General features: G+C 40.6%; 1 pseudogene; it reads left to right on the forward strand.

Annotated features, from left to right (window-relative positions):
* The first annotated feature begins 24445 nt into the window (after positions 1-24445).
* Positions 24446-59242, forward strand: LOC132223472 (alpha/beta hydrolase domain-containing protein 17A-like; annotated as a pseudogene).
* Positions 59243-72089: the final 12847 nt, after the last annotated feature.

Genomic DNA, 72089 nt, shown 5'->3' on the forward strand with positions numbered 1-72089 from the left:
AACCCTGTACTCAGTGTTTTTGATAGAGTTCTGTAATCAGTGCTCCTCAGATCACACAGTGTATACAAATCGCTCTTGCACATTTCTTAGGGCTGGTTCATTTTCTCTAGGAGCTGCTGAACTCCCCTCAGGTTGGCATCACAATTCAAAATATAACTAGAATACTTGCTGTACTTTATTACTATATATGGAAACGTGAGGTACTACCTAAAAGGCATAATGTTCCTCACATGGCAATTTTTTAATAAACTATATACCAAACACATATATCTGTTAAAGATGTGAGGTTGCCCTAGCCGGCTTGGCTCAGTGGATAGAACATCAGCTTGCGGACTGAGGGGTCCAAGGTTCAATTCTGGCCAAGGGCATATGCCTGGGTTGCGGGCTTGATCCCCAGTAGGGGGTGTACAGAAGGCAGCCGATCAATGATTCTCTCTCATCTTTGATGTTTCTATCTCTCTCCTTCTCTCTTCCTCTCTGAAATCAAGAAAAATAAATATAAAAAAAGAAAGAAAAATAAGGTGTTTTTTTTTTAAAAAAAAGTAAAGATGTGAGGTAACTATTGTTTGCCATGAAATAAAGAGAAAAAGTGGAAATAAAATAGGTTCAATGGGCATGTTTTAAACAAGTCAGTGGCTCCTCTTAGTTATTCCATAGTTAAAGTATTAGATGGTGCTTGTATTAAACCAACAAAGTACATTTTTCACTAATAATTGTTGACATGAAAGAAAAAGCACATTACATAAAAGCATAAATGTACAATGACATCTGGGATGTATACTGTTTGCTAAGGTGTAAGAGCCCAGTATAGGTGAACTAATTAATCTGCAAGCACATGAATTAGGTAAGTATATCATGAGGTTGTCAAACCATTCAGAAAGGCTGAAGGTTTTATACCTGGGAAGAGCATTTTTATCATGACTTATTATTTGCTGAATCACTTTATTTTCATAGTTCTGTCCAAAAGAAGAAAAGCCAGCTAGACAGTTATATTGATTATTAACTTCTCTAGGGTGTTTCCTTGATAAATGAATCTTCTTAGAATTCCTCAGAATAATTTCTGAAAGAAACATACCAAAACCTTTTTATTTTAATTTCCCTGGTTCATTGTATATAATCAGTCAATAAACTGAGCAGCTACTATGTACAAAGAATTATACTAGATACCAGGGATTTTAAAAAAAATGGTATAGAGCTTAGATGCTGCATTAGAAGAAAAGTCATCCATATAAAGAAATAACACCTTAAATACAGTGGTAAGGATAATGAGTGCTCTAGATCCAGTCAACACTTCTACTCCCTAGGGCAATGGTCGGCAAAGTCATTAGTCAACAGAGCCAAATATCAACAGTACGATTGAAATTTCTTTTGAGAGCCAAATTTTTTAAACTTAAACTATATAGGTAGGTACATTGTTATTAACTTAATTAGGGTACTCCTAAGGCTTAGGAAGGGCCACACTCAAGGGGCCAAAGAGCCGCATGTGGCTCTCGAGCCGCAGTTTACTGACCATGGGCCTAGGGTATCAGAATGGAAATAGGCTAGGATTTGTAGTTGAGTTTATTGCACATAATTGAGGTCTTGCCTAACCCATCTTCTGTGTGACATGAATGCATAACAAGGAGAAGTAAATGTGTTTCCTAAAAATAAAATAAAATAACAACTGTAAGTAAAACTGACTATATATCTACAAAAGGTATAGTCTGTGAAAGTAATCTAGTAATTTGTAGCTTTAAAGCTTTGATGCTGTAAAAAACAAGAAAAAAAAAAACACCTTTATTGGATGCTGAGATACAATGTGACACAAACCAAAACATCCAAAGCAGCAGAAAGCCAACTGTAAATGATAATCATTAACAGAAACAGACAGTTCTCCATGTTGAGACTAGAGAACAGAGTACATATAGTATTGTACCAATATACCCTATTCTTTGCATATATTGCAAGACAAAGGGCAACAATGAATAAGAGAAAAGCCCTATGAGTCAGTACCAGAAATGTCAAAACAAAGTATAGGAGAAAAGGGAAAAATATAAAGAACAGTCTATGACTAAAGCCAGAAGACAAAAAAGAAAAAAAAAAGTGATGTAAGAAAATCTGAACAAGTAGCCAAGGGACAGGGATCACATAAAAACAAGGTATTAAGGCAGAGCAATGGATCAAAGCAAACACAGCAATAAGAAGAAGGATACTAAAGAGAATGCTCAGAAAATAAGGCAGCCAGATTACTGAAAGGCAGTCTCTATTTGGTCAGCTTCGTAAGGCTCAGCTAGCCCTAGGCATGCATCCTGAAAAGCTACTGTGGTCTTAAAACTTTGCACAAATGGAAAATCTTGTCTCCCTCATTCTTCTATAGGAGAATCGCCAATAAGAATGACACACGGTTTAGGGGCTTTAGAATCCTCATTTCCTTGTTTAAAAAAGTTGGTTTGCTGCTGAATAGTTTAGCTAAAATAATGGAGAAACTGGTCTTTAAGGTAAAACCTTTGACCCAGAATAGATATAATTGTTAGAAAGAGCATTTTATTCCTATTTAAGGTTCTTGTGACCATCCACTTGGTAAGGCATATAAGGCCTGGAAAAAATGCAAGGATTTAAAATGCCTTCTATAATTTTAAAACAGAATAAGAATGGGTACTTTTAAATTCTTTCAAACTTCTAGTTTGGGCAAAGGACCCTGCTTGTGGTTTAGGTGAATGCTTTTAGAAACACATTCTCTCTCTCTCTCTCTCTCTCTCTCTCTCTCTCTCTCTCTCTCTCTCTCTCTCTCTCTCTGAATTCAACTCAGGCACTATTTAGTTAATTTATGGCCTAATTTATTGTCATGTTGCTATTTTCATATTTAGAAATATTCCCCCTGTTAACGTAAAAACCATTGAAACTTGTAAATAATTTTTGTGAGTTTATTTGAGCCAAACTGTCGACATATGCCGGGAAGCAGAACCTCAACGAATTGAGATAATGCTCCAGAGAATGGCGGGGTTACATCTGTATTTATACATTGCAACCAAAGGAGGGATATAGGTGGGTTACATGAAATTAATTGGTGACAGATTAAGGAGGAGGGATAAAGCAAAGCAGGGGAAACCCCTGGGATAGGATAAAAAGTAAAATGATGGACACACACTTAGGTGGGTGCAGGATCAATTAACATGATAATGAAGGAATTTGTGGTATCTGTCCTGGCACCCAGCACATTGGTTGTGCCCCAGGGGCCCCAGAAAAAGGGAAGTTACAAGTTACCCAGACATTTCAAGGGTGTGTTATCATAGATGCAAAAAGACAGATAAGCTCAGTTAAGGTAAAGGTTGACCTTGTCAGGGAAAATACTGGCCTAGGGCGTAACTGCCCACCATAACTGCTTTCAGTTAAAGTTTAATTTCAGACCATCCTTTGTGGTTACTTTAGGTCTCTGAGTTTGCAAGACTGCCATGCAGGCCTCCCCTGAGCTTGTCAGGTCAGCATGTGGCCCTTTTTGTCCACACCCCTAACCACAGCCCTAACATGTTCATAACAGCTCAGATGCTTTAGTTGCTGTAGTGACTTTGTTCCTTTATAAAGACAGCATTTCTAGGAATAATTCTGAAAGAGAGTAGCTGAGTTGGATTTGTAGAAAGATAATATGAATGTTTTCTTAAGGAATGTGCCAGCTCTTGGGAACCGTTATGTATATTTTGTATACTGGATCTGCACTTTTGTGTGGCATGGAGAAACCAAACAAAACAAAACACAAATAATTCAAAGATGATGGTATAAAAAGAATACTATTCTACCCCTACCTTCTAAGAGCTTAAAACACTAGAAGAAATATTTAGTTTGTGCTCCCCAAATTGAAAGAAACCCAGTTCAAATCATTCCAGTGTAAGTTAAAAGTGTAACAAGGTACTCTTTCACTCACTTCGCTACTGTTTTAGCAAACACAGAGCCAAAATAAAGTTTCATTAATTTAAACAAACTTGAGCTCTAACTACCTATTCTCTCCACTTCACCCCAGGGTGAGGGGCTGATGTAATCAAGAGAGTAAATTCCATTCCAAGGAGACAGAGTGAGAAGTGTTCAAGTCCTTGGCTTCTGCTTGAGACTAAAAAGAAGTGTTACTGGATATGCATTCTATGTGGTTTTGCTGAGAAGAAGGAGGTAGACCTAGTTAAGGAGAAATCTATTCTCAGCACCAGCATGAGAAACTGGTGGGCCTAATCCTACCTTAAGATAAAGAAAATAAAATATAATTACTTCTGAGATGGTATTCCTTTTTCCAGGAAACCAATTTACATCAGTCAGATGAGCTCTTGGCTCTGATAAGAGCATGTTTCAGTCTTCCATTGCAAAATAAAACTGGACTCATAACTTTTAACTTGTGAAGAATATAGGTATAATTTAATTTTGCAAAAATTGCACAGACGATATATGTGTAGTATGTACTATATGCATATATATCATATATATTATAATATGTACTATGAAGTTTATAATCATATAAAAAGCCCATCTAAGACTTCCTAATGTATCATTTATTCTAGGAGCTCTTCAACTGAGTTACTCATGAAATATGCTATATTTCACCTTTACGTTAAAAAGTCAACTCTTCCTTATATACCATACTAGGGGCCCGGTGCACGAAATTCGTGCACTGGGTGTGTGTGTGGGGGGAGTGTCCCTCAGCCCAGCCTGCCCCCTCTCACATACTGGGAGCCCTCAGGCATTGACCCCCATCACCCTCCAATCTCAGGATCGGCCCCTTGACCAGGCCTGAGGCCTCCGGCAGAGGTGTCAGGCCTGGGCAGGGGACCCCCAGCTCCCTGTGGTTGCAGGCTCCGCCCCTGCCCAGGCCTAACGCCTCTGGCCTAGGCATCCGGCCCGGGCAGCGGGGACCCACAGCTGCAGCGGCCCCGCGATCGTGGGCTCCACTTTAGGCCCAGGCAAGGGACCCCTAGCTCCCGGGACTGCCAGCTTCGACCGTGTGCAGCTCCCATCGCTGGCTCCACCCCTACTTCCTGCTCTCACTGGCCAGGGCGGAAAAGGCGCCTGATTCTCCGATCATGGCTGGGGGGCAGGGCAAAGGCGGCCCCAGGGCCGCCTTTGCCCTGCCCCCCAGCTCTTAGCTCCCCCCTGGGTTTCCGATCACTGTCAGTGGCAGGGGGCTTCTTCCTGCTTTCCCTTTCGCCTCCCTGCATTGTGCCTACATATGCAAATTAACCGCCATCTTGTTGGCAGTTAACTGCCAATGGCAGTTAATTTGCATATAGCCCTGATTAGCCAATGAAAAGGGTATCGTCGTACGCCAATTACCATTTTTCTCTTTTATTAGTGTAGATTCTGAATTACAATCTTACTGGTAGGGTCAACAGGATAGTATCAACACTCCTATTTTTACCATTATTCCTTAGCGCCTCCAGGCATTCCTATGTTCTGCCTCAAAGGAGTAACATAATCACCCCAGCACATATGATAAAAATGCAGTTTGTCAGAGTAGGGTTCTAAACAATATTTTTTAAGCTATTTGGGATAAAGGTAGTTTCTCCTGACCCCGCACATTGCTATAATGTTTTCTAAATGCTTACTCTCAATCTCTGCCTAGTCCTTATCAGGTAGCAGTCTGCAGACTATATTTTGAGCAGCACTACTGTAAATAAAAAAGCTAACCGGAAGTTACACATTTTGGCCAAGGGAAAGCAAAGTTTTACACTAGAGCCTTAAATATGTCTGATGGGAGGTGACTGACCTAAGGAGAATGCCACTGTGGAACTGGATCCTGGGGAGGATGTTAGAAGTACATTTTGTCTCACAGTCTGGTCAAAAGGACATCCTCTAAAATGGGATAGCATGGCATGGACGATTAGTAACTGAGAAAGAAAGTGAATCTCAGAAGAAAGATTCTCTCAGGATTCTTATATTCTGCAAATCTGAGATGCAAAAAGGTAGGTACAAATTTTTTTAAATATATTTTATTGATTTTTTACAGAGAGGGAGGGAGAGGGATAGAGAGTTAGAAACATCGATGAGAGAGAAACATCGATCAGCTGCCTCCTGGACAGCCCCCACTGGGGATGTGCCTGTAACCAAGGTACATGCCCTTGACCGGAATCGAACCTGGGACCCTTCAGTCCTCAGGCTGACGCTCTATCCACTGAGCCAAACCGGTCAGGGCAGGTACAAATTTTGATGTAGTCATAAATACCAATTGGAACTATTCCAAAGTAATTTGTGGGAAACAAAAATACTAGTTATCTAGTTTTGCAACTTCTTTTTAAAAAAACTCTTGAACAGCTGTTATGAAATTTGAAATTTTCCTAACATCTTTCGGTTATAATCTTGCTGTTTCAAAAACGAGTAAGATGGATTTTAGGTAGAAACTAAATAAAAACAGAAAGAAATCCTTACATGCTGGTATATAAGAAGTAGTTTGAGGAGATTCAATTATTAAGTTACTTGTTTCTGAGTTAAAACATAATTAGCTTCAGGAATACAATGTTCTCCAATCAGTAATAGATGTTTTGTTTTGAAAGAAATGATTTCAAATTTTAATGACCATGAGGTATTCTTAGAGGAGTAGCATATTAACTTGATGATCCTAGAAAATCACAGTGGGCAAATTTGATTTAGCTGTTTATTTAGATCCCAAAAATGGCATGATTCTGCCACAGGTATTAGATAATCAATCCAAATCCAAAAAGTGATGAAAAGAAAGAAAACAAAATAAAAATGGCATTGCTGCTTAGGGTGGTCAACCCCAGATGGAGTATTTGCATCTGAAGCCAGGGCTAAAAGGTCAAAAGGCAGAAGATCCAAGACAGAACTAGGGGCCATCAAGGATCAACTTCTGTTCTTCTGATATTTGCCTGATGAGAGGTCTGACCCTTGTTCATAACTGAATTCTATCACTACTGTTATAGCTTATTTTTAAAATATTTTTATATAATTCAGAGAGAAAGGGAGAGGGAGAGAGAACTATCAATGATGGGAGAGAATCATCATTCTCTGCCTCCTGCACGCCCCCTACTGGGGACCAAGCCCACAACCCAGCATGTGCTCCTGACCGGAACCGAACCCAGGACCCTTCAGTCTGAAGGCCAGTGCTCCATCCACTGAGCCAAACCAGCTAGGGCTGTTATAGCTTATTTAAACACTAGTGCCCCAGTTCACAGATTCGAGCACATTGAAAGGAAATTAATTAGAAGGCAGCCAGTAGGGCAGGACTGAGGGAGATGGGCCCGACACACCCTGGAGCCAACCTCCTGCGGTCCCTCCCCAGCGGGCCACACCTGGGGTGGTGCCGCGGCTGGAAGGGCTTCTGCAGAGTGAGCGGGGTTCCCTCCCCGAGGTGGGGTCCCTCGGCCAGGCCTGCGGGGATAGGGCCAAAACTGGCTCTCTGACATTTCCCAAGGGGTCCCAGATTGTAAGAGGGTGGTTCTCGGGTTATGTACCCCCGAATCGGGCTCCCTATTCTCTGGCTCCGGAGTTCGTGACTCAAGAACTGCTGCTGCCATGTCACTGCAACTCAGCAGCTCCTGTGTTTAGCATCTGCCCCCTGGTGGTCATTGCATGTCATAGCTACCAGTCGGATGATCGCTTTGCCTTTTATATGTAGAGATACCCTAAAGAATATTATTTTTGTTATTTTATTGCGATATAATTGACATATAACTTTACATTAGCTTCAGGCATAATACAGAATGATTCAGTATTTTTATTGCAAAATGATCACCACTGTAATTCTAGTTAACATCCATCACCACACAGTTAAAATTTTGTGTGTGTGATGAGAACTTTTGAGATCTAGACCAGTGATGGTGAACCTTTTGAGCTCGGCGTGTCAGCATTTTGAAAAAACTCTAACTTAACTCTGGTGCTGTGTCACATATAGAATTTTTTTGATATTTGCAACCATAGTAAAACAAAGATTTATATTTTTGATATTTATTTTATATATTTAAATGCCATTTAACAAAGAAAAATCAACCAAAAAAATGAGTTCTCATGTCACCTCTGACACGCGTGTCATAGGTTCGCCATCACTGATCTAGACTCTTAGCAGTACAGATTGGTAGTTCAGAATAGGCATGGGGATGTAAAGTACAGCATAGGGAATATAGTCAATCATATTGCAATAGCTACATATGTGCCAGTCGGATACTAGAAATATCAGGTGGAACACTGTAAAGTATATGACTGTCTAACAATTGTGCTGTACACTTGACACAAATGAAAAGTAATATTTTTGTGATGTAAATGATTAAAAAAATTTTTTTCATCTGTCTTAGCAACTTTTAAATATAAAACACAGTATCCTATATAATAAAAACTTAATATGCTAAGTGTCCAGTTGTCTGGCTGTTCAACCAATCAAAGCATAATATGCTAATGATACGCTAAGGCCACTCAACCGCTTGCTATGACATGCACTGACCACCAGGGAGCAGACGCTCTGACCAGTAGGTTAGCTTGCTGCTGGGGTCCAGCCGATCAGGACTGAGCGTGATGGGCCGGACACACCCAGGAGCCCTCCTGCGGTCCCTCCCTAGCTGGTCAACCTCTCACGTCCCTCTCCGGCCCTGATTGCGCATCAGTGGGGTCCCTCGGCCTGGCCTGCACCCTCTTGCAACCCAGAACCCCTCAGGGGATGCCGGAGAGCCAGTTTCGGCCTAATCCCCCAGGCCAGGCCAAGGGACCCCACTGGTGCATGAATGGACTCTAGTTATTAATAATGTTAATAATGATTACACTTATATTTATACAGAGCACACTTACTTCCATACTTTTAATTTTTGACTCAACTTTTTTTTTGAGAGGCTAATTTTGTATGGATTGTGTGCACTGTGTTGTATATAAAATGAATTCATTTATATTTAAAATCGCTTATTACTCAGACAAGAAAAAATAGTCTCAAGTATAGAGAGTAAATTACATATAATATCTGGATATTCTAAATTATATTAATTTTTACCTATCACTTATTTGCTATACATATCGCCCACAAAATCTAAATGGATAGTAAATGCATTCTCCCTGCATGATTTAGACTGAGGCTACAATTATGCATTAAAAGAGTAAAATAATTACAGACAGTTGATTTCACATACCTGATGATCAATATGTAAAATAAAAATCCAGGTCCCCTTATTCAAAATGACAAATTTAAACACAGTGACAACATACCATTAAACCAAGTGCGGTGCTCGACCTTGTACTGCTGCACAGACTGATGCCCATAAAGGTGGTCCTGCTTATAGTTACACACTATTTTTATAGTTAATACACATAAATTAACTCATTTTATTTTCATAATCACTTGTGAGGTAGGCAAAGCAGCTAATATTGGTCTTAAGTTTCTCCTGTGACATTTACAGAATCCGATGTTCAAAGAACTTGTATAACCACCCAAGTGCTATGTGCCGAAGTTGGGACCATAACTTTGGTCTTCTTTTAGTCTAGTGCTGTTTCCACTCTACTGAATAGCTTCTTTATGAAAACAGCAGCATAGAATTTACCTGCCTATTAATTAGCTTTGCTTTAATAGTTATTTGATAATATATGATTCCAGAAATAATAAAAAGCATGCACAAATAACCACAAATTGGTATTCATTTGAAAATCTGTCATTAACTCAACGGTTAGTCAACCACTATTAAACTTGGGCTTTCTTTTTCCAACCAAGAAAAAAAAGTAAAACAAACTAATAAAAATAACATTACTTTTTCTCAACAAGAGTGTTTCCAGGCAATAAAAATTTTGTGCTCTTTGCCTTCCACAGCCTTAGCAACCCCTCACGTCAATACTGAACATCACTGTAGCTTTTTCTCCTTCCACCTGTGATTATTAAGGGCAGAACTCAGCTTATTAAAACAGCTATCCCTCTCTTAAAAGAGAACTCCCTTGCTAATCTCATTGAAAACCACAAATTGCCTTTTCTATTCTACCTATTCATTTCAGAAACAAAAAATAACACACACACACAACAACAAAGAAAAGATCATGCTGCTTCTCTCCCCTCTCCATTTCATTTGTGTAAAATCTGCACTTAACCCTCCTATGATTTCTTTTCAATCAGGAAAAGAGGTTGCCTTAGCAACCCATTTACTAATTCAGTCAACTGACTTTCAGATTTTTCTGAATGGTTAATTAACACAGATAGATTAATTTATCCAAAAAATATATATATTTTTGAGCTCCTACTATATGTGAAGCACCTGATCCAGTCTCCTGCCAGAAAACAAGGTTTGTAGAACCAAAAGAGAATATTGCTAGGGTGACGTTAAAGAAGTTATGATGGCCGAAACCGGTTTGGCTCAGTGGATAGAGCGTCGGCCTGCGGACTGAAGGGTCCCAGGTTCGATTCCGGTCAAGGGCATGTACCTGGGTTGTGGGCACATCCCCAGTAGGAGATGTGCAGGAGCCGGCTGATGGATGTTTCTCTCTCATCGATGTTTCTAACTCTCTATCCCTCTCCCTTCCTCTCTGTAAAAAATCAATAAAATATATTAAAAAAAAAAGAAGTTATGATGTGAAATCACACACACATACACACAAACAATTTATATTCTATATAAATACAAAATGTATATATTATGTATGCTTATGTGAAATACCCTCATTTTATATTTTATATACGTCATTTAAAGTTTTGAAATCCTTTTGATTTTTGGTTATTATGCACTGGTGATTTAAACTCAGAGATTTTGGTTAGGATTTTGTTTTTCCTCTTTGGAATATCAGGGAGGGAAAAGGAGGTTGGCTCACATAACTCAAGAGTAATTGCTTCTTTTTTTTAAAAAAAAAGAGTAATTGCTTCTTGAATGTATAACAAATGAATTGTTAATAATTTAGAGTAACTCAGTTTCCTTTCAGAGCACAATATAGTCTAGTTCATCCATTACTGAAAGCAATTGTTACAGGACCAGAGAAAACCCTTGTGCAGGCATTTTCATAGTGCACAATGTATTATTCTCAGATCAACAAACCTTGTTTAAATAATAATAGTAATTATTTTTGTAATCCTTTGTATTTGCATAACAATTCATACTTTGCAAAGTGTCCTCCCAGGTTTTTTCATCTTATATAACGCTCCCCAATCTTACAGGCCATAGGAATGAGTTCCTATAAGACCACCTTTCGGAGAAGCTTATTTTGGGCTCTAAGGAAACAACTGTTTTTCCTCCCTGAGAGTAGGCTGAATTTATTTTATTGCTAAAGGATAGAACCAAAAATGCTTTAGGGATGAAGGTGAAGGTATACATGCACACTAAATAATAATAATTTAGATTGTATCACTTTTCTCTTGGGATGGGGTGGAGGATTGGAACAGGATGTTGCCCTTATATCATCTTGTAGGCCAAGCTCTGGCTCAGATCTATTGTCAAATTTTCGTATTTCTGCACTTTTTTTATATACAAGTTTTGAAATGCTCTATAATTTGCAAGATTCTTGATGGCAAGAACTATGTCCATCATATTTTTGTGTGCACAATACATGTTCGTTGATATTTTTCATTAAATGCCTAAGAAGTATACATATACATATATCTATTTATGTATTTGTTTGTTTATATAAAATTTCCCTGGTTTCCTGGCTTTAAGCAGTTAGAGATTGTGGATTAGCTGTTTCTTATCAATTTCTACTATCCTGCAAGAGTGTCAGGATCCTTTAGAAGGGGTTTAATAACTATTGGTTCCCAAGCAAAATTTTATATCCCCCATTCCCTCTATTGGGCAATATCGTCTTTGCCATAGTCTTTGAGGATACCTTAAAATAGAAAGAACCCAATTTCCAGTCCCAAGCCTATTCCTAGTTAGTTTTGCAACCTTGGGAAAATCACTTAGCATACCTAAGCTTTTGTATCCTCAACTGCCAATGAGGTTAATTAGGCCTGCTTTACCTAATTTACTGGTTTGTAGCAGCTATTAAATTAATGAAGAACATAAAATGGTGTCATTGTTGAGAGGTTATAAGTCATCTAAAGCAGCCCTGTATTTTAGAGCATCACTGTAATTAATCACACAGTAGGAAAGCCAAACCTATATTTCAGGTTTATATTCCAGTACTATTGACACTATTTTCTAGTAAGATTCTGGAAGCACATGGAAAAGTACCAATGCAAAAATTTATGATTAGTATTCATTACATGACTCCTTCAAGCCCTGTAAGACCTTCTGAGGTTGGTGAAGCACAAGGCAGCAATGCCTTTATCAGTGTCATGATAAGAAATCAGCTGCTAAGGAAGGAATAGGGAGTCAGCCAATGTCTTTAATAAAATAAAATTGAGGTCTTCCAAAATGATAATGAAAGGAGAGTCTGTGTATAGAAAAGGTGGCTATATCAGCCGACCTGGTTTTTGTCTCAAACTTATTTTGGCCTTGGAGGTGTTATTAATCCTTCTTGCAATCTCCATATAGTCCTCAAGGTTGTGATGGGTAGTGGAGAAGAGATTGTTCCCCCTTTATATCCATGGATAAATTATACATAACAAATTAATCATCTTTGTTTTCTGTTGCACAGCTGAAATAAGGCTTTTATTTTTTATACTAGAGGCCAGTGCGAGAAATTTGTTCACGGGAGGGGGTGTCCCTCAGCCTGGCCTGCACCATCTCCAATCACCCTTGGGGGATGTCGAACTGTGGGATCGGGTCTAAACTGGCAGTCAGACATCCCTCTCACAATCCAGGACCGCTGGCTCCTAACTGCTCACCTCCGTGCCTGCCTGATCACCCCTAACCACCTATGCCTGCCAACCTGATCACCCCTAACTGCCTCTGCCTGCTGATCTGATGCCCCTAACTGCTCCCCTGCCTGCTGGCCTGATCGCCCCCTAACTGCTCTCTCCTGCAGGCCTGATCACCCCCTAACTGCTCTCCCCTGCTGGCCTGATTGCCCCTAACTGCCTCTGCCTTGGCCCCCACCACATGGCTTTGTCCGGAAGGACATCCAGAAGATGTCCAGTCTAATTAGCATAGTACCCTTTTATTAGTATAGATAAGTAAACACCTGGGGACAGTAGGAGGGAAATGAATTCAAAAAGTTACATATAACTAGATGCTCTTGTTTCTAAAATCTAAGATACTAATTTTCAGCTTGTCATCTTCCAGAGGGTATACACAGACCAAGATCACAGCATGCCCGTATGTGGCCTCAATTATGTAAGTGTTCCTCTAAGTGTAGAGCAAAAAAAAAAAAGCAATGCCTAAGAGGACTATATTTTATATTTTCCCTGTTGCTGTTGATTAAGACTAACTTTATAAATTTTACTTTCCTATCTGAGGATTTTCTTTCCCCAAAACATGATTTACTTTGCAAGTTTATTCTCTTTAAGGGAGATTTATCTCCTACTAATGTCCATCTTTTTTAGTAGTATCAGCAAAAGATTTGGTGGTGCCCAGCTGGCACAGCTCAGTGGTTGAGCATTGAACTATGAACCAGGAGGTCACAGTTCCATTCCCAGTTAGGGCACATGCCCAGGTTGCAGGCTCAATCCCTAGTGTGGGGTGTGCAGAAGGCAGCCAATCAATGATTCTCTCTCATCACTGATGTTTCTATCTCTCTCTCCCTCTCCCTTCCTCTCTGAAATCAATAATAAAATATTTTTAAAAGATTTGGTGGCAACCAGCTCATAAATCACCCCCTCTCTCTGTAAAACCCTCGTTTTTATATTCCCAAGATCAGTCCCCAATTAACTTCCTGAATGCAAATCTCCATCCCAGGGTCTGTTTCCTATGAAATGCTATCAGAGGAATGGTTCCACAAATAGTCAAAGGAAGCCTATGCTAACATGAAATTTTGCAGTTGGATATACCACAGACCAGTTAGCATTTGGGCTCCTCATTTCCAGGTGTAAGTGAAGCACTGATAAATCCTCACATGTGTATAATTATTAAAGCAAGATGGAATACTGACAGAAAATAATAGAAGGTGCAATACGTCAGGTTTTTTAAAGGTTTCAGTAGATTATCCTATATAATAAAAGGTTAATATGCAAATAGACCAAACAGTGGAACAACCGAAACAACCAAACAACTGGTGCTATGACGTGCACTGACCACCAGGGGGCGTGTGGAAAACATGGCAGGCGTTGACCGTGGCAGGATGGTGGAGCAGATGAGCAGGGGCGCCAGACCAAGGAGGGGCACTGGTCGCTGTCATCAGGGCAAGCCTTTGGTGGTTACTGAAAATTCTTTGCTCCCACATGCCACAGTCCTGCCTAGTGCTTGTACCTGCTGTCGGTGCTGGCCCCTCTCGCACCCACTGTCAGAGCCTGGCACCCGTCCCGATCACTTGGCACCATCAGTGGGTGTGAGCAGCAGATGCTGGCCCTGATCACCTCTGAGGGCTTCTCCACCTCCCCCAGCTCCTGAGGGGTGATCAGGGCAACAGCCGTCACTCGCACCCACTGATGGTGCTGGTCCCACTTTGCACCCACTGCTGGCGCCAGCCCCAAACACTCCGCACGATCAGCAGGAGCGAGCAGGGCTGGCGCCATCAGCTTTGGGAGCGGTGGTGGCAGGAGTGGGGCTGCTGGCAGACAGGGAACAGGGTCCACAGAGGGAGGGGCCGGGTGGGGGGCAGAGGATGGGCCAAAACCCACCCCTGTGCCTACCGCATCCTCATGGCCCACAGTTCCTTTCAAAGTGCATGAATTCATGCACTGGGCCTCTAGTAAGTAATAAGGACAATGTAATATAATAGTTTTTTTCTGAGTAACATTGATTCATTGGAGAAAAACAAGGAAAGGCTAAGGGTAATTCATCACCAATAGAAGGTGAAGTGTGAAAGTCATAGGAACTATTTGGGAACATGTTAACAGAATGTTATCCCCTGAGGATAGAGTCCATACCAAAGCCATAGATTACATCCAGGACTTAATCATAAGAGGAACAGAGGTCCTAGGAAGATGGAAAGCTCATCCCTGGAATGTCTACTTGCCAAGGTCGGTACTTAGTTTAAGAAGGATGGAAACCTGATACTGGAGGACTGTACTGATCCAGGAAATCTTTAAAATTCTAGATTCCCTTAAAGTAGCACATTCTTCCTTGTTAGAGGCTATAACTCCCTTTTGCTTAAAGACTATGCACAGGCCTCTGCCTTGCAAGTCAACTTGCACCTATATCAGGATCTATTGCTATTCCCCCTTGGCTGCTAGGCCAAAATCTAGGGTCTATTTTCAAAAACAAAAAAACAAACAATCAAAAAACAAAACAAAAACATCTATTCTATTATACAGGATTTAACACCCTTATATAGACTCCTGCTTCATTCATGTTTTTCTCATACGTCAATGTAAATAAGAGTGAGACTATTCTTTAGGCTCTCTATAAACTCTTTTATACTTCAACAAACTACTAAACTGTTGCTCATGTTGTTCCCATTAACTGCCTGGAATTCCATTACTATCTTTCTTTTTTTTTTAATCTCTATTGTTGAAAGTATTATATATGTCCTCTTTTTTTCCCATTGTCCCCTTCTAGCCAGCCCCCTGCCCCAGGCCTTCACCACCCTATTGTCTGTGTCCATGGGTTATGCATGTATGTCTACAAGTTCTCTGATTGATCTCTTCCCACCCACCAACCCACCTACCCCTCAAGAGTATTATGCTAAGTGAATCAAGCCAGTCAGAAAAAGTATCACATGATCTCACTCATATATAGAATCTAATGAAAAAATTTAATTGTTGAAAAAAGTAGATCCAGAGACACAGAAGCATGGAACAGAAATCGAATCTTATTACCATCTTCATTTGATTATCTCTCCGTCACCCTTCATGATTCAGCTTACCTCCAAATCCCCACCTTGGGCTAAGTGTCTTTTTGTAATCATCTCATAGCCCCATTTGCAGATCTTTTATATGGTGAACTTATTTATTGGACTCTCTCCCCCACCTCATTCTCAAGTCCAAGAACTAAGTGTTATTCATTTTTGTATTCTTTACACTATTTTGGCTCCTTTAACATAGATTTGCACAACAGATATTTGCTGAACTGCATGAAACTCGCTAACAATCATTATCTATGAAAATCCTCCAATTATAAGCAAAGCTCTGCTCACAGCCATAGTCACTATTACCAAGCTGAAGATCAAGACCACTTTTTTTGTGGAGTAATCAGTTAATAGCTTTTAAAGTTTTAGTATACCTTAAATATGGTATATATTCTATGAGAATAACTCATTTCTGATCAATGAATAGGTTTATTTATAGATGGAGAAACAGGGCAAAGTGAGCAAACTGGGTAAATTAGCTTCCCAATTTTACTGCATCTAGTTTACTAATTCCCATACTTTTATATAAAAAGTTAAAAGTGATTCAATTCCATTTGTTTCAAGTATTCTAGCTATATAGAGATCAATTGCATTTCAATTAATAAAGATCTTGGTATTATCAAGAAAAAAATTATTTAAAAGTCATAAGATGCCAAAAGATAAAGCCAAAACTTACAGTAAAAAAATTAATTTAGAAGTATTCCAGCCTTTTTCTCCTCCTAATATTGGTAAAGGTAAACTTCAAAATTCTGGAATGCTCTGCTCTGCTTATAGAAACGTTTTAATTGAACCCAAAGCAACTAATTTGAAAATATGTATTTCAGTTTGATACCGGAAAATAAGAGGAGGATTAATATGCATAAATGAACACGGTGGCTGCCCTCTTACTATGAATTTATTGTGCTAAGAATACCACCACTACCAACACTGCCACTCATTGAAGTATAAATTCTATTTAAGGTCCAGTAGGCATAGCATAGTTATCGGCCGGCAGTTTCTATTTGTGCATTTGTTAAGCATATATGTGCCAGGCGCAATGCAAACTCTCCTATGAAAGATGACACTTTTGCATGAATGTGCTTATCATGTCAATCAAAAGGAGAGAGGAAGTGGAACTTGTAGAGAAAAGAGTGGCAGCAAAAAAAGAAAGTACGACAAGTGATAGTTGATTCTGCAAATACTAACTTAGCTACCTCACAATTTGGCTGAAAGCTTTCTATGATTGAAAGTCAGCTTTAAAGATATAAATTTGAAAACATGATGGGAATCATGCCATTGTTAGGTTTTTATGGTATTCATTGTCTATGAACTCTAGCAAACTGGAGGAAGGTCCTATAGTAATATCTTTAGAAGCACATCAGTCATATTATTAAAAGGAGTGTCAGAAGATATCTATAAATATAAAAGGCTAATAGCTAAGTGTCCCTCCAACCAGTCGCTATGATGCACACTGACCACCATGGGGCAGACGCTCAATGCAGGAGCTGCCATGACACACACTGGCCATTTACAGAAAAACAGCACCATAGACCTGGCACCCACAAAGCAACACTTGGCTGTCCCCAAGTGGGACACAGGCCCGCCACCACCCCAGAGTGACACCTCACCAAATTGCAGCCAATGCTGCTGAGAACCCATGGCACAAAATGCAGCTCACAGCCCAGCCCGGAAATGGTGGCTGTGGGCGCCAGGTAATGATGTCACGTAACAACACCCGGTTTCTTCTCCCTATCAACTTGCCTCCTTGGAGGTTCTTCAGCCCAGGAACACAGCTTGTTGTATAGCTAGGTGGAAATATTTTATACTTTAACCAAATGTCTGTGAAGCGTTTTCACATGCCTCATCTCATTTGATCCTCACAGAAGTCCTGGAGTAGGTAGATAGGAGATTCGGTGGAATCCTATTTTCTTTTCATTAGCCAGAAAATGGAGATTTAGAAAGATTAGAAACCTGACCCAACTGAAAAGAAGTAAGGAATGGTGGACCTTAAAAATGATTTCAGGTTTTCTCACTGTGCAGAATATAGTCAAACACTGCTACAGTTAAATATTTTACCCTTTGTTCCCCCTGCATGATCTACAATAATAATCTGCTTCGTGTTGATATTTACTACTGTGTTGCTGACAATTACCTGAAAGAGAAGTTGGGGTGCTTCACTGGGCTGGAAAAAGTTTAGCTAAATCAGAAAGTAGGTCTAATTAAGCAAGTTTATTATATATATATATATATATATATATATATATATATATATATGGCTAAGTTGACTCGTGCATGTGCGATACATAAAAAGCTCTTGCTGGTGTCAATCGCATGCATGTGTTTTGATCTGTCACTGTTGATTGTGAATTTGGTTGACACTTCTATTATAGAGAAAGGGCGAATAGCGATATTAAACTATTTCTTCTAATTAACTTCCTTTCAATGTGCACAGATTCATGCACCAGGCCCCTAGTAGTATTATGATAGTGAAAACACTTTCAAGTAGCTGGAAGTGAACATAATCATATAGTAAACAGTAAACCTTTAGAAAGCCAAAAAGGACATATGATCAAGCAAGGCATTTATAGGAAGAGCACAGAACTTGTTAGAGTTAGAATGCATGATGTCTATTTGTGAGATTGAAATCAGTCTGCAGAGAAGACTTGAATATCTTGTTAAAGAGTATATCATTTATCTGATGGTTTTGAACAGAGAGATCTGATACCATATCCATATTTGAGTAAAAAAATCCAAATGTTATGTAAAAAGGGATGGAGAGAGAATAACTTAGATATCAAGGCATGTTGAGTTGCCCCACACTGGGGATCACGCCCACAACCTGGGCATGTGCCCTGACTGGGAATCGAACTGTGACCTCCTGGTTCATAGGGAAACACTTAACCACTGAGACACACCAGCTGGGTTATGTCAGGTTTTTATGTTGAAAGTAAGACAAAAGTCAGAAACAAAGTAATACAATGGATAGAAAACTGCACTAAGCTTGGCTGGCATGGCTCAGTGGTTGAGCTACTACCTATGAAAGAGGCTCAATCCCCAGTGGGGGCATGCAGGAGGCAGTCAAACAATGATTCTTTCTCATCATTGATGTTTCTATCTCTCCTTCCCCCTTCCTGTCTGAAATCAATACAAATATTTTTTAAAAAAAAGAAAGAAAGAAAGAAAGAAAGAAAACTGCACTAGAATTCTGGAGAAATTTCTTCATATTTTATCTCTCTTCCTATTTGTCATGTGATCTTGGGCACATTATTTTACTACCCCTCCCCCCTCTTAATTCCAAAAAATACAAACAAATGAGTTAAAACTCATATGGGCTCTCAATTATTTTCCACAGGTGTTATATACGTGTGGTATATATTCACAAAACAGTTTGATGGCCAAATATGTTTGAAAAATAATGACTTTAACAAATGAAACCATTTGATTATAGGATAACATCTCAGAGCACTTAATGTGTTTATGTGAACTATGAACCTATAAAATAGAATTAAAAAATGTAGTGCCTACCAAAATTATTTGACCATTAAACACTTTTCTCAGACTGTTTTACTGACTTTATGTTTTACAGAACGCACCTTAAGAAATACCAGACTAAAACACAATACCATTATATTAGCACTCCAAAAAAGTGAAACTTACATATAAATATAACAAAATATGCACAATGTTTATATGAAGAAAAGTACAAAAGTCTAGTGAAGTAAATTAAAAAATGAAGATATTTTACTCATGGGTAGGAAGACTCAATGTTGTCAAAATGTCACTTCTGCCTGACTTTAATCTATAGATTCGATACAATCCCAATAAAAATACCAGCAAGTTATTTTGTGGATATTGACAACTCATTTTAAAGTTTATATGGAGAGGCAAAATACCCAGGAAAGTAAGCATACTATTGAAGGAGAAGAACAAAGTTTGGGAATTGACACAACCCAACTTCAACATTTACTATAAAGCTAAGGTAATCAAGACAGTGTGGAATTGGTGAAAGAACAGACAAATAAAACAATGGAACATAATAGTGAGCCCCAAAGTCGACCCACATGAATATAGTGAACTAATCTTTGACAAAGAAACAAAGACAATACAATGGAACAAAGAGACTTTTCAAAAAATTGTGCTGGAACAGCTGGACATTTATAGAAGTGCCGGGAGCCGGTCCATCCTTGCTGTTTCAAAGGACCTGGCATATATGGCATACTGTTCTTAAAATGTTTGCTCACCTTCTTGGCACTATTTGTTTTAACCAAGGTCTCCTCTCTGAGAAAGGTTGTTTCCCCAGGTAGGGATATTCCCCTGAAGTTAGGGAGGGAATAAAACCCCTCAACTAAGTGCCAGGCGGGTAGTTAATCACTTTAACTACGAACAATCATGCTTAAGCTACATAATCTTTACTCCCTGGAATGGAGATAAGAAACGCCCTAGCCTTTGTAATAGAGATTGATAGGATTGAATCAACTGGTATAAATATAGATGTAACAAGACAGCAAGACACAGAACTTAGAAGACAGAACCAAGAGGCACAGAACCTAGACCAGAACCTACACAGAACCTAGAGACAGAACAAGGCAAAAGATCCTGGATAGAAACTGGTCTCAGAACCTAGAGACAAAACCTAGCGAGAGAACATGGCAAAAGATCCTGGACTGAACCTGATTATAGAACATGGCAAGAGAACCTGACTAGAACCTGGTGACTGAACCTGGCTGGAGAACTTGGACAGAACCTGGCTGGAGAACCTAGCGAGGGAACATGGCTACAGAACCTGGAGAACCTGGCTGGAGAACCTAGCAAGACAACATGGACACAGAACCTGGCTGGAGATCCTAACCAGAACTTCGCTGGAGATCCAGACCAGAACTTGGCTGGAGATCCTGGCTAGGCTGCTTATCAACTGAACGCTGTCTCCATGTCATTCCTTCTTCGCCGACTCTGTCCACACCTTTGGGGACCCCTGGACCTGCTGGGGTTGCACCCCAGCATAGAAGTTTAGACACAGACTTTATGCTCATCACAAAAATTAACTCAAAATAGACCACAGACCTAAATGTAAAACACAAAATTATAAAACTCCTAGAAGACAACATAGGAAAAAGCCTAGACAACCTTGCATAAGGCGATAACATTTTAGATGAAACACCAAAGATACAATCCATGAAAGAAAAAGTTAATCTGCAATAAAATAAAAGCTTTTGTTCAGCAAAATACAATGTCAAGAAAATGAGGAAACAATATAGACCAGTGTCCATAGACTGAGAGAAAATATTTCTAAAAGACACATCTGATAAAGTGTTGTTATCCAAAATATACAAAGAGCCCATAAAACTCAGTAAGAAAACAAACAAACAAAAAATTTAAAAATGGGCCAAAGACCTTAACAGACAACAGACCACAGAATATTTACAGATGCCAAAAAACCATTGGAAAAGATGCTCCATATCATATGACATCAGAGAAATTGAAATTAAAATAATGAGATACCATTACACACTAATAAAATGACCACAATAAAAAACACTGACCCCAGATTTCTGGCGAGGATGTGAAACAAAAGGAATTCTCATTCATTGCTGGTGGGAATGCAAAATGGTACAGTCACTTTGGAAGAAAGGTGGACTGTTTCTTACAAAATATATTCTTACCACATTATCCAGCAATTACACTCCTTAGTATTTACTCAAAGGATTTGAAAACTTATGTCTACACAAAAGCCTGCACAAAGATATATACTTGCCAACATTTGGAAGCAACCAAGATATTATTCAGTAGGCAAATTAATGTACAACACCCAGACAATGGAATATTATTCAGTCTAAAAGAAACAAGCTATGAAGCTATGAAAAAACATGAAGGAAATTTAAATGCACTTTACTATGTGATAAAAGCCAATTTGAAAAGGCCACATAATGTATGATTCCAACTATATAACATTCTGGATAAGGCAAATCTCTGGAGATAGTTAAAATATCAGTGAGTGGCTTCCTGGGATTGGGGTGGGGAGGACAGGTGAATAAGCGGGATATAGAGAATTTTTAGGGCAGTGAAAATACTCCAGTACCATAATTATGGATACACTAGAGACCTGGTGCATGAAAATTCAGGCACTGGAGAGGGGGTCCCTCAGCTAGGCCTGCCCCCTCTCACAGTCCAGGAACCCTCAGGTGTCGGGAGGCGACCCAGCAATCAGGGGAAGATGATGCCCCCATCACACCTCTGCTGCTGCCACTTCCAGCAGCGCAAGCTTCGGCCAGCCCTGGTTATCTGAGCCTCGGACGGCCCTGAGAGGCTGGGCAGCTGCCATCTGAGGCTTGCCTGTGCCTTGAGACAGCCCTGGGTGACTGGGGGGTGAGGGGACTGGGGGACTCTGGAGGCAGGCACCCCAGTGGGGCTGAGGGGACTGGGCGCCACCATCTTTGAGGGTGTGACAGTCAATTAGCATATTCCCTCCTTATTGGCTGTGGGCACTGCCATCTTTGTGATGGTGTGAAGGTCAATTAGCATATTCCCTCTTTATTAGATAGGATGCCATTATGCATCTGTACAAGCCCATTAAATAAATAACATCAAGAGTGAGCCTAAATGTAAACTATGGTTTTGGTGTGATAATGATGTGTCAATATAGATTCATCAATTGTAACAGAGGTATCACAATTGCAGGGGAAGGGGGGCAGGGGGGATATTGTTGATAATGAGGGAGGCTATGTACCTTGCCCTCAATTTTTGTAGGGATCTAAAACTGCTCTAAAAATAAATTCTTTTAAAAAATCAGCAAATTTAGTGATTTTTAAAGCAATTCTCTCTTACTCCAAAGTTCTTTGAGACCTATGGTGTCTACCAAAGGTGACTAGGACAATGGTGAAGCCATTAAGGAGGGTAGAAAATACATGAGATGACAAAAAGGAACATGCACTTTGGGGCCTGTTGTGTCTGAAATGCCTTGGTTCATATATGAGAGCATATCATTTACACAATAACATATTGTAGATCCCTCCAGATTATTTAGTAATTTTTTAAAAGACATCATTAGAAATCTGTATTTGTTATTAACTGTTGTCCAGGTAGTATATCTTCCCTTTATTTTTATTGTGACTTGAAATTACTGACCTTAGTTTTGGGAATATATAATCTTGAGATTATGCTCCTTGTTATGCTTCTCTGTTAAATATTACTTTGTCTGTGTTTGGATAGATATTTAGGACATCAATTGAGTACAATGAGTCGATTAACATACCAGGTCCTCTAACTTCCTTTTTGTTTCCTATTCATAGTTTTTTTTGGCACACCAAGTTTCTTTGACTAATGGCACTTCAGACTCATTGTATGATTGCAAGGAAATCACTTAATCTTTTGGCAGATCAATTTCCCTATGTATAGAAAAAGGATGACATTCTTACCTCCTGCCAAACTTGGATGGATAGTGCTAGTATTAATGGAGTAAACCAATGGAAATCCTTGGTTGAAATCCTGAAGGGAGAGGAATCCTAGGAGTATAATCCATTGTCCTCATTATGTTTTGGTTATATTATAAAATATTCTAGCATCCACATTTTATAACCAGACAGAATAGCACACAGATGGGAAATGTAATAATTTTAAAAGTACATATGTTTGAAATGTAGTTTAGCTATTTTTCCCCTAGTCACAAAACTACAGTTCCAAAAAATATCTTTACAAGTATTTGCTTTTTTTTTTTTAATAGAGTTTCTAAACGTGGTCATGAACGGTGTTTTTAAAGCTATTTTCTACAATTTATTGAAATGATGGGAAGACTATTTCACAATTATGTTAGGTTTTCAGGTCTTAGTGTTTAGTGAATCAATACCAACATCGATCTTTCTTCTTTAAGATGGGAAGAGATGTTATGTGCAACTAAAGTTTTAGGAAGAAATTCCGAGTCTTGGTTGTTGGTATTATTTTGGCATAAGGTATAAATGAAATAAAATTCTTGACATTTCTGATACATGCCTTCCTAAAAAAAGAGAAGAATCTGTTTTGGGTTTTCATATGTTTCTAAGTAGAGAAATATACCAAAAGAAAAAAAGAGCTTGGATCTAAAGGGCAGTCTTGAAATTTGTGAAAAGATGTTTTAATTGTGAAAGTCTTAAATGACAAAGTCATTCTTTCAAAATATTTATTGAGTACTTCTTATATGTCATCTTTTAAAAATATATTTTGATTTTTTAAATTTTTTTTTTTTTTTACAGAGAGGGAGAGGGAAAGAGAGTTAGAAACATCAATGAGAAAGAAACATCAATTCAGCTGCCTCCTGCATACTCCCTACTAGGGATGTGCCCACAACCAAGGTACATGCCTTTGACTGGAATCTAACCTGGGACCCTTCAATCTGCAGGCCGACACGCTATCCACTGAGCCAAACCTGTTAGGGATTGTGTGTCATCTTTTAAACTTTGCCTTGTTTAATGAAAAAAATTTTTTACAGGATCATCACTATTTCAGAACCTACCACCAATTTTGGGGGATTATTCAATGAAGGTCAATCTAATTTAAATTGCCAGATCACAATATGGAAGCCAGTGAGGAAGAGAGTGTGAGTGAGTAAAGGAGTGCGAGGGGAGTGTGTGGATGTGTGTGGTAGGTATGTGGGTGAGTGAGGGAAGGTTAGATCTTGCAGGAGTCTCAGGGACTGGTGGGTCAGTATCTCCTGGACAGGGGTCCCCAGCTACTGCCACAGGCACTCCAGGGCAAGATGTGGCTCTGGCATGGAGACCACACCATCTTGAATGGGGAAGCAGCAGAGGCCAGGAACACAGCCATACCAACACCCAGACTGGCCTCAGACACCACCCCAACCCTGCGCAGTGAGGCGCTGGCCAGCCATAACTCGCAAGGGACCACTGCCACACCTCTTCAGTAAGTGGTGGGCTACTTTGCCATAGGCTCCCAGATATCCACAGTGAGTGCATGCCAGAGAGACCTCCAGCACCTCCCTGCCCAGGCTCCAGGACCCCATGTTCTAGGACTCCATCCTCTACAACCCCACATTGTAAATGCATACCAGACGGACCCTGTGCTCCTCATTGCCCGGGCCCCAGTGCAAGCCAGAGGTGTGAGGACTGAGCTGTGAGTGTGCTACCATGGCATGACACCCAGACCAGGTCCCAGGACTGCCCTGTGAGTGTGCACCAGAGGTCTGGCATCCCACCAGGCCCCAGGACCACACTGTGAGTGTACACCAGAGGGACCTAGGTGCCACCTTGCTGCAGCACCAGGGTCACATAGTGAATTGCATGCCAGAGGACTCTGGGACCTCACAAGGAGTTGCACACCAGAGGAAATGTGAAGGCGCCCCCACCGACCCCAAGCATCTGCATTGGACAGCTAGGGGTTTCAAATTCTCAGAGCTCAAGGAGGTTGCCCATGGCCAGAAAAAGACAGCAACTCACGTTACATAGAAACAAATACAAGGGATAGCAAAAATGGGGAGACAAAAAAACAATCCCCAAAGGAAAGGAAAGGAAAGGAAAGAAAAGGAGGAATCACCAGAAAAGGAACTAAATGAAATGGAGGCAAGCAATTTGTCAGAGAAAGAAGTCAGAGTAATGGTTATAAGGATGCTCAAACATCTGGATACAAAATTCACCAAAAAGTGTAAGAATCAAAAGGAAATGAAGAATGACATAACTGCAATAAAGAACACAATGGAAGGCTTCAAGAGTAGACTAGAAGAAGCTGAGGACCGAATTAGTGAGTTAGAAGCAGATGAGTGGATTAAAAAATGTGCTACATCTACACAATGGAATACTACACAGCTATAAAAAAAGAACTCTTACCATTTGCAACAGCATGGATGGACCTAGAGAGCAATTTTCTAAGCAAAATAAGCCAGAGAAATATAAGTATCACATGATCTCCCTCATTTGTGGAATATAATGAACAACATAAACTGATGAACAAAAATAGATCCAAAGACATAGAAGCATCAAATAAACCATCAAATCTCAGAGGGATGGTGGGGGAGGAGCATGGGGGTAATAAATTAACCAAAGAACTCGTATACATATAAGCATAACCAATGGACACAGACAATAGAGGGGTGGACGTCTGAGCTGGAGGGCGGTAGCAGGCTGAGAGAGGTCAATGAGGAAAAGTAGACATATGTAATACTTTCAACAAAAAGAATTTTTTAAAAAGAAAAATAATTAAATAAAATAAATTATACCACAAAAAATAAAAATAGTTTATCAGGCATTTACATACATTAGATGTTCAGCATAAATATACTAGTAACTCAGTATAAGTAAAATATAAAGATATAGAAAAGTAAAAATAAATTGCTATTGAGCAAAAATAGTTTCTGCAACAAAAGATATCTAACTCTATTTTCTAGTTTCAGGACTGTATGTTCTGTTTGTAAACAGAAATCGCCAATAATGTTAAGCACTACAAATGCAATTGACTTTAAGAAATATTATATGAATATATGCAAATGACAGCAACTATCTCAATTTTCATGAGAGATACATTCATACTGCCAACCTAGAATATGTCAAGAAATCTCAGGTTGAAAAAAAAAAATGTCCATTAGAAACATTTTGAATTTACTACCATTCTACTGCCAATTTTGCATATTATTTTTTTCACAGAATATTGGTTACAAAATATTTTTAGACACATAACATTTAAAACATTTGTTTTTCTTAATTAAAATTATTGAACACATTAAAGAGCTTTTTGACAAACAAACACATGTGAAGCACAACAAAGAGATGATATTTACAAGATACTTTGGATTCCCTTCAGTGGTTTCCATGACAATAGCAGCATTTGCCTTAGTGTAATCACTGAGTTATTATGTTTGCCTTCAAATATTTTATGTAGTATAAAGTTGCCAACTCTGATTTAGAGCAAGTGTACTCTTTACTTTTTAAGCACACTATAAAAAATGGTTAGGCTGGTGTATAGTTCCACAGTTCTACCTACCTTCATATAATTTTTTTGAATGAAAGATAAGAAAGTTGAGTGACCAAGTTTCTTCTTGAGAAATTATAATCTCTGCATGTTATATAGAAAATGTATTTTAAAATGTTTCTCTAAAAATCGTCATTTGAGGGGGAGAGTCTAATTTAATTTATTCTTACATGAGGACAGGCCTAGTAAAAGATAGCTATGTCACTCTTCCATTTTGTCAAATACATTGGCCAAATAATTTATTTTGCGTAGCTATTTTGTAGTTTGAATTGCCTTCATCTATAATTAGCATTTACATATCCTGTATCTCTAATCAGGTTCTTTATGGGTCCTGAAACACAGCTGGTATCCCTTGAGGGTTGGTTGATGCAGTGAGATCATTAAAAAGTTAAAAAGGGAATAATAGCATAAACACAACTTTTTGCTTTCTGACCATACTTTGTGATATTGTATCTTATAAACATGTATCACTATTTCCTTTGTAAGAACAAGTATAAGGTAGGGTCCCTAGGCCTGGGCAGCGATCAGGGCCCATCAGGTTCCCCACCTCCACGCCTCCTGGCCTCCTCCTTCCCTCACTCCCTCAGAGCCCCTCCACCACAGCTGGTCGCCCGCCATGTTCCGCACTGCCCTCTGGTGGTCAACGCACGTAATAGTGAGCAATTGAACTCACATTCTCCTGGTCCAATCAGGGATTAAACTGGCAACCTGTGTATGTGACCTGACTGGAAATCTAACCAGCGACCTTTTAGTGCAAGGGACAATGCTCAAACTACTGAGCCACAAGGGCCAGGGCAGTGATATTCTTATTACACAACTTCACTATGATGCAATGAATTCCTTTAATATTTTGTCCCTCGTTCAATAATTATGTTGAAGTTGGCATTGGGGTGACTGATTTCCTATTTATATTGGGTTTGTGATAGAAATATGGTGTTCACTGAGTGGCTAATATGAAAATTAGTTTCGATTCAGCAATATGGGAACCTGAGATGTAAATGTTGGGCATTTGGACAGTCACCTGTGTTCACTTATTTTGGTAAGAAAAGCCTGTATTAGTTGCTAGTACAAACAAATCAATAGACAAAACCAAAAATAAGCAAATAAAATTAGATTGGAAGTAAAATATGCTGTGATGTGAAGGATGTCAGGAATGTGTCCTGACACAATATATATTTCTGTAACACCTTTAGTTGCTCCAATAATATTTATTTCATTAGGTGTAACCATTATTGTCCAGTAATTCTCTTTAGCTCAAAGTTATCTTTTGAATAGCAAGTCAGTGATTATATAGACTGAATGAGTTTCTCAGACTATTATCACAGGTGTAGCTGAGAGAAGATGCGATACTGAAATGCTTAGGGATGGAAAGGATACAGGCAGTCCTCAGGTTACATCAGACTCGACATATGTCGTTTTGTGGTTACGTCGCCGTCTCCCATTTATTTATAAAAAAAAAAGTTCTATCATTTTGATGTCTGTACATATATGCTTTATGTTTTTTTATTATTTATTTACCACAAATAAAGGTCAGGTATTGTTATCTTTCTTTTAATTTTTTTTTTACTGTTTCACTTCATTACATACTGCTGTGTATGTGCTTCATGTGAGTGACATGGGTGCTTATGTAGGTGGGTTCCAACTTATGATGAAAACTGCGTTACGTCGTGCCGTAGGAACAGATCTCTGACGTAACCTGAGGACCTACTGTACTTTTAAAAGGAAGGGGAAAAGGGGGCATCTAAGGGAAAATACCTATTTTACCTATTTGCCTGACACATATTCTTTTACCTTCAAATTTCCATCAGACCTTCATGCTCTAGTATTCGTTCAGAGATGTATGACTATTTCTAAGGTGATTATAGGTCAAATGAGAACCAATTTGGAAGTATGAAATTCCTGCATGCCTTGAGAAAATTGTATGTGATTAATTTGTTCATTTTTGTTCTACGATTATATTCATAGAGGTTAGTCACTTGGTGATGCTTTTAGTGAAGTTGCTGATCGCCTTCTGTGCCACTGATGCCCCAGTGGTCAAAACAAATATATAATGTGCCTATTTGAAATTACTCAGCAGGTGTTTTATTGGTCTTAACAGCTGGAGTCTATCTGGTGTAGCAAACGAAGCCAAAATACCAATTTCTATTTTTATATTCTAAAATATAAATCATTTTTATTGCAACAAGGCAGAGTTTTACCCCTTTTATCCAAGAGAACTGAGACATGAGGGCTTAGCAACATTATTTCACATTACAGGGTAGAGACCCCATTAGCTTTCTATTTGCATCTGTAGTCCACCAGAATACCACACTATTTATAAAATGTAGTCTCCCAAATATTAAAGACAGCTCTTTAAGGCTGGTAACATCTTTATAAGTGAACTTCTATGAGTGAGAATCTTTATTTCAGACCAATTATTTCAGCTAAATCTCAGGTATAATTTTTTTAAAATATATTTTATTGATTTTTTACAGAGAGGAAGGGAGAGAGATAGAGAGTTAGAAACATCGATGAGAGAGGAACATCGATCAGCCGCCTCCAGCACATCTCCTACTGGGGATGTGCCCGCAACCCAGGTACATGCCCTTGACCGGAATCGAACCTGGGACCTTTCAGTCCGCAGGCCGACGCTCTATCCACTGAGCCAAACCGGTTTTGGCAATCTCAGGTATAATTTTGATTGATCCTATGCCTTAAACTAAGAAACTAACTGGAGACCGACTTGTGGACACAGAGAACAGACTGACGCCTGTCAGAGGGGAGAGAGTTGGGGGCTGGGTGAGAAGGGATTAAGCAAAGAAAAAAAAGAAAGACTGGTGGATACAGACTACAGTATGTTGATTGCCAGAAGGAAGGAGTTGGCAGAGGTAGAAGAAGGTAAAGGGAGGATAAATGGTGAGGGAAGGAGACTTGACTTGGGTGATAAACACACAATGCAATATACAGATAGTGTACTCTAGAATTCTATACCTGAAACCTATATCATTTTATTAACCAATGTCATCACAATAAAGTCACTTAAAAATAATAAAGAGCCCTGGCCAGTGGTGCTCAGTGGTTAGAGCGTCAACTCAGGCACTGAAGGGTCGTGGGTTTGATACCTGGTCAAAGGCACATACCTGGGTTTCAGGTTCATCCCCAGGCCTGTTTGGGCTCATGCAGAAAGCAACCGACTGACTTGTCTCTCATCTCTCTCTCTCTCTCTCTCTCTCTCTCTCTCTCTCTCTCTCTCTCCCTTTACTCCATCCCTCCCTTAGTCCCACCCTTCCACTCTCTCTAAGAAGCAATGGAAAAAATATCTCAGATGAGGATTAAAAAATAAATAAGTAAATGATGATCCTATCTTTTGAAGTATAAGTACCTAAGAGTATTAGAATGCAAGAAAACATTTCAGTGAAATTATGATTGATCAATTCTATATTGAGGACTTTAAAAGATTTTAGGACTTATTAAGTCTTCAAAATAGTCCTTTCAAGTAAACGAAGTATACACTCTCTGAGATGGGAATGGGTGAACAGATATACAGAATTGCCCTTTTTCGAATAAAAAAATCTCTAGACATGTAGGAATATTGACAGCAATTCATTTTTGCTAGTAAATCAGTAACTCCCAACTTCCTCTCTAGAATTTCTAATTTCTGAAAATAGTAAGGGCAAATTAATAACCTGGAAGCCATTAAACCTACTCTTCAACTGAGTACCCATAAAAATGACACGGGGGTTGTATTAAATGTTCCAGGGATTGGGAAATATGACCTTGTCAACTAATAGTTGTTGGAGCCAATTTAATGCCAAAAGGAATCCTCAATGTGGGGTGCTGTAAAGAAAAAGGAACTTTATTCAGTGAAAAAACAGCTCAATTGTGATACAGCAGGCCTGTGAAAACAGCATGACTGATGCAGCCCTGGGGACAGCTGGCCCTGCAGCCAGGCCCCTCTCCAGCTAGACAGCTCTAATCGGCTCCTCCGTGGTCTGCTAAGATGTTCCCTGCTGGTATGCTTTGCTCTGCAATGGTCTGCTCCACTCTGCTCTGGTGAGACATTTTCAGTGTTTCAGCTCAGCCAGGGAGACTCAGTCTTCAGTGCAAAGGGAAAGTGTTTTCCTAGAGCCAGAGCAGAGCTGGCTTATATGAATGGATGTCTCTGACCTGGTCCCTGATTGATGTGTCCTCATGCAAATGAGGACTCCAAATACCCACAGTTTGATTGGTCCAAAAGGCACTGTCCTGATTGATCAGAATAGAGTTGCTGTAGTTGGTCAAAGCTGCACAGCTCCCATTGGATGGGGAAAGCCTCAGTCCTATTGGTTGAAATAGGATTCCAAGAACTCCTTTCTAAGGGCCACTCAGATTGCAGGAACACAGTGCAGGCAGTCAGTTCAGTACAGAGGCAGGCAGTCCACTTCAGTCTTCTCCATAAAGTGCAGTTTGCATAAGAGGCCCTTGTGCAAAAATAGCTGCTAGGTTCATCCCCAGGCCTGTTGGGGCTGTTTTTTTAAAATTTGAGCCCAGTTAGCCACCAAGAGCTCTTCTTAGTAGGTATCTTCTCCACCCCCCACAACCCCCAACCCCCAGGTTCACAACATGGTCCTGTATGCTAAACCACCTCAGTGTAGAGAAAGTGAATATTGTGATACTTTGTTCTCTTCTTGTCTTATAAAACGATGAAGTTACTACAAAAGAACTGATACATCCTCCACTGAGATTATTTCAAGCCAGAGTAAACACTTTTGGAGGAGAGTTCTCTTTGTCCCGAAAAGAAAGAGATTGGAAATTAGAAATCTTGTTAAGGTATTCACTTACCTCACAAAGAAGAGAGCAGTGAAGCCTAGTGTATCAATTAGGGGTAGGATCAGGAATTCAGAGTCACTCTAAAAATTTAAAGTATGAAAGTTTTATTTGGGAAAATTAGAAGTTATTTAACTTTGAAAGGAAGAGAAGAGGGAGCAAAAGTCAGGGAAGTTAGGACAGATTACCCAGCCTTCAGTACTGAAGCAGGAGGTTCTCCTAAATTCATGCCCAAACCACAGGAAGTCCTCAGAACTTTTATAAGATTCCCATGTATTTTAATCTGCAGCAGTGAAGTGAGTGGTTCTCAAGAATGCCCATTGCAACTTCTGTGAATGCCATGAACGTCTGCAGAGTTCTCACCAATTTATATATATATGCTAGTATCCCATCGCGTGATATCGTGCACAGTAGGCCGCCCGCCACTTCTGCGGGAGCCAGCGGGAACCACAGCGTGCTGCTTCCATGGGAGCCGTGTGGCTTCTGCAGGAGATGGAAGCGAGCTGCTGGTGCCCACACGAGCCGGGAGGGAGCCACGCTGCTTCTGCAGGAGGGAGGCCCACCATCTCCTCTCTGGGCCTGCGCTTGGCCGTGAAGGCTATGGGCTAGCCCCCCTGTCCCTGTCTGTCACTCCGGCTCCAGGGGACTGGCCCAAGCTGGGCGCGGCGATGAAGCAAGCATTCCGCCAAGCCACTCATGCTGCTCACTCTCAGCAGCCACCCCCCCCCCCAGGACTGGGGGACTCCGGCAGGGCTGAGAGGACTGGGCGCCACCATCTTGTAGCTATGGGTGCAGCCATCTTTGTGATGGAGTGATGGTTAATTTGCATATTACCCTTTTATTAGATAGGATAGCATGGGTCTAGGTTAATTCTTTTTTAAAAATATATTTTATTGATTTTTTACAGAGAGGAAAGGAGAGGGATAGAGAGTCAGAAACATCGATGAGAGAGAAATATCGATCACCTGCCTCCTGCACACCCCCTACTGGGGATGTGCCCGCAACCAAGGTACATGCCCTTGACTGGTATCGAACCTGGGACCTTTCAGTCCGCATGCCAACGCTCTATCCACTGAGCCAAACCGGTTAGGGCTAGGTTAATTCTTAATTAGTTCTCTTGCAAGTTTCCTTGGACCTCATGTCTGTCCACATGCCTGCTCGCAGCTGCTTCCAGAGTAACGACCTCTCCTTCTCTTCTACTTTCCAAGCCTTGTGTATCTTTCATTGACAGATTTTAGCCATGAAACAAGTGGAAAGGGAATTCTGGGAAATGTGGTTCTCAGCACCTCCTCTGTATGGCATAAGAGATTTTATGAGGGTGGTGGATGCAGAGATAAAAATAAACAAAATAGCATAGTATTTAGAAGTAGGTAATGATGGACTTTTTTCTATCAACATAAAGGGCAACAGTAATAGTAGTCAGAGAGACCGGGAATAAGAGGACAGGGATTACTGGGAGCTGAGATACAACATAATAAAACAACATGGCCACTATTGAAAGGCAGCATTCAATTGAGTGGGGGGTGGAGTGTTGTGGTATTTGTTACCAAAAATCATTCCTTTGGTGTTGGTGACATCCTAGTATGCTATCATCCCAAGGCTTATTTAACTTAGCACACATGACAGGTGGAGGCAATTTCAAGTAACAAAAATGTTTTAAGATCAAGAGAAGAAATAAAGGAAGGCAGCAAACCCTAAATTTTAGAAAAATCCTGTACATCTGGGTGAAATGTCTATACTCTATAACCTCTGTATCTCAATAAAAAAATTGGAACCAGAAAAGAAATTTAGTTGTTCTTACTGGTGATTTGAAAAAGACTTCCCCTGCTCAAGGGTTTAAATTTCTAAGATTAGAGTGGAAACCAGCCGTTCTTTTTTTCTTCTCATTCCTAAACTAGAAACAACATGTTGACTTGCACAGAGGGGAATATTTTCACCACTTTTGGCCCCAGTCTCTTTGGAGTGGGTCTTTTCCCTTTAAATGCACAAAGAAGAGTGATGTTGTTGACAAGTAACTGATTTAAGAGAATATGCATAGTTGCAACTTGTTGAGACTAAAAGGAAATACTTTGTTTTGGTTCCTCTGTTCTCCAACTGCCAATCCAAGGACATATTTCCAAATGTTGACTGCAGCATTATTTGGAACTTTTATTGTTACATTTAGAAGTATTAAATGATATGCTTTCTAATTTGCTAGAATGTCCTTTTACCTTGAAGCTCCTTCCATTTCAATGAGACCTTGACGTTCCTTGCCTCAGTACATAAAAGTTATGGAAGAAAATCAGAGGAAAAAAAAAAGCAATTTAAAGTCTATTTTGGAACTAGTGAAGGATTAACTGTTTAGAGAGAAAACTATATTTTACTTCCAAAAGCCCAGGCATTGAGACTTAGAAGCCAAGTCCATAAAAATTTCAGAATAACATATAATGATAAACAAGCAAATTCTCCCCCACCAAAGGAAATAAAAGACTTTCTGAATTAGAGGACAGAAAATATCTGATGGAGAAGCAAGATAATGAAGGCCTACTTAGTACCTCTTAAATGTGATTCTAAGCATTCCTTTTCCCAAGATGTGTGTCCCTGGAATGGGCTGGAGAGAATAGAAACTACTTATAGGTACAGGGGTCTTAGAGAAGACAGGACTGATGCTTTGTACTTCAGATGAAGCCCAAGTAGGTCAAAGACCTTGAAAAATTCTCTGGTGTCATCATGGTTCAGCAGCAAGACCAGAGAAATGGCGATATGCTATGTATAAAACAGAGGTCCTGAAACTATCCTAGTAATTTCCTGTGGCTCAAGAGAGGGATGAGAGAGCACTAAAACATCCCCTATTTCCCATGAATATAGAACACAGTAGTAGAGATAGGTTTAACAAACCTAAAGGTGACAGGATTAGGAGGATACAGCATCTGGTATGGACCACTAACTGAGTATTATATGGACTGCAGTAGATGCCAGAAGGAATATTTGCCAGGGATCAAGAAACAGACATTTCTTTCCCAACAATGCCACAGCATTCCATGAACACTTGGAGCTTTGATGTTACCCTGGGAAGAATGCAAGGGATAAGGAAGAAACATAATTTGGCTGAGTAAAGTTTGCATTCATTGAGTTTACTTTGAATCACCTATGATGTGAAGTACTCAACTACAGAGAGAATGGGGCCTCGAGAAACTAATTAAATTCTGTTTCAGGAAAAAACATTTTTGCACATTGGAATTTGTGTTTTATGAACTGTATACTGACTGTATCACAGTCTACTCTATGAACAGAGGGTACATATGACACAAAATATAAAGGCACACCAAAATAATTTCATCTAAAACTATTAAGTATTGTGGAAATGACAAAAACATTATCAATGAGACACAATAGTGAAAGAAATGAGCTACATTTTCTATTTCAAAAGGCAGTCAACTAGTACATTAAGGATACCTAATGGGACCTTTTATTGCCCAGTGCCTCAAAAATTAGGCTATAATGATATCTAAATATATATATAATGAGAATCATTGATCAGCTGCCTCACTGGAGATGGAGCCCACAACCTGGGTATGTGCCCTTATCAGGAATCAAACTGTGACCTCCTGGTTCATAGGTCGATGCTTAACCACTAAACCACACCAGTTGGGCTAACATGAGTATTATACCTCCTCTAAAAGGAAACCAAATCTTGACATCAACTCTTCTCATTGTAACCATTAACTGAAGTATGATTTGTGGTTAAGACATAGGAGATATAAACAAATATGTACATACTAGAGGCTCGATGCACAAAATTCGTGCAAGCGTAGGCCTTCACAACCCTGGCTGCCTCAGCCCTCACAGCCCCAGCTGCCTCACAGCAGCCCCAGCCACCTCAGCCACTGCCTCACAGCCACAGCTTCGTCTGGAAGGTCATCCGGACAGTCATTCTGCTGCTCATCCACTCAGTCAATTTGCATATTATACTTTTATTATTACACTTTTTTTCTAATTATTTTTATTTTTATTTTCAAGGAGTAATAGACACCACTGAAATTTGGCAAACAGAGATTTTTTTTTTAGGTGTTTTAGAAAATCTGTCCCAAGCATTCATGCACACGACAACAGAAAATTTAGGAAATTTTGGTTCAAGACATACAAATGGTAGAACTGAGCCTTAGCTTTTCAAGTTTGTATATCTTCCCACCTTGTTTACTGGTAATGCAACAGTTCTCTAAAGAAGATAACTGAGTTTATGAGTTCTGGGAGAGAGGTATCCCATTACTTGCTTGGCGAGTGCCAAGTATTTATTTTGGTAATTAGTAAAATGTCTCTTTGCAATGTATTGTAATGTACCTCTGAACAAAGTATGTTATAAAAAAAAATCTTTCAACACAAATAGTATAGCAGAAGTTAAAAGAGCAACTATTTCAGACCTACTTTGAAGTCCATTGCTAAAAAAAAAAAGATAATTTTTAATGACATATCTCAAGTGAAGAGCTAATTCTAGAGATAATCCCCAACCTGTAAAACAAACCTGCGTTACAATTTTTAGGTATTCAGGTGAATGAAAACTCATATACTACCAGTGATTGGATGACTGGATTGGAATGTTAATCTCCTGTCACCCTAATCCATTTTATGAACACTAAACTCAAAAATAACAAAAAGTACTCAGCCCTACACTTCTGATATTTTTACTTCTAGAAAATGTTCAGAGGCATAACAATAAAAATAATGGAAGCGTTTACCACTTTTTTTCCATGTCACTTCAACTTATACTTTTATCAGCCTGGAAAATCTGTCCAAATGGGGGAATTCTCTATATTCTGTCAGAATCTCACAGTATTGTCATCAGCAGAAGGAGAAGATACACTTTAATGGGGCTGTTTAATCTTGAATCCTGCATGCAGAATTATACCTTGAGTCAGCGAACAGACACTATTTCCCTTAAAAATGTCAGGACCTTTATGAAGACACTCCTTCACATAGTAACAGAAGTACGAAGTGGTTTAGATAAGGCAGAATATTTCAATGTTTTTTAGTTCCTTTCTCCCCGATGGTTTCAGAGGGTGTATAAACTACAGAAGTAAGATGTAAGAAAAGAAAAAATCCTAGATAATTGTCATATTTTATAAAATCTCATCCTTTTAATATAATAGAGCTGTAATGGTGGCCAGGACTAAGATGATGGCAATAGTCAAAAACACAAAACAAAAACAAATAGGTTACAGAGATTCTGGAGACAGGCTGCTTTCAGTCCCCTTTGTTGGTTCCTCCTCTCCTTCCTGACCACTGAATGCTGGAAGTCACAGCGCTCAGTCCTGCCATCTATCTCTCTTCTATCTACACTCTTTCCCTGGGAGCTCTCGGTCTTATGGGCACAAATGCTATCTGTAGCCCAAATTTCCCAAATTAATATATTCATTTCTCACCTATCCCTGGAATTTCATTCAGTATTTACATTTCTTCTGCTTACCTGACATCTCTATTTGAATGTCTCATGGGTGTCTCAAGTTTAACTTTACCCTCCTTTTCTGTTTCAGTTTTTTGTATCTCAGTAAATGGCAGTAAAATCTACCTAGTTTTTCAAGACAGAACCCTTAGTTTCATCCTTAATATTTTCCTCTCTGCTAATTCACATGCATAACCCATCAGTATGCACTGCTATTTATAATTTCAAAATATGTATCAAACATGTCCATTTTGCTTCATTTCTGTTATCACCAACACAATTTAGACTACCATCATGTGTCTCAGAGGGCACTGCAAGAGCCTCCTAAATGGCCTTGGTACTTCTGTTGCCCCTTTCATCACTGTTACACATGGAAATCAGAGAGGTATTTTTAAAAATATAAAATTAGCCATAGCCAGCTTGGCTCAGTGGATAGAGCATCGGCCTGCAGACCAAAGGGTCCTGGGTTCAATTACAGTCAATGGCACATACATTGGTTGCAGGCTCCTCCCCAGTCCAAACCCTGATTGGGACTCGTGCAGAAGGCAACCAATCATTGTGTTTCTCTCACATCAATGTTTCTCTCTGTCTTTCCCATTTTCCCATTCTCTTCCACTCTCTCTAAAAACCAATGGAAAAATATCCTTGGGTGAGGATTAAAAAATTACATACATATATGTGCAATACATATATATATATATATATATATATATATATATATATATATACACTAGGGGCCCGGTGCACGAAATTCGTGCACTGGGTGTGTGTGGGGGGGAGTGTCCCTCAGCCCAGCCTGCCCCCTCTCACATACTGGGAGCCCTCAGGCGTTGACCCCCATCACTCTCCAATCTCAGGATCAGCCCCTTGCCCAGGCCTGACGCCTCTGGCCTAGGCGTCCGGCCCGGGCAGCGGGGACCTGCAGCTGCAGCAGCCCCACGATCGTGGGCTTCGCTTTAGGCCCTGGCAAGGGACCCCTAGCTCCTGGGACTGCCAGCTTCGACCGTGCCCAGCTCCCATCGCTGGCTCCACCCCTACTTCCTGCTATCACTGGCCAGGGCGGAAAAGGCGCCTGATTCTCTGATCATGGCTGGGGGGCAGGGCAAAGGCGGCCCCAGGGCCGCCTTTGCCCTTCCCCCCAGCTCTTAGCTCCCCCCTGGGTTTCTGATCACTGTCAGTGGCAGGGGGCTTCTTCCTGTTTTCCCTTTCACCTCCCTGCATTGTGCCTACATATGCAAATTAGCCGCCATCTTGTTGGCAGTTAACTGCCAATCTTAGTTGGCAGTTAATTTGCATATAGCCCTGATTAGCCAATGAAAAGGGTAGTTCGTACGACAATTACCATTTTTCTCTTTTATTAGTGTTGATATATATATATATATATATATATATATATATACATATTGATTATATGTATAATATAGAGTTATATATAATATATATATAAAGTTTTATCTAATTATGCATGTATATATATTAACTATATATATATAGATATATAGAGAGAGATATATATACACATTATTAGATAAAACTCTATTGATTAAAACCCTTTCCTTTCCTGGGTTTTCTTCACAGTTAGGATAAAATTCAAATTATAACTCATGGCTTAAAGGCTTTAAATAGTATGTCCCCTAACTATTTCTCTAACTCAATGTTAACCACTCTCCCTATTGCTCACTTCTCTCCAGTCATATGGGTCATCTTTCAGTTCATTGAACATAACAGGCTCTTCCTCAATTCAGGGCTTTCATAGATGCCCATTCTTCCATCTAGAATATTCTTCCCTCTCTTCATGAGTGGTCATTATCATTCTTTAGGACTCATCTTAAATCCTAACTCCTCAGATAAACCTTCCCTGATATATCATACCTATCACAGGCACTTCACTATACTCCATCACTTGTATGTATTAAATTTTTTCATAGAACTTATTGATTTTAATTATACAATTATTTGATTATTTATTTTTCTCTCTCTCCTACCAGAATGTAAACTTCATAAACTCAGTACAATATCTGTCTTATTCCTCAATATATAGTCATAACCTAGCAGGTCCACAATAAATATTAATAAATTAATAAACCAGAATCAGAATTTAATCACAGGTGTTTTTACCTAACTGTATATATTTCTATTTAATTCCACATCCTTGGCACTTGCTACTGCACTATACTCTTTAAATGTGGACTTTATAATAGTTATATGCCGGGAGCCGGTCCATCCTTGCTGTTTCAAGGGACCTGGCATATATGGCATACGGTTCTTAATATGTTTGCTCACCTTCTTGGCGCTGTGTTTTAACCAAGGTCACCTCTCCGAGAAAGGTTGAATCCCCAAGTAGGGATTTTCCCCTGAAGTTAGGGAGGGAATAAAACCCCTCAACTAAGTGCCAGGCGGGTAATTAATCACTTTAACTATGAACAATCATGCTTAAGCTACATAATCTTTACTCCCTGGAATGGAGATAAGAAACGCCCTAACCTTTGTAATAGAGATTGACAGATTAAAATGAACTGGTATAAATACATATGTAATAAGACAGCAAGACACAGGGCTTGGAAGACAGGACCAAGAGAGACAGAGCCTAGGCACAGAACCTACACAGAACGTTCTCTGGAGACAGAAGAACTTCGCTGGAGAGAACATGGCAATAGATCCTGGACAGGGACTGGCCTCGGAGCCTGGAGGTGGAGCCTGGCGAGAGAGCATGGCAGGGGATCCTGGACTGAACCTGACTGCGGAGATTGGCAGGAGAGCCTGACTAGAACCTGGTGACTGGACCTGCCTGGAGAACCTGGACAGAACCTGGCTGGAGATCCTAAGCAGAACCTCTCTGGAGATCCAGACCAGAACTTGGCTGGAGATCCTGGCTAGGCTGCTGATCAACTGAACGCTGTCTCCGTGTCATTCCTTCTTCGCCGACTCCGTCCACACCTTTGGGGACCCCTGGACCTGCTGGGGTTGGACCCCGGCAGTTATAGAGCTTGGAGTTATCTTTGTAGTCCAGAGTACTCAAGAATCATTTTCTTGAGCTATAAAGTTGCTCTATCTGGGTCACTTGGGATGGAGGTCATTTCACTATGGCTAAGTCATCTGCCTTAAGGCTTTATTTGTCATCTTCATTATAAACCTCCTCTTGGTAGGAAGCCACAGCTGTGTATTTATATCTAAAATGAAAAATAAGTGTTCATTATTTTATTCTATAGAGGGTGAAGTAGGGCCCAATGAAAAATTTGTTATAACCAGCAACATGACTAGTTTCCCAATCTTCCATTTCTACTTTTAGATTAATATCTCCAAAGAAATCTCCACTAATTCCTCTGAAAGATGGCTAGTTACCTTCAGTGATCACATGATATGATTAACTCTTTATTTCCCCTACTTAAAAATATTTTCATCTATGTACTTTCATCTCCTAGTAAGGGCTTCACATCTAATAAAACTAACAAACATCCTATCTAATAAAAGAGAAACATGGTAATTAGCATATGACTGCTACCCTTCCCATTGGCTAATCAGGGTGATATGCAAATTAACTGCCAGCCAAGATGGCGGCTGGCAGACAGGCAGCTTAAACTGAACATGAGGCTTGCTTGCTTCAGTGATGGAGGAAACCAACGTTCCCCGCCTGCCTTGCCGGCCTCTGAGCCTGCAGTTTAAGAAACATTGTAACAAATATAGAAGCTAAACAAAACCCCAGAAACCAGCTTTCAGCGAGCTGGGATCTCAGAGCTAGAGTTGATACAGAGTTTCGATTATGGAACCTAAACAAACCAGATACCTGCTTTCAGCAACTGAGGCCTCAGAGCTGGAGCCAGGCTAAAGCTGGCCCAGAATAAAAAAAGAAAAAAGATAAAAGAAAAAAAGGAGCAGTTGGGAGCTTCAGTCCCAGCCTGAAAACAGCCCTCAGCCACTCACCCAGACTGGCCAGGCACCCCAGTGGGGACCTCCACCCTGAAGGGTGTGTGACCAGCTGCAAATAGCCATCATCCCCTCACCCAGGCTGGCCAGGCACCCCAGTGGGGACCCCCACCCTGATCCAGGACACCCTTCAGAGCAAACCAGCCAGCCCCCACCCATGCACCAGGCCTCTATTCTATATAGTAAAAGGGTAATATGCCTCCCGGTACCGGGATCAGTGTGACGGGGGCAGCGCCCAAACCCCCTGATAGCCCTGCGGCTCTGTGTGTGACAGGGGGCGGGGCCACAACCTCCCTATTGGCCCTGCTCTGTTCCTGACAGGAGAAGGCGCCCCAACCCCCTGATCGGCCCTGCTCTGTACCTGATAGGGGGGAGCTCCCCAACCCCCTGATCGCCCTGCAGCTCTGTGTGTGACAGGGTGTGGCGCCCCAACCTCCCCACCCCGCGGGCCCTGCTCTGTGTGTGATGGGGTAGAGCCATAACCTCCCCATCGGCCCTGCCCTGAGTGTAAGAGTGGCGGCACCCCAACCCCCTGATCGGCCCTGCTCTGTGGGTGATAGAGGGTGGCGCCCCAACCCCCTGATCCGCACTGCTCTGTGTGTGACAGGGGGCGGTGCCCCAACTCCCCTATCGGCCCTACTCTGTGAGTGACAGGGGGGAGCTCCCCAACTCCCTGATTGACCCTGCTCTGTGCATGACATGGGGGAACTCCCCAACCCCCTGATGGGCCCTGCTCTGTGCTCGACAGGGGGCAGCGCCCCAACCCCCTGATTGGCCCTGCTCTGTGCATGACAGGGGGTGGCACCGCAATCTCCCCATTGACCCTGCCTTGAGTGTGACGGGGGCGGTGCCCCAACCCCCCAATCGGCCCTACCCTGAGCGTGACTGAGGGTGGCATCGCAACCTCCCGATCCGCCCTGCTCTGTGCATGACAGGGGGCGGCACCCCAACTCCCCAATCGGCCCTGCTCTGAGCCCGACCAGGGGCTGCACCTAGGGATTGGGCCTGCCCTCTGCCACCCGGGAGCAGGCCTAAGCCAGCAGGTCGTTATCTCCCGAGGGGTCCCAGACTGCGAGAGGGCACAGGCCGGGCTGAGGAACCCCCTTCCCCCCCAAGTGCACAAATTTTTGTGCACCGGGCCTCTAGTAGTAATAATAAATAACATTGGTAATGTTTATGTGTTCTAAGTATGTTGCATGCGTTATTAAACCCTCATAAAAACCACATGCAGTAGGTACTATTACGATCTCAGCCTTCCTAATGAGGAAACTGAGACATGGTGATGTTAAATTACATGTACAAACTGCAAGAAGTGGAGGAAATATTTGAACCCAGGAAGTCTGACTCCACAGCCTGGGCACTTAAATACTACCTATACTCCCCAAGTGTTGATTCTATAATAGTTCTTACCTGAGTGAGGGAGCCTGAACTCCTTTCAAGTTCAATACATAAGGACTTCCAAAACAAAGAGATCCACACTGGTATGTATAGATCACTCATACTAAGATATGAGATTTCTGTAGTTCTCAATAAATGTGACTGAACACGTGGGATGACTTGGTTTCATCCATATCATGGAGCCAAAGGATAGCGTAAGAGAAAGGAGGCATTGACTTTTACATTCTAGGCTCCCAATGGGCAGTTGAAACACTTCAATACAGGAAACATTCATGAGAACAAGTATATCCTTTGCCCATCAATGTAATGTGAAAGAATGTCAAGTTCTGGTTTAGAGTCAAAATCTGAGCTGAAGATATGGCAGGTCAATGAAAAGATAAAACATTTATAAAGAAGAAAGGAAAAAAGTACAAGATATTATTGACTTCAGGTCAAATTTATTATTTGTAGTTTTTGGGTGTTTTTTTTAATCCTCACCGAAGGATATTTTTTCTATTGATTTTTAGAAAGAGTGGGAGAGGGAGAAGCCTGCAAATGAGGTACGTGCCCTTGGCCGGAATTGAACCTGGGACCCTTTGGTTCGCAGGCTGACACTACCCACTGAGCCAAACCAACTAGGGATCACTTTAGGTCAATTTAATTTTTGAAGCTGCCAGTCCAAAGATTTGTCCAGCACATAACTGAACTTTGCATAATTTGTATCAAGACTAGAGTTGAAATCCTCGGGGTACTGTATTACACTGACAATGATATACCAGACATTCAGTGAGTTGAAACATTTCCCCATTTTACACCATTAGTTTCTTAATGATTTGCAACTACTTGCCTGCAAAATAATAAACCAGGAGAACTGGTCCTAGTTAAGAAATCTTTCACTTTATTTCTAAATTTGAACCTACATTGGAACTTTTATAAACAGGAACTACAGTGCATATCTGTACAGAGAGAGAGATGCCACCTTCAAAAGTCAGAGCTATTGTATGAAGAAAATCACTTTAAGTAAAACATTTTAAAGCTCTTTGTCCTTAAAATGCATTGTTTACCTGCAAGTACCAAACACTATGATAGAGCTGGCACAACATGGAGCCTAGCACAAAGCCCTTCACATAGAAAACACCCAATAAATGCCAGCCATCATCTGTTTGAATCCATTCTCTCTTTCTTGCCAGAACTTTTGCAAAACCATAGCTCGCTCATAGCAAAATGTGAAGAGTTTTCAGTACATCTTCATCACCACCACATATCACATGCACATCCACAATGACACCTTTCAGCTGCCTACTTGCTACCCGGAGTGCTCTAGTTCCATCTCTGGTATTTCCCTCATAAACAGTGCCTCCTGCTCTGCACAGTGATTCCTTTCTCCATCAAACTTTACCTCTTTGGTTATCCATTCCTGTGGGACCTGCCATCACCTGCCCTGAGAAAGCAACCTGACAAATTAACAGCCCCCCCGCCCTTTTTTTTTTTTTTTACAATTAAATACTTTTTAAACTGAGAACTTATAGAAACACAAAGAAATTTTTGTTCTGATAGTGGAATTTTGGTATAATGGGAAAGATTGGGGCAGATTGAAAACAGCAAGATAATAAAATGGTTTTTCTACTGCTATTCTCCCATGCAACATCAATTTTGACTGTCACCCAGGAATGAAAATGTCTTAGTGAAAGCCCTAACGCCCAGTGGACAGGTTTCCAGCAGTTTTAGAGAGAAAAAATCCGAGATTGGACACATTGAAGAGGGTAAGAGGAACAGTTTCACTTTGCTCATGTCACTTCTCCTCCAAGGTGGATGAAAAAGAATATACAATGGAATATTATTTAGCCATAAAGAGAAGGGAAGCCTAAGTATGAACCATTATGCTAAGTGAAATAAGCCAGAAAAATACAACTACTATATGGTCTTACTTATATGTGGAATAGAAAAATAAAAAAATTAAGTCAAACTCATCGAAACAGAGTAGAATGGTGATTGCTAGTGGCTGGGGGTTGGGGAAAATGGCAGATGTTTGTCATAGGGCACAAACTTTCACCTATAAGATGAATAATAAGTTCTGGGTATCAATGCACATCATGGTTACTATCCTATCTAATAAAAGAGAAAAATGGTAATTGGCGTACGACGATACCCTTTTCATTGGCTAATCAGGGCTATATGCAAATTAACTGCCAACTATGATTGGCAGTTAACTGCCAACTAAGATTGGCAGTTAACTGCCAACAAGATGGCGGTTAATTTGCATATGTAGGCACAATGCAGGGAGGCGAAAGGGAAAGCAGGAAGAAGCCCCCTGCCACTGACAGTGATCAGAAACCCAGGGGGGAGCTAAGAGCTGGGGGGCAGGGCAAAGGCGGCCCTGCCCCCCAGCCATGATCAGAGAATCAGGCGCCTTTGCCGCCCTGGCCAGTGATAGCAGGAAGTAGGGGTGGAGCCAGCGATGGGAGCTGGGCACGGTCGAAGCTGGCAGTCCCGGGAGCTAGGGGTCCCTTGCCTGGGCCTAAAGCAGAGCCCACAATCGCGGGGCCACTGCAGCTGCGGGTCCCCGCTGCCCGGGCCGGACGCCTCAGCCCGAGGCTTCCTGCAGGGGCAGGGGCGGAGCCTGCAACCGCGGGGAGCTGGGGGTCCCCTGCCCAGGCCTGACACCTCTGCCGGAGGCCTCAGGCCTGGTCAAGGGGCCGATCCGGTGATTGGTGATCGGAGGGTGATGAGGGTCAACTCCTCTGGCCGAGGCATCAGGCCTGGGTGGGGGGCGGAGCCAGGGATTGGGGGGATATGATGGTCCCCTTGCCCAGGCCTGAAGCCTGGGTCAGAGGCGTCAGGCTTGGGCGGGGGGTGGAGCCAGCGATCAGAGGGAGATGGGGGTCCCCTGCCCAGGCATGATTCCTGGGCCAGAGGCCTCAGGCCTGAGCGGGGGCCAGAGCCAGTGATCAGGGGGAGATGGGGATCCCCTGTCCAAGCCTGACACCTCTGGCGGAGGCGTCAGGCCTGGACAAGGGGCCGATCAGGCGATCGGAGGGTGATGGGGGTCTACACCTCTGGTCGAGGCATCAGGCCTGGGCAAGGGGCCAATCCTGCGATTGGAGGGTGATGGGGGTCAACGCCTAAAGGCTCCCAGTATGTGAGAGGGGGAAGGCTGGGCTGAGGGACACTCCCCCCCACACACACCCAGTGCACGAATTTCGTGCACCGGGCCCCTAGTCCTATATAATAAAAGCCTAATATACTAAGTGTCCGGTCATCCATTCAACTAATCAAAGCATAATATGCTAATGATATGCCAAAGCTGCTTAACCGCTCGCTATGACATGCACTGAACACCAGGGGGCAGACAGTTGACCCGTCAAATAGTTGCTATGATGTGCACTGACCACCAGGGGGCAGATGCTCCAACCAGTAGGTTAGCTTGCTGCTGGGATCCAGCTGATTGGAACTGAGCAAGACAGGCTGGACACGCCCCTGGAGCCCTCCTGCCGACCTTCTCCAGCTGGCCAACCTCCCACGTCCCTCCCTGACCTCGATTGTGTACGGGTGGAGTCCCTCAGCCTGGCCTGTGCCCTCTCACAATCCAGGACCCCTCGGGGGATGTCAGAGAGCCAGTTTTGGCCCGATTCCACTCAACACAGGAGCTTCCCCCTTGTGGTCGGTGCACTCCCACAGGGGGAGCGCCGCTCAGCCATGGCTGGAGAGCACAGAGGCAGTGGCCGGAGCCTCTCCCGCCTCCATGGCAGCGCTAAGGATGTCGATCTGATGGCTTAGGCGCACTCCCCGCATCAGCCGGACATCCCCTGAGGGCTCCTGGACTGCGATAGGGTGCAGGCCGGGCTAAGGGACTCCCCCTCCCCAGTGCACAAATTTCATGCACTGGGCCTCTAGTAGTTAATAATACTGTATTATATAGTTGAAATTGGCTGAGAGATCTTAAGCATTCTTACCACACTCACAAAAAGATGTAGGGTGATGGATGTGAGGTGATGGTTGTGTTAATTCACTTGATTGTGGTACTAATTTCACAATGTATACACATCAGACCATCACATTGTATACTTTAAATATATAAAATTGTATCTTTCAATTACACCTCAGTAAAACTCAGGAAAAATGGGATTGGTGAATGAGATATTGCAGAAACATTTACCATCTGTGCATAATGCTTAACCTTTTACCTTGAACACAATTTTTAGTGTAAATGAGTTTTCAATGTGCATTAACAATAAGGCATTTAAGTTTTCTGAACTTATGTGGTAAATTGTATAACTTATCTAGGCACTTCTGCCTCCTCTATGTTTTAGAAGTCTAGAAGACCATGTCATAGCACATAGCTTATGTTGTTAAGGGGAAGGGATCTAACCACTGGTCCTCAACCTTCCTAATGCTGCAACCCTTTAATATACAGTTCCTCATGTTGTGGTGACCCCCAACCATAAAATTATTTTCATTGCTACTTCATAACTGTAATTTTGCTACTGTTCTGAATCGCAATGTAAATATCTGATATGCAGGATGTATTTTCATTGTTTGCGACCCACAGGTTGAGAACCGCTGATACTTTGTCAAATAAAAAACTTTTATTAGTAAGTTTGTACCAACACTTTCTCTGTAACACAATGATAAGTTCAGCTTGATATAGAGGAAGAAATACTGACCTAGGACTCAAGTTGCTCCCTCTTGCGAGTTCATCCTCTAAATTATGAAGGATTTAAATTAGGAATCTCTAAATCTTCTCGCTCTAATATTCTACTAAATGTTTAAAGGTTATACTACCAAAATTTCAATGAACAAATGTTCACATATAAGGTTACATTTTCACAAAAAAATAGAAATGGTAAGTGTTTGGGTTTTAAGTTCCTCTACCCAAATATATTATTTATTTAAATAGGAGAACCTAGAAAACAGAAATATGTTTAAAATCCAAAGCAATATATATCTAATGTATAATATTAAATACACATCACAAATGTGTGTGTGTGTGTGTGTGTGTGTGTGTGTGTGTGTGTGTGTGTACACTCTCAAGAAACTGAGCTCCTCAAATTTGACCACCTGGTAGTTTTTGTCCATCTGTGAAGCCAGCTTCCTACAAGTCAAGCACCACAAAATATACAATGTGCAAATTGGGAGTAATTTTTTCTATAGAAAACACCGCGCAATTACTTCTTATTTAAATGTTATGCATGTGCCTTTGGAGGATAAAATATTTGGAATAGCTTTTCAATTTTGATATTAAAAATCCTTACATCATTAGGAAACAAAGAGACATGAAAATCCGTACACATGGACTATAGGAATAAAGTTCAGACAGGAAGGAAACAGCTTATTTTATGATTTTTGTCTAATTTATATTTTAATGTTTGTATTACACATAGAGGCTCATTAGATATACATATCATACATTATTAAGCAGAGCTGGTAGCAGTTCATAATTTTTTCTATGAGGAAAAATGGGATTTGAGCAAGGAAAAGAATAAATGAACACCAAAAAAAGTGACATTTCTATAAAAGATTTTTAATCAATAGCAAATATTTTTTCGTTCTTTTCAAAGTATTTTTTGTGAAGTGGGAAGGAAAATAAAAAAGCTATAGCCACCTGAGACCAAACTATCCAAGTGCATTATTATCTAAACTGTTAAACAAATATGTTGGCTGATAGACAGAAAGACTGTTTAAAATCTCTTCCTTTGATCTATCTATTCCTTAAAATGGACTGATACACTCAAAAAGTATATTTTTTTAAATGACGGTGGGCTGGAAATAGTGGGGGGAGCACTTTGTGAAATGTATGATTGTCTGACCACGATGCTGTACACTTGAAACTAATACAAAGTAATATTGAATGTAAACTGTAATTGGAAAGTAAAATTTTTTAAAAGTAAAAAAAATGGACAATAGGCAGACATTATTTTCTTGTTCCATGCTATCCCTTTCTTTTGGTGTCAAATACATAAGTCAACAGGAGGCCTTTTAGTGAGCCAAGGGATTGAAGTATCTTCTATGAATAGCTACTGCTGCTGGTGGAAAACCCACATTTCCCCCCTATTTCCACTATAAAAAACACTTTCTGTGGGTGTGCGGACAGATGAATCACATCTGCTGAATACAGCCACTTACTCTCCTGGACAGGGCTGGACATACACTAATTCAGTCTTAATCTTTGGATGCCTTTTTTCCTAAACTCTGTAGAAAGCTCCACCACCAAAGTTTTACAACAGTATGTGTCATAACTTGATGGATATTTATGTTTTAGTCCCCTTGATGAGGTAGAGTGACATTGGCTAATATCAAGTTCTGGGACAAACCCCAATCAAAATTATATTTACAGTTCATCTCACATGGCGGAAGGCTTCTGTGTATGACCAATCTAATCTGTTTCATGTTGACACTACTCAGTGTAAGGTTTGAAGAAAGAGTTTTTTGAACTCTCATAATTTCAGAGATACACCCTAATTAGAGTCTGTAGCCCCCATCTATAATAATTAATCAGCCAGTCAACATTAGCAGGTGCTTTGAGCTATATGTTAAATGATGAGAATTAATTTTTATTCAGAATCTGCCACAGACTTTGTCCAAATTCCTCCAGACAGCTAGCTGTGGTTACAGTGGAATTAGTGACCCTATGAGAAAGTGTCGCTAGCCTTCTGTTATGGCAGATTTCTAAAAATTAATCACCAGAAAACATAATCAGACTACAATAAAATTGTTGACTTAGATTTCACAAATGATCAGATCTTACATTTGGAATTCCTTAATACTGAGCGAACCCATGTGCAGGTGGCAGGACAATGTTATTCACCCACTGTATCTGTGCTTCCACCTATGGGCCTAAGGTAGCAGTAGGAACAGAACAGTTTATTCATTTATTAGGAAATCTGTATTAATTCAATTCCATAACTCTAGATACAGATTAACCACATCAACACTTTAGAACCATTTCTACACAAAAACATTGCCAAAAGTTAATTAATTTAATTCATTCATTAAGCATAGGTATTTTTCAATATAGCATCTACTATGTACCAAGAATAACATTAGGTATTAGACCTATGGGATGAACAAGTGAAACAAAAGGTGCCTGCCTATGGTTTAGTTGCACACAATGTAGTTGAGCTAATAGCAAACAACAGAGCGATTGCAACTGTTGGAAAATAATAAAGTTAAGTTAGAGTACATAAAGTGTGACTGGTAATGAGGAAAATGACCATTATTGGAGTATAAAACATGCCTTTCAATGAATAAGGGTCTAAACCAGGGGTCCTCAAACTACGGCCCGCGGGCCACATGCAAATACAAATATTGTATTTGTTCCTGTTTTGTTTTTTTACTTCAAAATAAGGTATGTGCAGTGTGCATAGGAATTTGTTCATAGTTTTTTTTTAAACTATAGTCTGGCCCTCCAACGGTCTGTGGGACAGTGAACTGGCTCCCTGTTTAAAAAGTTTGAGGACCCCTGGCTAAATCAAGATCTGAATAATGTTAAATTTGATGGCGAAAATCCATTTATTTGAAGGAATTAACTGGATGCTTCAGTCAATGTAACAATCAAACCTGTAGCCCCACACAGACATAGTCACAGGACTTAATCAGTCTCTTTGGAGAAGCATTCCAGAGAAGCAGCATAGTTTAATGAGAAGAGGAATGGTGTGTGAGATTCAGTTCAGATGTTAGATGCTTTATGTATGTATTATCTCTAAACCTTAAAACTAGTTTGCAAGAGCTATATTTCTATTGCTCTTTTACCATGAGTTGGAATGAGGCACATATCACTCTAACCCTCTGTCTCTTCCAGAAACTGGGGGTAATATTTATATTGCTAGAAATTCCTAAATGTAATGTTTTTAGTCTCCCAGAAGAGGAAAGTTTTGTTTTCCTATTGAGATAATTCTAATATTCAGGATTTCTTAAACATTATAACCCCCAAACATGCATGCTTTAAATTCATGTGTATATCACTTGGTTCTTTAGCTAGCATTACCTAAAATTTCACTAGTAGTAATAATAGAAGTAAAAACTTAAGCAGCAATTTAAATTTAGAGACAGATTAACGTGATTGGGTTTTAGTTCAAAGGCTAGTGAATAAATATAAATGATCTTTCAAAATCTTTTCTAACAGAATCCTATCTAATAAAGAGGGAATATGCTAACTAACCCTCACACCCTTGCAAAGATGGTGGCGTCCACACCCAATAAGGAGGGGATATGCTAATTGACTGTCACACCTTTAAAGATGGCAGCGCCCACAGCCAATAAGAAGGGAATATTCTAATTGAATGCCCCACCTCAAAAATGGCAACACTCATAGCCACAAGATGGCTGGCAGGGGAGGGCAGTTGGGGGCGACCACGCCTGCAGGGGAGGGCAGTTGGGAGGACCAGGCTGGCAGGGGAGGGTAGTTGGGGGCAACTGGGCCAGCAGTGGTGGGGGGGGCAGTTGGGGTGACCGGGCCAGCAGGGGAGCAGTTAGGCATCGATCAGCCTGGCAGGGGAGTGGTTAAGGAGTGATCAGGCTGGCAGGCAGAAGCGGTTAGGGGCAATTAGGCAGGCAGGCGGGCGAGTGGTTGGGAGACAGCAGTCCCAGACTGTGAAAGGGAATGTCTGACTCCTGGTTTAGGCCCGATCCCTGCTGGACATCCCCCAAGGGGTCCCAGATTGGAGAGGGTGCAGGCTGGACTGAGGGACACCCCGCCCCCCCCCTGCAGTGCACGAATTTTGTGCACTGGGCCTCTAGTGATATTATAATGTTTAATTAACCTTTGGAAATTTCCAATATAAATATCACCATCATCAAGGAACATATTCCAAATAGTTATTTGCTGATATAGTAATATTGACATGTGTCAAGCAAGGACAGTAACAAAATAGCTACAATCTGTTTTGCACAAAACATAACTATGTCAAATGCTAAAACATGGAAGAAAAACAAATGGTCCCTTTGGAAATTCTAGTTTGAATGTGTCTTTTGAAAAATTATTTTGCATCAATATTATACACTGCCTGGTAGACTAATGGCCCAAATGATGATTGAGTAGCTATCTATCAACAGATGGGGAAATAACCTGTTATTGAGGACAATTATAATTTGACATAATTTGGTTCACTGGTTGATAGCACCTATCAGAAAATGTACTTGAATTTATATTAACTGGCTTTTAAAATTTGTTGCAGAGTTTTCATGGTGGAATATTGAGTTTGAAAAATTACAGTAATTTCCTTGCTGTTGCAACTGAATAATCATTTGCTTTTTAATATTTAAAAAAAATAATCAATACTTACTCTGTGAGTATAAACACATTGGAGAAGTAAGATTAAGTCTACATCCATACAGAAGGTAAATTTCTTTTGGTTTTATATTATAATACAGTAATAATTGACTCTCTACACGTAAAATTTAATATATTGCCATTTACTTTGCATCTTGATAAATGCAAACCTGTTATTGCAATCACATAAGGAGTGTTTAAAGGTGAAATCAGTGGTAAGCAGGCTGTAAGGAGATTAAATTTCTATTGCATTTTGGATAGGCTTCTTGCTTGTTTAATTATATTCAATAGCTATCTAAAATACATACATTATAAAGGGAGTTACTGGTGTGGTCCTAAAAATTCCAACTGATGTATTTGAAGCAAAGCTTTGAGAGGTAAAGCAGAAGTTGAGACATCTCAATGGGATGTTAGTATGTGAAGGGAGAAGGGGCCTAAAGTAGCGGAAATAATCACTGGCTAAGCTTAAGGAAGACTGACTTTTAGTCCATATTACAGTTACCACACACTTGGCTTTATTCATTGGTTACTTGAGAAACTTTGATTAGGTGATATGTAATACTAGAGGCCCGGTGCACAAAAATTTGTGCACTCGGGGGGGAGAGGGGGTCCCTCAGCCCAGCCTGTGCCCTCTCACAGTCTGGGACCCCTCGGGAGATAACGACCTGCTGGCTTAGGCCTGCTCCCGGGTGGCAGAGGGCAGGCCCAATCCCTAGGTGCAGCCCCTGGTCGGGCTCAGAGCAGGGCCGATTGGGGAGTTGGGGCGCCGCCCCCTGTCATGCACAGAGCAGGGTGGATCTGGAGGTTGCGATGCCACCCCTAGTCACGCTCAGGGTAGGGCCGATTGGGGGGTTGGGGCACCGCCCCCTGTCACACTCAAGGCAGGGTCGATAGGGAAGTTGCGGCGCCACCCCCTGTCATGCACAGAGCAGGGCCAATCAGGGGGTTGGGGCGCCGCCACTGTCACACTCAGGGCAGGGCCGATGGGGAGGTTATGGCTCTACCCCGTCACACACAGAGCTGGGCCCGTGGGGGGAGGGGGGTTGGGGCGCCGCCCTCTATCACCCACAGAGCAGGGCCGATCAGGGGGTTGGGGCACTGCACACTGTCACACACAGAGCAGGGCCGATCAGGGGGTTAGGGCGTTGCACCCTGTCACACACAGCCACAGGGTGATCAGGGGGTTTGGGCGCTGCCGCTGCCACGCTGATCCCGGTGCCGGAGGCATATTACCCTTTTACTATATAGAATAGAGGCCTGGTGCATGGGTGGGGGCTGGCTGGTTTGCCCTGAAGGGTGTCCTGGATCAGGGTGGGAGTCCCCACTGGGGTGCCTGGCCAGTCTGGCTGAGGGCGGTTTTCTAGCTGACGGGTGACTGAAGCTCCCAACCGCTCCTTTTTTTCTTTTTCTTTTTTTTTTTATTCTGGGCCAGCTTTAGCTCTGAGGCCTCGGCTGCTGAAAACAGGTTTCTGGCCTTTGTTTACCGTCTGTATTTGATACAATGTTGCGGTCTGGCTGGCTGAAGCCCGGCTGAGTAAAGCAGTTTTCTGGGGTTTTTTTAGCTTCTATATTTGCAACATAGTTGCTTAGAGTTGCAGCTGAGAGGCCGGCAAGTCAGGCGGGGAACGTTGGAGTCCTCAGACACTGAAGCAAGCAAGGCTCATGTTAGTTTCAAGCTGCCTGGCTGCCGGCCGCCATCTTGGCTGGCAGTTAATTTGCATATCTCCCTGATTAGCCAATGGGAAGGGTAGCGGTCGTACGCCAATTACCATCTTTCTCTTTTATTAGATAGGATAACGTCAGTAATTATATTCTATATTTCTATTGCTAGAATTTGTTTTGTGTATGTGATAGTCCATATTTTCAAATGGTGAGGAATAGAAAAATCACATATGTAATATTTTAAGGCTCTTTGAATTGACTGAGCTACTACATTAGGCGGAAAAATGTTTTCTAGGAAAATTAACAATATATAGAGATCTTAACAGAAACCAGAATTTATAAGATAAAACTACAGATCCCAAAAAAGAAAAGCACATATAATTTTTTTATGTGAAATATATTCTCTGGGAATAAGGACAGATAGAGATACAGTATTTTTTGAATTATGTTTCTTTTTTTTTCTCCCAATATGATGGAAACCATTTCAAATTTGGAAACAAGAATCTTGATCTTATTTCTAGTTACAGTAGAACTCAGGTAAGTAACTGGCTCTTTTTTTCTTTTTGTAGTATAAAAGGAGAACCTCAAACTCCACAAGTTGTATAAATACTGTATAATCCAACATGCAAGATATCAAACTCAAGAACTTATTCTATATCAGACCTTAACCTCTGTTTCAATCATCTCTGAATAAGTATAAAATATTGGTTATTACAACAACTCATGCACCATGTTGGCATTAGCACCATTTTTGGACTATGTGCAGATTGACTTGTGAGCAGAATGAGAATACTTGTCAGATTCAGAGTAAAATACACATAAATTAGATTAATAGCTTCCCCATTATCAGTGTATGTAAAGACATACAAAAAGGCACTATTGAAATGATTATAAGGCTCCAATACATCTTAATGCATTTAAACATTTCAAATGCATGACTTTTTTAAGTAAAAATTTTTTTAAAATGTATACAGAGAATTCTGGGAAAGTCTGCGCAGTGCTAGCACAGTTTTGAATCACATCACAAATATAGGGGGGGGGGAAGCAGATTACGGAAGAAATACCTGGTGGCAGCAGCGGTGCAGGACTAGGAGGCAGGGCAGCGGCGCCTAGGGACCGATAGGCGCACAGGCGGTGGCCAGGAGCCATGGAGTGTGGCCCTGGGACTGGGGTGCGCTTCCCTGTGCAGGACATGGAGACCTGAGGCTGCAAGGCTCCCCAGGGCTCGGCTTGGACCGGGACCAAGAAGGGGCTGGGCTGCCGCCTGCTAACAGGGCTCTTGTCTGGGGCATTGGCTGGGGGTTGTCCTCCCCCCGCCCCTCTGCTACCGAAGGAGGCCCGCACACCATGAACGCCCTTCAGTGACTGAGCTCCGGGCAACCACACTGCCTGCATGTATGTGCGCTGCGTGTGCCAGGAGCCAGGTACACAGTCCTTTTCTCACATGGCAACGCAGTGGACCTGAGCCAGAAGAGCAGCTTTTACACTGGCCTGGGCACACCCATCAACGGTAGGATCCTCTCCTATGACCACTCGGGCTACGGCGTTAGCTCGGCTGGACCTTCTGAACAGGACCTCTTTGAAGACATCCACGCCGCCTGGCGCACCCTGTACGGCATCAGCCCAGACAGCATCGTCCTGTACGGGCAGAGCATGATCACAGCGCCCACCCTGGACCTGGCATCCTGCTTCTAGGGCGCCGCGGTGGCGCCGCGCATGCGCGTTGCCTTCCCAGACACCAGAAAGACCTATTGCTTGGATGCTTTCCCCAACATCCACAAGGTGTTCAAGATCACATCACTGGGGCTTATCCAGGGCATGAAGGACTAGGTGATCGACCCCTTGCATGGGCTGGCACTCTATGAGCGCTGCCCCAAGGCCATGGAACCGCTTCCGGTTGCGGGCTCAATCCCCAGTAGGGGGCAAGCAGGAGGCAGCTGATCATTGTTTCTCTCTCATCAAAGTTTCTATCTCTCTCCACCTTTCCCTTCTTTTCTCTCTAAAGCAATTTTAAAAAATATATACAACAATAACAAAACAAAACACCCCACAAACTATAAAAGTAAAGAGCAACAATTTAGACATTTTCAAAATTAGAAAATGTAAGAAACGGTTAGAAAAACATTTTGAAGTAGGAGAAATATTTGCAAAGTTTACTATATCTGACAAAGGAAAAGTATCTGGAATATATGAAGAACTCCAACCCAGTTATAAGCAAACAGCCTAATTAAAAATAGGCTAACAATTTTAACAGGCACTTAATCAGAGAAAATATACAAGTGGCAAATAAGCTCATAAAAAGATATTTAATGTCATTTGTCATTTAGGAAACACAAATTAAAACCACAAAGAGGGAACATTATGCCAAAATATGAGTAGCTTATATTTAAAAGCTTGACTATAGCATGGGTTAGCGAAGATATAGAGCAACTAGAACACTTTTACAGTGCTGGTGGGAATGTAAAATGTCACACTTTGCATAATAATTTGGTAGTTCCTTAAATATTTTAATATACACTTACTATAAATCTTAGCCATTTTCTCCTAGCTATTTACTCAAGAATGATTTAATACTAGACAAAGAAGAAATTTTGCTTTGATGTGAATAACAGGAAAATCAAGTGTAAATAAGCAACAATCAACTAAAAATAGTTCATATTTTCAAATTAATAACGTAAGTAAAATTGAGATATTACACAACACTAGCACAATTAGAGAGGAATAAATGTTGCTATACTCTTCTAAGTTTATTCTAAATGAAATAGAGTAAGGATTTAATAGATACTGAAGTGAGTTGATGATGAATATTGTAATCATTAAAGCAACCATAAAATAGTTATCACTGAAAATCAGTGGAATAATTAAAATTGAATTTAAGGAGACAAATAAATGAAGATATGTGATATGTTCATGGATAGGAAAATTAACATTTTTAAGATATTCTTCCTACATATAGCTGTAGATTCACTATATCTGCCCCCCAATTTCTGCAGGATTCTTTATGAATGTCAAATAAGAATATGAAAAAATGTTCAGCATTACCTATTACAACAGCTAAAGTAAAACCAAATCAAACAAAAAATAATATAATACCAAATGATGGTAAAGATAAAAAAACACTTTTGAATAAAAATTGGCAGTTTCTAAAAAAGTTAAATAAGCAACTACCTTGAACTTAGTAATTCTACTCCAAGAGAAATAAAAACATATATACAAAAAAGAATATTTACAATGACGTTCAAAGCAGCCTTATTCTTAGACAAAAACTAGAAAAACCCAACTGTATAGCAACAGAAGAATACATAACCAAATAGTGATTACTGTCCCAGAATTAAAGAAATAAACTACTGATGCACACAACATGGATTAATCTCCAAAATATGTTGAGCAAAAAAGGCCAGACACAGCCCTTGCCTGTTTGGTTCAGTGGACTGAGCATCAGGCTGCAGACTGATGGGTCCTGGGTTCAAGTCCAGCAAGGGCACATGCCCGGGTTGCAGACTGGATCCCCAGTAGGGGGCATGCAGAAGGCAGCTGATCAATGATTCTCTCTCATCATTGATGTTTCTAGCTCTCTCTCTACCTTTCCCTTCCTCTCTGAAATAAATAAAAATACATTAAAAAAAAAAGCCAGATACAATGGAGCATAAAAGGTATGGTTACATTTATATAAAACTGAAGGCAAACAAAACTTAATCTATGGTAGAAAAATTTCTGAACAGTGGTTGACCATGGGTCAGACCTTTTAGTTTATAAAGACACAAGGGATCACATGATCTCATCCATATCTGGAATCTAAAGAACAAAATGAACTGATGAACAAAATAGATCCAGAGACATAGAAGCATGGAACAGACTGTGGAACTTCAGAGGGAAGGCAAGAGTAGGTAGGTGGATGGAAAGTGATTAACCAAAGAATTTATATGCATACATGCATAACCCATGGACACAGACAATTGTGTGGAGAAGGCTTGGGGCAGGGGTAGGTACAGGCTAGAACAGTGGTCCTCAACCTTCCTAATGCCGCAACCCTTTAATACAGTTCCTCATGTTGTGGTGACCCCCAATTTCATTGTTACAAATTGAACATAATTAAAGCATAGTGATTAATCACAAAAACAATATGTAATTATATATGTGTTTTCCGATGGTCTTAGGCAACCCCTGTGAAAGGGTTTTTCGACCCCCAAAGGGGTTGCGACCCACAGGTTGAGAACCGCTGGGCTAGAAGGAGTCAAGGGAAAAAAAAGGAACATCTGTAATACTTTCAATAAAAATAAAATTTTTTAAAAAACACAAGGAAATTTTCAAGGTAATGGAAATGTTCATTATTGTGTAATATGTGTATGTTTGTTCTCCCACATCCCGCGTGGTTCAGGGTTCAGGATCTGGAAGAGGGGGCACACACAAATGAGAGACCAGACAAGAGATAATTTGGAAATTGGGGGGCCAGGCGAGAGCCCATCCCAAGAGGATGGACTCCACTTGTGCTCAGGCCTCGCCATCTTTTTATTCAGTTTGGGATCCACCCATAGCCCTTAGGCAGGCAAGTTCCAGTAACAGGCAGACTATCTTATCAGTAAGGATTTACATGACTATTTGGTGGGGAAGTTGCTTCAGCTACCATTGTCTCCACTAAACAGTGGGTGCATAGCTCTGACCTTTTTTTTTTTTTTTAAAGAATTGCTTTTTTAAAAAATATATATTTTATTGATTTTTTTACAGAGAAGAAGGGAGAGGGATAGAGAGTTAGAAACATCGATGAGAGAGATCGATCAGCTGCCTCCTGCACGCCCCCGACTGGGGATGTGCCCGCAACCAGGGTACATGCCCTTGACCGGAATTGAACCCTGGACCCTTGAGTCCGCAGGCCGATGCTCTATCCACTGAGCCAAATCGGTTCGGCCATAGCTCTGACCTTTGCCAGGGCTTAAGGGTCACCAGCCTTCCGGGTTCCTTGTCCACACCTCTCTGCTAGTGAAGACAATAGGCGGCTTCCCACACATTATCTTAATTTTTGGTTGATAGTTATATGAGTTAATATTATTAAAACTTAATGCACTGTGTAATTAGGATCTATGCATAAATCATAATAATAAAAAGCAATAGGAAAAATGTTGAAAAAAGGCAAGACATGAACACTTTATCTAGTGTGTTCACAAATATGTTAGAAACAAGAAAACGTCCATAAAATAACTGAAAGGAAATATGTAAAAATATTAACAAGGGATTGAACCATGGGTGTCTTTCTTTTTCTTTTCTCCCTTCCTGTGAATTCAAATTACTTTAAAAAAAATTTAAAAAATTTTTCTTTATTAAGGTATTACATATGTGTCCTTATCCCCCCCCCGCCCCCACCCCACCCCCCCCCGCCTCATGCCTCATGACCTCACCCTTCCTGGTGTCTGTGTCCATTGGTTATACTTATATGCATGCATACGAATCCTTTGGTTGATCTCTCCCCCTTACCCCCACCACAAATTACTTTTGATGAAAATATATTACTATGAACATTAACATTTTTTTTCAAAAGAAAAATACAGAAATTAAATAGGTTTTAGGATAGAGTTTTCATACATCTTAATTTATAAGTTAAAAAGCAAACATCTAAGAAATACCTAACAACCATTTGTCAGATCATTTATTCTGATTTTTTTCTTAACTGGTATATGGAATGACCAGGATTTAATAACACTATAAGAAGAAACTAACTTTATTTCATGTTTTTATTAGACTTTAAAACATTCTCTGGGAATATTTCATTTTTTCACTCCTGGATGGAAACTCACACATTAGAGAGTTGTTGTTGTTGTTTCTCTTAGATCATAAGCAAATATTCCCTTTGTTTGGTTTTTTTTTAAATATATTTTATTGATATTTTACAGACAGGAAAGGAGAGGGATACCCACTGGGGATGTGCCCACAACCAAGGTACATGCCCTTGACTGGAATCGAACCTGGGACCCTTGAGTCTGCAGGCCGACACTCTATCCACTAAGCCAAACCAGCTAGGGCCCCTTTGTATTTAAACACTATGGGTCTAATTCAATACAGCAGCCATATTATTTCAATTCAGTCCAGTGTAATAGTTAAATTCTAATTTAATTTAGCGTTTTGCTCTTCTCCCAGGTGAAGCCTGACCAACACAAGAAGCCTGGTGTTGGGGAGAATGGGCACAGAACATTTCTCTATTTTCTAATCCACCGGCTCCTTGCTCACTATCCAAGATTTCCGTTCCCTACAAATGTTTGCTGAGGAAGAAATATAAGGTCCAGAAAAACGGTAAACATAAGGTCCAAAAAAAGCGTCCATCCTCTGAATATGGGGCTCTTTTTGAGGGTTCCATACTGGGGACCTCCTAATAGACATATTTTAATTAGAAAAATGCCTCTTCTGATTCAATGTTGTGGTCTCCACTAATTGATTGGCAGCTGGTCCTGAGGTTAGCCATGGGGTCACTTGTCTGGTTTTGCTGCTTTTCTGGACCTGGAGCTGAAATACAACTGAGGCCCAGCTGCGGTGGCTCAGTGGTTGAGCAGAGTCCAGGGGTCCTCTCAAACTTTTTAAACAGGGGGCCAGTTCACTGTCCCTCAGACCTTTTGGAGGGCTGGACTATAGTTTTAAAAAAAACTATGAACAAATTCCTATGCACACTGCACATCCCTTATTTTGAAGTGAAAAAACAAAACGGGAACAAATACAATATTTGTATTTGCATGAGGCCCGCGGGCCGTAGTTTGAGGACCCCTGGATAGACCGATGAATGGGGTGGGAGGGTGGGGGTGTTGCTGTTTGATTCCAGATCGGTTGTGGGCTTGATCCAGGATTATGCAGGGGGCAACCGATCGGTGGTTCTCTCTCACCATTGATGTTTTGAGCCGGAGGCAAAGGTGTGTATGCTAAGCTTTTTTGAGGGCTCATGTGCCGTCCAAGAGATATGTCGAAGGGCTTTGAGAATAGAGAAAACCATCTATCCTGGCCTGCAGCATGTCAGGGGTGTCCAGACTGAAGACAGCAACAAAGACCAACTGGACCCATCATCAGGATGCTTTTGAACTGTTAATTCTGTGAGGACAGACAAGATAACCTGTCTTAGTTATTGTTATGTCTTTGTCACCTAATACCTAACTGGTGCTCAACACATTAATTTGTTTAACCAAACTGAACTGCTGGGTCAGAGATTCTGAGGAGACTCATTAAATGCTAATTCCCTCTGTTGGAAGGAACTATGACTTTCAGGCCATGTGATGAATGCGTTTTCAGTTCCTTAGCTTGTCTGATCTTTCTAACCATCATTGATTTTCAAACATTGATTATCTTAAGGAAACTCATGAAATTTCCTTCTATTAAGACTCTGGGACACAGATTCTAGCTCTCAATGTTTCCTCTCCAGCCGTGGGCAAACTACGGCCAGTGGATCCGCCCATTTGAAATGAATAAAACTATTGAAAAAAAAGACCGTACCCTTTTATGTAATGATGTTTACTTTGAATTTATATTAGTTCACACAAACACTCCATCCATGCTTTTGTTCCGGCCCTCCGGTCCAGCTTAAGAACCCATTGTGGCCCTTGAGTCAAAAAGTTTGCCCTCCCCTGCCTAGCCTGATGATCTTTTGACCCTTGCTCCAAAGTTCTCTGCTTAATAGAAAAAGTGTTCTCATGTGATCAGTGCCTCTTACACTTAGTTACTAACACCTGCAAATTTTCCTCAAAATTCACTGTTTAATTTTTCTTTTTTTTAATTGATGTTACCCAGCTATCATCTGTTGCTATGACTTCTGCATTATTCTAATCCCATTAACACAGAGATTCCAAAGTAATCTTGAGACTTTATTTTTCAAAAGCCTTTGATGGCTCTCCACTGTCAATGGGTTAAATGCACTACCCCTTAGCATAGTTTCCCAGGACTCTATACCCTGAAAAGTGAATTTGGTTGGATAAATTATAGTGTATTATTTATAAACAGAACTGTCACAATCCATGATCAGTTAGTTACTTTTATAAATTGAAGTTCATTTATAAAAACACTGTCATGTATACCTTATTTTGTTACCCCTCCAAATACAGAGTTACAAAGCAGTTATAAAACTACTATTCCTAGATGCCGAAAACACTGTTACTTTGGGGGGAAAAATCATTGCTTTCTTGCAGGAAGTGGAAGCTATGAAAATAACAGCTTTTTCTGCTGATGGAAGGCCCTTGCTTCATTCTATGATGGTGATTTGGAAATATTTATTTTAACAGACGGGATTATAACCATTTTCATATATCAACATAGGTTCAGGAATCAGCCTCTTAAATTCTATTGTCAATTCTACTGTCTGTTGATCCCTGACTTTAGACACTCCAGGGTCTGCTGAAACTTTACTGAAAAATTTAAAGATATTGCAAAAGAAAGAAAGAGAGAGAGAGAGAGAGAGAGAGAGAGAGAGAGAGAGAGAGAGAGAGAGAGAGAGAAGGGAAGAAGGAAGGAAATCCTCTTCTTTAACTGATTTCTTAAAATCTTTCCTTCCCTATCTGATAAGCTTTGGATTTCCCAGGAGTATTGGAATCAGATCATTCCAACATGGTCCCTTCTAAGACTTACCAGGCTAGTTTTCTCTAAAGATGTGCACATTGCTTCTCGTCCATGTGCACAGGCAGTGCCGCAGAAGCATTTGCCGCGGCAGCCAGGCGGCTTCTGGCAAGTGTGATGCGCTGGTGGTTGGCCAGGTCGAGCATCCCGCCGACCACAAGCAGCTGGCTGCCTTGTGGGCGTGCTGGTGGCAAAGCAGGTGGGAGCTGAAGCTGAAGTCCTCACCAAATGGAGGGCAGAGGTAGAGATTCTAGACCAGCGGTTCTCAACCTGTGGGTCACGACCCCTTTGGGGGTCAAACGACCCTTTCACGGGGTCGCCTAAGACCATCGGAAAACACATATATAATTACATATTGTTTTGTGATTAATCACTATGCTTTAATTATGTTCAATTTGTAACAATGAAAATACATCCTGCATATCAGATATTTACATTACGATTCATAACAAACAGTAGCAAAATGACAGTTATGAAGTAGCAACGAAAATAATTTTATGGTTGGGGGTCACCACAGCATGAGAAACTGTATTAAAGGGTCGTGGCATTAGGAAGATTGAGAACCACTGTTCTAGACCCAGAGTAACCGCTGGTGCTTGAGCAGGTTCGCATGCCAACTGCGGGTTCTGGCTGCATTCCGCGCAGGTTTGGTGGATCGCCCTTCTGCAGGCACAGAAACAAGGTGAACAGGCATTGCAGCAGAAGCGCTCCACCCCCGCTGGGCCCGACAATGCGGGCCCCATTGTGAAAAACGCCACCACGCCTACCACTATTTTAATTTTATTAAATCTTCATTGTCAAACAATTACATTTGTCCCCTTTTTTGATCCCTTGACTTCCTCTAGCTCGTCTCCACCCCTCTGCCCCAGGCCTTCACCACCCTATTGTCTGTGTCCTCGGGTTATGCATGTATGCATACAAATTCTTTGGTTGATCTCTTCCTACCCATTCCCCACCCTCCCCTGCCTTCTCTCTGAGATTCCGCACTCTGTTCCAAGCTTCTATGTCTCTGGATCTATTTTGTTCATCGGTTTATTTTATTAATTAGATTCCACATATGAGTGAGATCATGTGATACTATTTTTCTCTGACTGGCTTATTACACTTATCATAATACCCGCCGGGTCCCTCCATGGTGTCTCAAAGGGTAAGAGGTCCTTTTTTAGGCCCTGCCAACATGGCTCAGTGATTAAGCATAGACATATGATCCAGGAAGTCATGGTTCCATTCCAGGGCTTGATCCTCAGTGTGGGGCATGCAGGAGGCAGCCAATCAATGATTCTCTCTCATGATTGACGTTTCTGTCCTTCTCTCCCTCTTGCTTCCTCTCTGAAATCAATAAAAAAATATATTTCTTTAAAAAAAGATCCTTCTTTTTTACTGCTGCATAGTATTCCATGGCATAAATGTATCACAACATCTTTATCTACTAATGGGTAATTGGGATGTTTCCAACCTTAGCTATTTAAATAACACTGCTATGAACATATGGGTTCATGTATTCTTTCTGATCAGTGTTTCAAGATTCTTTAGGATATATTCCTGGAATAAGAGTGTTGAAAGCAGAAATCTCAATTTTCTTCTCATTCTTAGGGGTAATGGTTTTAATTTTTTCCCATTGAATATGATGTTGGCTGTAGGTTTGTTATATATGGCCTTTATTATTATGTTGAAATGTGATCCCTCTATTCCCACTTTGCTGAGAATTTTTGTCAAAAATGGGTGTTGGATTTTGTCGAACGCTTTTTCTGCATTGATAGATATGATCATGTGATTTTTATCTTTCAATTTGTTTCTGTGATGTATCACGTTTATTGATTTGGAAATACTGTACCAGTCTTGAATCCTTGGAATAAATCCCACTTGGCCATGTGTTATGATCTTTTTAAAAAATTGCTGGATCCAATTTGCTAATATTTTGTTGACGATTTTAGCATATCTGTTCATCAGGGACATTGGCCTGTAATTTTTCCTCTTTGTAGTGTCTTTACCTGGTTTTAGAATTAGGATAATGTTGGCCTCATAAAAAGAGCTTGGAAGTGTTCCTTCCTCTTGGATTTTTTTGAATATTTTGAGGATAGGTGTCAGGTGTTCTTTGAAATATTCATAAAACTCCCCTGTGAAGCTGTCCAGACCAGGGCTTTTGTTTGCTGGCAGGTTGGGTTTTTTTTGTTTGTTTTTTGGGTTTTTTTATTACTGCTTCTATTTCATCAGTTGTCATTGCCCTATTTAGGTTTTGATTATTCCTTATTCAGTTTGGGAATCTTGTATTTTTTAAGGAATTTGTCCATTTCATCCACACCAGCCAGGCTCTCTATTTGTCTTTAATTTTGGGCATTTTAATATGATGCATCTGGGCATGGGCCTATTTGGGTTCTTCTTGCTTGGGACTCTTTGAGGCTCCTGAACTTGTGTGACTTTTTCCTTCACCATGTTAGGGAAGTTTTCTGCCATTACTTCTTCAAAAGTGTTCTCTATTCCTTGCTCACTTTCTTCCCTTTTTTGTACTCTTATTATGCAAATTTGTTACATTTCATGTTGTCCCATAGCTTCCTTAAGCTGTCCTGTTTTTCAATTGTTTTTTTCTTTTTTTGTTCTCTGATTTTTTTTCTACCCTGTCTTCTAATTCACTGATATGATCCTTGGCTTCCCATAATCTGCTGTGTATTTCTTTCAATGTTCTTTTTTAAGTGCTATGCCATTCTTCATAGTTATGTATCTTTTCTCATGCTGTTGAGCATTTTTGCCATCATTACTCTGATCTCTATGTCTGATAAATTTCTTATCTCCATTTCATTTATCTCTTCTTCTGGAGAATTCTCTTGTTCTTTTATTTGGGGCTTTTTAAAAAAATATATTTTATTGATTTTTTACAGAGAGGAAGGGAGAGGGATAGAGAGTTAGAAACATCGATGAAAGAGAAACATTGATCAGCTGCCTCTTGCACACCTCCTATTGGGGATGTGCCCGCAACCAAGGTATATGCCCTTGACCGGAATCGAACCCGGGACCCTTCAGTCCGTAAGCCGACGCTCTATCCACTGAACGAAACTGGTCAGGGCTGGGGCTTGTTTTTTATCTTCCCATTTTGGCTACCTATTTGGGTTTGTGACTATGTATTAGGTAGGTCTGTTATGCCTCCCAATCTCTATTGCAGGATAGTGTCAAAAGCTGTTTCTGACTAATTAGATCAGACAAAGCCTCAAAGCCTCCAGAGACCCACCTCTGCCTACAGACTGATTTAATTCAGTCTTGAGTAGCCTTTAGGCAATCATCCACAAGTGAGGTATGAGTTTTCCAACAGGTGGGGCAATTGCCTCTGCCTAGAGCAGTGGTTCTCAACCTGTGGGTCGTGACCCCTTTGGGGGTCAAACGACCCTTTCACAGGGGTCGCCTAAGACCATCGGAAAACACATATATAATTACATATTGTTTTTGTGATTAATCACTATGCTTTAGTTATGTTCAATTTGTAACAATGAAAATACATTCTGCATATCAGATATTTACATTATGATTCATAACAGTAGCAAAATTACAGTTATGAAGTAGCAACGAAAATAATTTTGTGGTTGAGGGTCATCACAACATGAGGAACTGTATTAAAGGGTCTTGGCATTAGGAAGGTTGAGGACCACTGACCTAGAGGCTAATTGTCATTTTTTTGTCTCTTAATGGGCCTCAGAAACTCCACAGGGTGGCAAGGGGTTTTTCAATAGGGTGGGTCAACTGTTTCCCCCAGGCAAAAACCTCTTGTATACCAAAGGTCTGCCTGATAAAGATGTCCTCCTGCAGTGTGAGGTAATGACTAAGCACAGGAAACCAGGGTGTCTGCATTCTGAACTTTAACCCCATAGCCCACAAACCTGGCTTCTGCTCATACAGCTCCAGTCCACTCTTCCCTCCCTCTGCTGGAGCCCATGGTGAGTGGCTTCACACAAAATTTGTGTGTGTTGGCCCTTTGAGAGGGTGCCTGCATTTCCAGCTGTCTCTGGTTGGCAGATATCAACCCTCTGTTTTTCACAGCCAGATGTTATGTGGGCACCTTTCTCAGTAATGACTCTCTGGACTGGGGAGCCCAGCTTGGGGTTTAGTCCCCAGAATTGTCAATGAGAACCCACACAGCTGACATACCCCTCTGGATCTGGTAGCCTGGCCAGCCTTTTCTTGCCTCTGCGCTTCCTACCAGTCTCTCTGTGGCCTCTACTTTCTGTCTTTGGTTATCAGGTTTCTCTGCTTGAAAAATCTCAATTGATTTTTCAAGGTGGATTTTCTGTATTTTAGTTGTATTTCCAGTTTGGTCCCAGGAGAGTGAAAAGCCCTGGCCAGTTTTTCTCAATGGATAGAGCGTCGGCCTGAGGACTGAAGGTTCCTGGGTTTGATTCTGATCAAGGGCACATGCCCAGGTTGTGGGCTCAATCCCCAGTGTGGGGCATACAGAAGGCAGTTGATCAATGATTCCCTTCATCATTGATGTTTGTCTCTCTCTTTAACTCCTTTAAAATACATAAGAAAGTTTAAAGCAAGCTTTAGGGGTATATCATCTATGGTGAAATAATACATATAATAACTATAGCATAAAAGATGGGAAGGGGATAAAAACAACCTTTATGGTTCCAAGGTTTATACATTTTATTTAAAGTCATGCAACATAAACTCTAAGTAGATTGTGAAATGTTAAGGATATATCTAACCATGTAATACAGTTTTTAAAATTCTTGGCCTAATTTTAAGGCCCTGGTTAGAGGCAGTTCAGTTCCCCTTTCTGGGCAGTCAATTAAGTCCACATTCCTAACCACTTCCCTCCCTTATTAGGCTCTCACACACCTTACTACATTATGTTTGCTCTAATTGCCCCAAAGCCAGATATCAGACAACCTGGGACAGCACCTATGCCCCAGAGCCCACTGCAATTACTCAAACTAGCCAATCCTAAGCCTGCTTGTCTTGCTTCTACCTTTCCATCCCAGGGAAACCACAATAAAGGTGTTTGCCAATAGTTTCCCTCTCTCCCTCTGCCTCTAGTGCTTCCCTTGAGTTGTTCTGGGTAGTGTACTGTTTCCCCAGGGAACTGTAAGTATACTGAAATGTAAAACTCCTTCTGCTTTCTTTTTCTTGATCTTCATCTGGGGTTAACATACCAGATCCAAGGTAATAGGGTTAAAATCATTTTCTAGGTAAGTCACTGGAATAAAGGAAGCAAAGAAGTAAAGAAAACGTTTTAAAAAATGGAATAATAAATTTAGTCAAATAATAGAAAAAAGGCAGGAAAAAAGAAACAGAAGGATAAAATACAGAAAGGATAAATTAAGGGCAAATATTAGAAAGATAAAAAATAGTAAACATGAAATAATATCAATAATTATATTAAACTTTAATAAACTACACATACAATAAAAAGGCAGATATTATAAAAATGCATTAAAATCAAGACTAAACTACATTCAGTGTATAAAAGTCACATCTTACATATAAAACCACAGATAAGATGAAAGTAAATAGATTTTAAATGTATACTATAAGAGCAGTAAGCATAAAAAGGCTGAAGCAACTACTTAATATAAATATATTCATAACAATGAGTATTAAAAAAATAAAATGGGACATTTCATAATGATTAAGGGGATCATCACTAGGACTTAACTATTATAAATATGCATATGCCTATTAACAGTGCTATGGAGTAAATAAAGCAAAAATTGATAGAACTAGAGAGAGAAATAGATAATCCCACATTCATAATAGGAGATGTTGTCAAGAGTAGGAACATGCAGCTGCTAATCTCAGGTGAGGTTTCCTACCACATGGAGGACATCAGAGATCATAATAACCCCAGTACCCAGTAGGAGCTCAAAGACCTCAGCTCACTGAATCTTCTATAAGTTCAGATTTTCCAAAGAAAAAGATTCAATACTTTAAGCACTGGTTGGAACAACAGTTATTCACAGAAAGGAGAAGAATCATGGCAAGATCAGTGTCTATAGTATGTGCTGGACTGCCATGGCAAGCTTATACTTCCCAATACCCTACTAGGAGATAAGACTGCACACACAGGCCCTCTTCATGTTGCAGGCACACACCTCAACCTCTTCCAATGAGAGTGGGGCTGGTCAGGTACCATATGACACACATGCTAAAGCAATATAAGGAAGTTCACCACATACCCAGGACAGAGGACAGGTTTTCCTAATAAGAAGGAAGAATCTGGGACCAAACAACAACCCAAAAACCCATCACCCATTTTCCATACAGGGGATGTTTCTGGTCCAGGGCACTGAATGGACAATCCCAGAGAAGGGTGGCAGGTCAAGCAGTGGTTGCTTCAACACAAAGTATCTATTCTAATAAGAACAAAAAGCTGCCCCTTTTATGATGGAAGCAGTCTACTGTAATCAATCTGCAATCAGGTAGCTGGCTGATCCCGCATATAAATGGTGCAATATTGGGGATTCTGTGTTGCTCTCTATTGCTGGCAGATTGGGCACTCCTGTGGCCATAGCTACTGCAGGTCACAGAATAGCTGCTTCCCCAACAAATGCCAAACCAACTCTCTCAGCAATTTCTAGAACTAGATAAAATAAGCAATACAAAGAAAATCTGGAAAACACTATCAACTAATGATAACCAACAACTGCAGGATATATATTCCTTTGTTGTGCACACAATGTAATTATTCATCTAAATGAAGTACAAGAGCATAAAACCATTATGCTTTCTGACTAGAGTAAAATTAAATTAGAAATTAATGTAAATTATCTCTCTCTCTCTCTCTCTCTCTCTCTCTCTCTCTCTCTCTCTCTATATATATATATATATATATATATATATATAGAAACTCCAAATATTTAGAAATTAAAAAACACAGTTCTAAATAAAATTGGGGCAACGAAGAAATAAAAATAATTAGAAAAGATTTTAAGCTGAATGTAATAAACATATATGGAAACCTGTGAAATGCATCTAAAGAAGTCCTTAGTGGAAACCTTATAGCTTTAAATGAATATATTAGAAGTAAAAAAGATCCAAAACCAATAATGTAAGGATTTACCTAAAGAATCTAGACAAAGAAGAACAAAATTAAACCAAAATAAATATAAGGAAAGAAGAATAATGATAAGGGCAGATATCAACTGAACAGAAAAAAAAATTAGAGAAAATTAATGACACTGAAAGATGATGCTCAGGAAAAAAATCATATTTGTTCAAGATAAAAAGACAATACACACTAATTACTAGTATCAGAAATAAAAGAGGGGAATTAATTAAAGTACTAGAGACACAAAAATAAAATAATGCATTGCCATATGTTAATTAGAGGAATTGAATTCACAATTCAAACCATTCCCTAAAAGAAATTTCAGGTCCAGGTGTTTTCATTGGTGCATGTCATCAAACATTTAAAGAAAAATAATAGCAATCTTACACAAACACTTTCAGAATGTAAAAGAAAAATAAATACCAACCCACTTGAGCAGATAATTACTCCATTAATACCATGACCACATGCAGACACCACAAAAAAACAAGAAAATTACAAATCAGTTTTCCAATAAATACAAACACAAAATTTTTCAGAAAATATGGCAAAACCAAATCTTGCAAACACAAGAGGTTTGGCCCTAGAACTTCAAACTTAATTTTCATTAAAAAAATCAGTCAATGCAAGCCACCATATTAATAAATAAAAGACAAGAAAACAGATGATACTTTCAGTAGATGCAGGCAAAGCATTATACAAAATCCAACAGCTACTAATTGTAAAAATCTCTTAGGAAACTAGAAAAAGAATGCACATCCTCAAATTGATAAACACAGAAAAATCACCTATAGCTACCATAATCAATGATAAAAAACTCCTGCTCTTACCTTAAGATGGGGAACAAGGTAGAGATGTCTGCTCTCAACACTGCTATTCAATATCACCTTAAGTGTTCCAGTAACTGAAATAATGTAATATCAGAAAAAGAAATAAAACACATTGGTAAGGAGGAATAAAATTATCTCTATTCATAAAAGACAAATTTTTTACAGAGAAATTCCTGAGGAATATATAAGAAATGGTCATATGAACTGAAAATTCTTAAAGAAATTACAATAGAGCTACTAGAAGTAATACTTTAATTTAGCAAAGTCACAGGATGCAAGTATAGCCTCCATTGAAATTAAATATTTTTGTTCTTTGGAGAAAACAAAAAGTTAGCCACATGTTGGGAGAAAATAATTGCAACATATCTCTGACAAAGGTTTGTAAATAGAATATAAAGAGAAAATGTTAAGAAGAGCAATACACCGATTGAAATGAGAAAATATTTTAAGAGACACTTCATCCAAGAAAATATATGAATGGGCTAATGAGCACAGATGCCACCACCAAGCATCAGAGAAATAGAAATTAACAGCATAATGTTAAAATACTAGAAATGTTAAAATTTAAAAGTTGACAAAACAATGTTGGTAAAGATGTAAAGGAAGTGATGCTGGGGTTGCAAATGTAAAACATCATTGGAAAACAGTTTGGTAGTCCTTTATGAGGTTAAATGTATATTTACTATATAACTGAGCAATACCACTCCTAGGAATTTACTCTAAGAAAAATGAATACATCTGTCCATAAAACTTGTTGTGAATTGAGACTGCATTATTCACAGATGCATTATTCATAATATCCAAACATTTGATACACAGAACAATATGAGGTGAATCTTTAAAAAATTCTGAGGAAAAAAACATATCCATTTGCAAGGAATTCTAAAGAAGGTAAAAATATACTGTTAGAAAGCATATTATTTGACACTTGGAATTGTGATTTGGGGATTTAATACAAATATAAATGATGTAACTTTATGGTATGATAGCAATATTTTACATTTTCATTATGGTCACTGGTCATCATATAATTATATAGAACTGTATACCTAAAAGTAGTGTAATATATTTTATACTTTGTTTTATGTAAATTATATATCCTATATAATAAAAGGCTAATATGCAAATCAACCGAACAGCAGAATGACTGGTCACTATGATGCATACTGACCACCAGGGGGCAGATGCTCAATGCAGGAGCTGCCCCCTGGTGGTCAGTGTGCTCTCATAGGGGGAGTGCCGCTCAGCTAGAAGCTGGTCTCACGGCTGGTGCTAAAGATGTCTGTCATGCCCTAACCAGTTTGGCTCAGTGGATAGAGCGTCGGCCTGTGGACTGAAAGGTCCCAGGTTCGATTCGGGTCAAGGGCATGTGCCTTGGTTGCGGGCACATCCCCAGTAGGAAGTGTGCAGGAGGAAGCTGATTGATGCTTCTATCTCATCGATGTTTCTAACTCTCTATCCCTCTCCCTTCCTCTCTGTAAAAAATCAATAAAATATATTTAAAAAAAGAGAAAAAGATGTCTGTCAGTTGGACATCCCCCGAGGGCTCCCAGACTGCAAGAGGGCAAAGGGGCTGAGAAACCCCCCCTCCCCAAGTGCACAAATTTCATGCACCGGGTCTCTAGTATTTATATAAAAGCCTAAGAAACCGAACAACCGAACGACCTGGTCAACCGGTCGCTATGATGCACATTGAACACCAGGGGACAGAAGCTCAACACAGGAGCTGCCTCCTGGTGGTCACTGCACTGCCACAGTGGGAGCACTGCACAGCTGACTGACGGGCACCAGACACCGGGCTCAGGGCTGGGTAGCACAGATGCAGTGGCGCGAGCCTCTCCTGCATCCACAAAAGTGCGCTACCGAGGGGCGGCGGTGGAAGGCACATTGGGGCCAGAATGAGTGGGAGCAGCACAGCACCTGGTCCCACTACTACATCCCTCAGGGTCCTGGGTTGAGAGAGGGAGCAGGATAGGCTGCGGGACCCCACTGGTGCACAAATTCATGTACCATTCCTCAAGTACAGTGATGGCGAACCTATGACACGCAAACTCATTTTTTTGGTTGATTTTTCTTTGTTAAATGGCATTTAAATATATAAAATAAATATCAAAAATATAAGTCTTTGTTTTACTATGGTTGCAAATATAAAAAAAAATTCTATATGTGACACGGCACCAGAGTTAAGTTAGGGTTTTTTAAAATGCTGACACGCTGAGCTCAAAAGGTTTACCATCACTGCTCTAGTACCTCAATAAAGATTGATGAAAAAAGCAGCAAGAGAGACAGCTGGCTAGTGGTCTGAGGAACCATCCCTTTTCCAAAGAGGAACCCAAAGGAAGATTGCTTATCTCTTGCAAATCTCAAAACCATGGCTTGGTGATTCATAAGATGATGCCACTCTGGCCAGTATTGCACTAACTCAGCCACAGACTCCAGGACCCTCACCTCCCTGGCTGGGGGCTCTGGAATCCGTGCAGTGATTCACAGAATGATGCACCCCCGCCAGAGTTGTGCCACACCTGCCAGAGTCTTGCTAACCCA

Source organism: Myotis daubentonii, chromosome X (assembly GCF_963259705.1).
Source record: "Myotis daubentonii chromosome X, mMyoDau2.1, whole genome shotgun sequence".
NCBI classification, from domain to species: Eukaryota; Metazoa; Chordata; class Mammalia; order Chiroptera; family Vespertilionidae; genus Myotis; species Myotis daubentonii.